General features: G+C 49.4%; 5 protein-coding genes and 1 pseudogene across 5 annotated transcripts; all 6 read left to right on the top strand.

The window, feature by feature from the left end:
* The first annotated feature begins 22,974 nt into the window (after positions 1-22,974).
* On the top strand, positions 22,975-23,658 carry LOC142301030 (histone H1.01-like). The gene has a single exon (XM_075342050.1). The coding sequence runs from the start codon at positions 22,975-22,977 to the stop codon at positions 23,656-23,658; it is 684 nt and encodes a 227-aa protein (XP_075198165.1).
* A 1,079-nt stretch (positions 23,659-24,737) lies between these two features.
* LOC142302260 (histone H3) lies at positions 24,738-25,148 on the top strand. Its single transcript, XM_075343333.1, has one exon. The coding sequence runs from the start codon at positions 24,738-24,740 to the stop codon at positions 25,146-25,148; it is 411 nt and encodes a 136-aa protein (XP_075199448.1).
* A 1,666-nt stretch (positions 25,149-26,814) lies between these two features.
* On the top strand, positions 26,815-27,130 carry LOC142301029 (histone H4). The gene has a single exon (XM_075342049.1). The coding sequence runs from the start codon at positions 26,817-26,819 to the stop codon at positions 27,126-27,128; it is 312 nt and encodes a 103-aa protein (XP_075198164.1). The 5' UTR covers positions 26,815-26,816; the 3' UTR covers positions 27,129-27,130.
* A 3,376-nt stretch (positions 27,131-30,506) lies between these two features.
* LOC142301027 (histone H1.01-like) lies at positions 30,507-31,150 on the top strand (annotated as a pseudogene).
* A 1,442-nt stretch (positions 31,151-32,592) lies between these two features.
* On the top strand, positions 32,593-33,003 carry LOC142302259 (histone H3). Its single transcript, XM_075343332.1, has one exon. The coding sequence runs from the start codon at positions 32,593-32,595 to the stop codon at positions 33,001-33,003; it is 411 nt and encodes a 136-aa protein (XP_075199447.1).
* Positions 33,004-58,801: 25,798 nt separating this feature from the next.
* On the top strand, positions 58,802-59,125 carry LOC142301026 (histone H4-like). The gene has a single exon (XM_075342048.1). It carries the CDS (start codon positions 58,803-58,805, stop codon positions 59,112-59,114), a length of 312 nt encoding a protein of 103 aa, XP_075198163.1. The 5' UTR covers position 58,802; the 3' UTR covers positions 59,115-59,125.
* The last annotated feature ends 12,007 nt before the right edge of the window (positions 59,126-71,132 follow it).

Here is a 71,132-nt window from a genome sequence, read left to right as displayed (position 1 = left end):
GCACTCAGGAGTATATGGCGGTAAACAGACCTTTGTGTGGCCTTGCTGTGTAATTATACAATGTGAGGCTGCTGCTGTAGAGAGGAGCGGATGTGGTGATATTCGGGCTGTGAACTCTGGTGACTTCAGTGACGTCACCACTTCTCACAGACCTGCGGGGTGGAATTGGGGTGTGCGTATATTGTATTTCAAATAAAGGATTTCTCTCGTGTTTGTGTTTTTCTTTTGACCTATAGGGTTGATTATAGGGAGTCTCATATGCGCCTCCTCATTACTATCCTAGGGCTTGATGGCAGCTGTTTTTTGTCAAATCACAGCTGATATTAACCCCATATATTGCCACCGTATCAGGGCAAGCGGAATGAGCTGCTGCATCTAACGTGATACACCAATTGTGGGGCGGCTGAAGGCTGATATTATCAGGCTGGGATGGGCCAATAGCCATGGCTCTTCCCTCCCTAGGAATACCAGCTACCTGCTTTACCTTGGCTGGTTAACTTATTAACAATGGGGCGACCCCAAGCCATTTTTTTTACATTACAAAAATTTGTACAGCAGCATGTGAAGAGCTAAAATATGTAAACCTGAAATATAGGAATTTTTGCCCTGCATTACTGCTACTGGAAAAAATCAGATACTTGGTTTCAAAATTGGCCAATTACTGTAACCCCGAGAGCCAAAGACCAGGCGCACAACTCTTTTCTCTCATTTGTCTCCAATAGCAGTAATGCTGTGCTAAAACTTTTGTATTATATGTTTACATAGTTTAGCTTTTCAGATGCTGCTGTACAGATTTTTGTAACGTTGAATATTCAGTGTGCACCTGTTCACACCTTGTGGATGCGCTGTCAGTCTTTTTATATTTGTATATTTTTTTTACATTATTTATTAACCCCTTCACCCCCGGCCACTAAAACACCCTAATGACCGGGCCATTTTTTGCAATTCTGACCAGTGTCACTTTGACAGGTTATAACTCTGGAACGCTTCAACGGATCCTGGCGATTCTGACACTGTTTTTTCGTGACATATTGTACTTCATGTCAGTTGTAAATTTAGGCCGATACTTTTTGCGTTTATTTGTGAAAATTTAGGAAATTGTGCGAAAATTTGGAAAATTTCGCAATTTTCAAACTTTGAAAATTTATGCCCATAAATCTGAGAGATATGTCACACATAATAGTTACTAAATAACATTTCCCACTTGTCAACTTTACAGCAGCGCAATTTTCGAAAGAAATTTTTTTTCCGTTAGGAAGTTAGAAGGGGTCAAAGTTCATCAGCAATTTCTAATTTTTCCAACAAAATTTACAAAATATTTTTTTTAGGGACCACATCACATTTGAAGTGACTTTGAGAGGCCGAGGTGACAGAAAATACCCAAAAGTGACCCCATTCTAAAAACTACACCCCTCACACTGCTCAAAACCACATCCAAGAAGTTTATTAACCCTTTAGGTGCGTCACAGGAACCAAAGCAATGTGGAAGGAAAAAATGAAAATTTTACTTTTTAACACAAAAATGTTACTTTAGCCATAAAATTTTCATTTTTACAAGGGAGAAAAGAGAAAGTGCACCCTACAATTTATTGTGCATTTTCTCCTGAGTACGCAGATACCTCATATGTGGTGGAAATCAAATGTTTGGACACACGGCAGTGCTCGGAAGGCAAGGAGCGCCATTTGAATTTTTGAACGCAAAATTAGCTGCACTAATTAGCGGACGCCATGTCGGGTTTGAAGACCCCCTGAGGTGCCTAAACAATGGAGCTCCCCCACAAGTGACCCCATTTTGGAAACTAGAGCCCTCAAATATTTTTTCTAGATGTTTGATGAGCACTTTGAACACCTGGGGGCTTCACAGAAGTTTATAACGTTGAGCCGTGAAAAGAAAAAAAATAACATTTACCACAAAACTGTTGCTTCAACTAGGTAGCTTTTTTTTTCACAAGGGTATCGGGAAAAAATGCAACATAAAATGTATTGTCCATTTTCTCCTGAGTACGCAGATACCTCATATGTGGTGGAAATCAAATGTTTGGACACACGGCAGTGCTCGGAAGGCAAGGAGCGCCATTTGAATTTTTGAACGCAAAATTAGCTGCACTAATTAGCGGATGCCATGTCAGGTTTGAAGACCCCCTGAGGTGCCTAAACAATGGAGCTCCCCCACAAGTGACCCCATTTTGGAAACTAGAGCCCTCAAATATTTCTTTTAGATGTTTGATGAGCACTTTGAACACCTGGGGGCTTCACAGAAGTTTATAACGTTGAGCCGTGAAAAGAAAAAAAAAAATTTTACCACAAAACTGTTGCTTCAACTAGGTAGCTTTTTTTTTCACAAGGGTATCGGGAAAAAATACAACATAAAATGTATTGTCCATTTTCTCCTGAGTACGCAGATACCTCATATGTGGTGGAAATCAAATGTTTAGACACACGGCAGTGCTCGGAAGGCAAGGAGCGCCATTTGAATGCAAAATTAGCTGCACTCATTAGCGGACGCCATGTCAGGTTTGAAGACCCCCTGAGGTGCCTAAACAATGGAGCTCCCCCACAAGTGACCCCATTTTGGAAACTAGAGCCCTCAAATAATTTTTTTAGATGTTTGGTGAGCACTTTGAACACCTGGGGGCTTCACAGAAGTTTATAACGTTGAGCGGTGAAAAGAAAAAAAAAAAAAATTACCACAAAACTGTTGCTTCAACTAGGTAGCTTTTTTTTTCACAAGGGTATCAGGAAAAAATGCACCATAAAACGTATTGTCCATTTTCTCCTGAGTACGCAGATACCTCACATGTGGTGGAAAGGAATTGTTGGGCGCATGGCGGGGCTCAGAAGAGAAGGGCACCATTTGACAGCAAAATTGATTGGAATCATTAGCGGACGCCATGTCACGTTTTTAGACCCCCCCCCATGGTGCCTAAACAGTGGAGCTCCCCCACAAATTACCCCATTTTGGAACTAGACCCCTCAAGGAATTTATCTAGATGTTTAGTGAGCCCCTTTTACCCCCAGGAGCTCCACTGAAAGTTGATAACGTTGAACCGTGACAATTATTTATTTTTTTTACATTTTTTTTTTAAATTTTTGCAGCAACAAGGTAGCTTTTTTTTTTTTCTTTTTACAACGGTATCAGGAAAAAATGCACCATAAAACGTATTGTGCAATTTTTCCCGAGTACGCAGATACCTCATATGTGGTGGAAATCAATTGTTTGGGCGCATGGCGGGGCTCAGAAGACAAGGAACGCCATTTGACTTTTCAAACGCACAGACGCGGTGCACTGATCGGCCGCTGCAGGACGCACGGTCGGATGAGATACAAAAAGCGCTGGGGATACGGGAAAAAAAAAAAGTCACGCCAAAAATTGAGCAGGGATGTTGATCCGCGCTCAGCGGGACGCACGGACAGATGCGATACTTTTTCTTCCGTATCTTCGACGCTTTTTGTATCGCATCTGTCCGTGCGTCCTGCCGAGCGCTGATCAGCGATGCACATAACAGATCGGCATCCCTGCTCAATTTTTGGCGTGACTTTTTTTTCCGTATCCCCGATGCTTTTTGTCACGCCAAAAATTGAGCAGGGATGCCGATCTGTTATGTGCATCCCTGATCAGCGCTCGGCGGGACGCACGGACAGATGCGATACAAAAAGCGTCGGGAATACGGGAAAAAAAAGTCCCGCCGAAAACTGACCACGGATGCAGATACGTTATCTGCATCCCTGATCAGCGCTCGGCGGGACGCACGGACGCATGAGGTGTAAAAATGGAAAGGGGATAGAGGAAAAAAAAGAAAAAAAAAAAAAAGTTATACTCACAGTACCCAGAGGATTAGCAGGAGGAACAGAAGGCAAGGAACAGCTTTACAGCAGCAGGCAGGAAGTTGGACAGCTCAGCAGAAGACCCAGGAAGAAGGACCCAGCGATGGAGGCAGATGTGATCGGCCGGTGAAGACAGGTAAGAGGACGTCGGGGGGACAGCAGAGGGGGACGGGGACAGCAGAGGGGGACGGGGACAGCAGAGGGGGACAGCAGAGGGAGAGGGGGAGAGCAGAGGGGGAGAGCAGAGGAGGGAGATACCGGAGGAGCTGCAGAATAGAGATCACGGGGGAGGCCGGCAGATTGGGATGTCTGGGGGCAGACCGGGATGTCTGGGGGCAGACCGGGATGTCTGGGGGCAGACCGGGATGTCTGGGGGCAGATCGGGATGTCGGGGGGCAGATCGGGATGTCGGGGGGCAGATCGGGATGTGGGGGGGCAGATCGGGATGTGGGGGGGCAGATCGGGATGGCGGGGGGGCAGATCGGGATGGCGAGGGGCAGATCGCAGGGGGGCACGGGCAGGGGCCATTACGGGAGAGCGCAGGAGCAAATCACAAGAGCGCGCAGGGGCTGCAAGAGAGCAGGGTAGGAGGGATACCGGAGGAGCTGCAGAATAGAGATGGCGGGGGGCAGATCGGGATGTCGGGGGGGCAGATCAGGATGTCGGGGGGGCAGATCGGGATGTCGGGGGGGGCAGAGCGCAGGGGGGCACGAGCAGGGGCCATTACGGAAGCGCGCAGGGGCTGCAAGGTGAGCACAATACTCACCGCTCCTGCTCCTGCTCCGTGATGTGACAGCAGCGGTGGCGTGGTACCACTAGTACCAGCCAGTGCTGCACGCTGCCGACATGTTGGGGGAGGGTCCCCAGACCAGCACAGGCCTGGGGAGGGCGGCCACCGGCAGATCAGACCGCCCCACTGCACACTGATTGGAGCGATTGCGCGTCATAGCACGATCGCTCCAATCAGTGCTGCAGGGGGGGGGCCACGGTGTCTGCTTGCTTCCAGCCAATGATCGGAGCTGCTGGAGCCCCGGTCATAGCTGGATTTTACAAGATCACACAATTTTTGGCATTTTTTTTTTGCCGAAAACAGCGTGATCAATGTGATTGGCGGTTCCGATTTGAACAGCCAATCACATCGATCGCCTATGGGGGGTGGCGATGCCACCCCCTCTGGGGTCAAGCAAAGGTCCCCTGCTGTAAGAAACAGCAGGGGACATCATTTGAAAGCCGTTGCTATGGCCACGGCAATCAAATGAAGTTTAGGCCGTAAAATTACGTCCCTGGTCGTTAAGTCACGTTAAAATAGGGCGTAATTTTACGGCCCGCGGTCGTGAAGGGGTTAATAAAAATAAAAACTGCATGGGATCCCCTCTATTTTTGATAATCAGCCACTGTAAAGCAGACCGGGGGGGGGGGGTGTTGCAGCCTGCAGCAGCTGCTTTATCTCGGCTTTCATAAATAGGGCAATAGTCTAAGTCATTTGTTTGTTTTTTTTCTTCAATGGTGCGCCACCAAACACAGACTTCTCAATACTGTACATGGCTGTGATGTGGCCGGAAGTGCCACATAGGAAATGCTTGCTGATTGGCTGCTCTGCATTCTCTTTATTCAGATGATAAACCAAAACGTGAACCAGACATACAGGTAAAAGCCGGTGTACAGGTGCGAGACTCAAACACTAAGTGCCCAGTGCAAACCCCAAACTGGTTCAGGTTCGCTCTTCCATAGTTAAGAACCATCCTCATTGGCTGCATCTTTTCTGGTGGGATGACTTTTACGCTCTTTATCAAAACAGTGCAAAGTCCACTATGATGAAAAAGGATGAAGTGGCGAGTTCCATAATTAAAATCTTCATCTTTATTCAGCAAATGTTTAAGTCCCCTATGATATATATTACTATTGATTTGCCCATTTGGTTTTATCAATGTAAGTATATATGGTAATGTATAGCACTATATGGAGGTAATCAGCACTGTATGGAGAATATTCAACATACTACAGCAAAATGATTGGACTATGTAACATACCTTAGCAAGTATTGGCATGTCTGTGATTGGCCGGCGCACCAAAGTGACACTTGGCCTGTATAAAGGTCGGATCAGGGTTGTGCCCCTGACCTGGTCAGGCACCACTGAGTACTGCACCCATGCTGGGAAAGTACTTCCAGGTAATCCTAAAGACCAGAATGAGGTGTGTACGCACAGACACACCACATAGCAACCATGTCTCCCACAGCTTTAGAGGGGACCCTTGGGAAGTCTCCAGAGGGGGCTAGCTTTCAAATCTCATCAAGAGGTGAAGCGGAGGGGCTGGAAGCTAAAGTGCAGAGGCTGTCAGGAAAAGAGTAGGAGAGCCAGTCTGGTAGTGGTGAGCGGAGGTTGCCAGGGTGACGTGCGCGGCCACTAGTCAGACCCTGCACGTGGAGTGACAGTTGGCGGGGGAGAACGGTTACTGAGTCAGTCAGAAAAACAGAGTCAGTTGAGTACGGTGACTGCCGGTGACTAGGCACGCACGGGGTACAGGTCCCTACAGCAGGCTCTAGTTTAACTACCTGCTAAACCTGACGGTTAGGGGAACTACAAGTACCTCACAAACCTTTATAGTCCGAGCCTCAGCAGCAATGCAGGGACCCAAAAGGGGACTACGCCTGAAGCTATCTCACTTGGTCCATGCTGCCGGCAAACGGGCCAACTCAGGGGAGAGAAGGCAGTTGTGAATCCCTGGATAGACCTCGACGGTACTTCAAGACAGGGGGTATCCGAACAAAGAAGTGCTAGGAAGGTGAGCTAATTGTTACCCTCAGACTGGCCTGAAGGCTACCTGGTCCTACCTAGTTAATTGCAGCATCGCCCGGGTCCGCTCACCAAAAACATCAAAGAGTGAGTAAAATCAGTTAAAGACTATTGGACTCTGCCTGAATTATTCCGGACCGCTACTCTGCTCACCTGAGCCCCTGGGGCCTGCCTCACTCACGGGAGGCCACACCATCTGACTTCAGACCCCATCAGCCCCAGACGCTCATAAAATCTGCAGCGGTGGTCATCCATATCCCTAACCACAAGCCGTGAGTTGCGTCACGACACATTTAAAACAATTGACCTTACCTGTTACCCCATTTGAGAAGACCTGTGGCGTCCCCGAAAAGGATTATCACTCCTGGGGCGTTACACCACCATTTTGTGTTCTGACCCTGGAGCAGTGAAGAGCGCCCTAAAACCGGCTGCTCCCTTTCACCCTCGGGCGATTTTCCTTTTGTTGTTTTTTTTCCCCCATTTGCCAGAGTTGTACATTTTTTTATTTTTCCATCGATCTTTTAATTTGAGGACTTGTTTTTGAGGAACAAGCCGTACTTTTCAATTAAACCGTTAGTTTTACCATATAGTATACTGGAAAACGGGAGAAAAATTCCAAGTGCAAAAAAAAATGGCAAAAAAAAGTGCGATTGCACTATTGGTTCTTTGAGTGTTTTATTCAACGTGTGTCCCAAACAGTAGATTTCCACCACATGTGGCGTATTGGTGTACTCAAGAGAAATTGCACAATGAACTGTATGGTGCATTTTCTCTTGTTTTCCTTTGGGTCTAAAATAACATTTTGTTGGGAAAAGTTTTTCATTTTCTCCTTCCACATTGCTTTAGTTTATGTGAAGCACCTAAAGTGTAAGGCTATATGCACATGATGCAGTTTTTGTCGCATGTTTTAGTGCAGTTTTGTTGTCATGAAGATCTGACTTTTGACTTGCCAGCAAAGTCTATGAGAATTCAGATTTGCTGTGCGCACATGGCAGTTTATTTATCAAAACCATCTGACAATAAAGAAGCAGCAAGTTCATTCTTCTTGCTTTTTTGTCACGTTCTGTCACCCATTGAAATCAATGAGGGGATGAAAAACGCATTGTACCATATTAGTTGTGTTTCGCATGCGTTGTACCTGCATGTCTCCCTCTCTCTATGTCCAGCATTGCTATATTTGACAATTGCACACGACTTCCCGCTGTCAGCTTCAGGCTGTGACTGAAGTGACCTGCGCGATCAGCGATGACGGAGTCCTCCACCTACAGCTCACTTCAGTCGCAGCCAGATTTCCGATCACAGGTGGAGGACACCAGAGTGATGTCACTGCTGATTGTGCGGCTCCCTTTAGTTGCTGCGTGGAGCTCACAGCAGGCAGTCTTGTTTTATGGCACTCGCTGTAAGCATCTGATGTAGCAGTGCTGAAAGCGTTGTGGAGCCTCGTGTGGGTTACGTTGGACCTGTAGGGGTGCTTTAGGGTTAATAAAGATGTGGAAGAGGGTGCTTTTTTGTCATTTATTTCAAATAAAAGATTTTTGGATTGTTTGTGTTTAGTTACTTTCATTCATAGGTTAGTGAAGGGAGAGTTTAATACAGGCCTTCCATCACAAAGCTAGGTCTTAGTGGCTGCTGTGAGCTGCTATTAACTCCTTATTACCCTAATCGCCACCACATCAAGGCAATGGGAAGAGCCAGGTCCAGTGCCCGAATTTGTGCATCTTATGGACACGCTACTTCTGTTGCGGCTGTGGGCTGCTATTGTAAGACTGGAAAGGGCCAAATAACTATGGCCCTACCCACCCGAATAATATCTTCCTAAGTTGTCGGCTGGTTATAGAAAAACGGGGGAGGACCGCACAACATTAAAAAAAAAAAAATAACTTTTTTAAAAAGACGTGGGATCCCATCTATTTTTCATAATCAGTCAAGGTACAGCAGAATATTTAAAAAAAAAAATATTAAAAAAACAAAAAAAAACTGACCCTCACATCCTACAAATGTGTACAGGTGCAAGCTGAAACAACATAGCAAATACAAAGTACATACAGCTGCACACTGAAATGGCATCAATGTATAAAGGAACTCTGGTACTGCATTACTGCTACATGAAAAAATTAGATTTTTAGTTTATGAATTGGCCAATGCATGCAAGCCCGGACACCAGCGGCAAGGTAAATCTCAATATTCCAGGTACCTAACTAAAATTGCAGTACCAGAGTTCCTTTATACATTGATGCCATTTTAGTGTGCAGCTGTATGTATTTTGTATTTGCTATGTTTTTTCTGCTGGCACCTATACACACTTGTAGTATGTGCAGGTTAGGTGTTTTTTAAATATTTTGAGTGAGTCTTTTTCTGACTGAGCACTCCGCCCTATAAACCAGGCTGTGTTCATGATCCTTATACTAGGAGTCCTAGCTGCCCAGACATGGAGGTTAGTCCAGATAGTGGCATTTTAAGTTATATTTTTAGTCTAGCTGCCCAGACACGGATGCTTTTAACCTAGATAGTGGCATTTTAGTTAGGTACACGGAATATTGGGATTTACCTTGCCGCTGGTTTCCGGGCTTGCATGCATTGGCCAATTCATAAACTAAAAATCTAGTTTTTTCATAAAACAGTAATGCAGTACCAGAGTTTCCTTTTACATTGATGCCATTTTAGTGTGCAGCTGTATGTATTTTGTATAAGGTACAGCAGAAAGCTGAGAGTTGCAGCCTGCAATGGGGGGAGACCACATTTTATAAAAAAAAAAAATAGCTGGTCAAGCTAGCTATCCCTCTATCAAGCTATTCTGTTATTTTTTTTTTCTATCATTTAGATCCTATCATATTTTGTCTCCTCTACAAAACGCATTAACAAAAACGCGGCAAAAATGCACCATGATTATAAGGCTTTGGGTTTGTTTACATTTCCAGGCTCTCTGTGACAAGGTGCAGTTTTGGTTGCAGTTTGGGTACAGTTAAAACTGCAGCGTGCGCATATAGCCTTAGCGTCTGTTTGGGGATCTAATCAGATGCTAGAGCCATACTCCATGCTGATTGGCTGAGAGTCTCTGTCCACTCCAAGTTCTGTGTGACCCGCGGGGTCAGGACGTCTGATATAAAGTTCTATTTAGCGTTATATGGAGTCTATGCAGCAAAACAAGAAAAATCCACTAGCGCGATCCCCCATCACTAACAGCAACATATGGACACATACAGCTGTATAGGGAGGATATACAGCAGCCTATACAGCAGTATATGGAGCACGGGAGGATATACAGCGCTATATGTGTAGCGCCCCTGAGGCTTCAGTCACCACAGGGTAGTACGCGTCACCAGAGGTGCAGTATTCATCCCGGGTAAGGAGGAGATCAGTGTCTGTCATTCACAAACATACATAAGCCAGTTGCCCTCTCACCAGGACGGGGTTAGGGTACGTTCATTTAAGATGGTCACTAGTTTTGAGCGAGTATGCTTGTCACTACTCGGTACTCGCACGAGTATCACTGTACTCGGGCTACTCGGCGGGGACCGAGTAATCTCGCGATACTCGTGCTGTACTCGTGGTCTTCATCCCTGCATGTTGGCGCTCTTTTGAGAGCCAGCCCTCATGCAGGGATTGGCTGGCAGACCACTGCAATGCCACAGCCATGTTAGTTGTGGAATTGCAGTGATTGGCCGGCCTGCACAGCTTGACCGAGCCTTTATACCGGCGGGCGCGCTGTGCTCTGCACACAGCCATCCAGACAGTGAGTGCAGGGAGAGTGTCGCTGCTTCAGGGAAAGGTTTGCGGCCCTTTATAGTTATTTCCGTAGCAGGGCTGCAAACAGTGTGACCAGAAGTCCTTCTCAGGACTATTCTAGTTGTATACAGGCAGGCAGGGTATAGCCAGGTCGGAGTACAGTAGCAGAGTCCTTCTCAGGACTATTGTTGCTGTATACAGGCAGGGTATAGCCAGGTCGGAATACAGGCTAGTGACCAGAAGAGTCCTTGTCAGGACTATTGTAGCAGTATACAGGCAGGCAGGCAGGCAGGGTATATAGCCATTCCTAGTGGTGACCGTATACCAGCCTTCATCATATCTGGGGCTGGTGTACACAGTCTAAAACAGTCCAGATAGTGTCAGACTTCTCAGTAATTGTCGCTCCTAAAAACCTGTTAGGTTCTTAGTGCGTCCGTGCTTGCATTTAAAATCGCACGTGTGTGCCTGTCGGTGGCAGCGTACATGTGCACTTGTGTGCGTTTTGCACAAGCTTGGATATAACGCACAAGTCTAGTGAATACACATCAGCACAGCATTGCAAAATGCGCAAGGGCGTTGGCAAAGAACAAGGAAGTGGACGTGATGGTGGTGCAGGCAGAGGCCGAGGTCGTGGGCAAGCTCTAATTTCGCCACAACAAAGGGCCACATCTACTCGCTCGCACGTCCTGTCCCAAATTCTTGGGGACCGCAGCAGTACACCGCTCTTGAACCAAGACCAGTGTCAACAGGTTGTTAGTTTATATAGCGGATAATGCTTCCAGTCAGATTGGCACCACCACAAACACTCTGTCTTCCACACGGTCAAGTGTCAGTAGCCGTGATACTGCACCGCACATTTCAGAACCTGATCCTCCTTCCTACCACAAGGCTGAGTACACGTCCTCGGACATTACTGATCCCACACTTGGACACTCGGAAGAGCTGTTCACGTTTCCATTCGCACATTCTGGCCTCTCGCCAGCTCATGTTGAAATGGGTCATGAGGAGATCGTATGTACAGATGCCCAAATATTTGAGCAGCCACGTTCTCACGAAGTTGGCAACGTGTCTCAACAAGGGGTGGACGATGATGTGACACAATTGTCAGGAAGTCAGGAGGAGGAGCAGGGTGCGGAAGAGGAAGACGACGTGGTGGATGATCCAGTAACTGACCCAGCCTGGCAGGAGGATATGCAGAGCGAGGACAGCAGTGCACAGGGGGAGGGAGGCGTAGCATCCCAACAGGCAGTAAGAAGCAGGGTGGTGGCCCCAGGCAGACGTCAGGCAACCGTTCCCCGGAACAACAACACGACACAAGGTGCCTGTACAAATGTTAGGTCTTCCCGAGTCTGGCAGTTTTTTAAGTTGGCTCCAGATGATTCTAAAAAGGCCATTTGCAACACCTGCCGTGCCAGCATCAGCAGGGGTACCAAAACTAGCAGCCTGACCACCACCAGCATGATCAGGCACATGTCAGCCAAGCACCCGACTTTGTGGGAAGTACAACAGAGTCGAGGAGCAGTGCTTGCTGATGTCACTGCTACGTCTTCGCTTGTTGTGCATGCGAGCCAATCCCCTGTCCATGCTGCCTGCGAACAAGCCTCCTCCGGCCCTGCACCTGCAGTTGCCTACGCAGAAATAACACCATCATCAAGCACGTCCTTGTCCCAGCGCAGCGTTCAGTTATCCATTCAGCAAACCTTTGAATGCAGGCGCAAATACACTGCCAACACCCCACATGCCACAGTTCTAAATGCTAACATTTCGCGACTGCTTGCGCTGGAAAAGTTGCCTTTTAGGCTGGTGGAGACAGAAGCATTCCGCGACCTGATGGCGGCAGCTGTCCCACGTTACTCGGTCCCCAGCCGCCACTATTTCTCCCGGTGTGCCGTCCCCGCGTTGCATAACCACGTGTCACAATACATCACACGTGCCCTGATTAACGCTGTTTCACCCAAAGTCCACCTAACCACAGACACGTGGACAAGTGCTTGTGGGCAAGGCCGCTACATCTCGTTGACGGCACACTGGGTTAATTTTGTGGAAGCTGGGACCCAGTCTGAGCGAGGGACGGAACACGTCCTTCCCACACCAAGGTTTGCAGGCCCTACCTCAGTCAGGGTTTCACCCACACTCTACAGCTCCGGAATGTCATGCTCCTCAGCCTCCTCCTCCTCCTGCGCATCCTCATCCACTTTACCCTCCACACCAGTCCCAAGCTGGAAGCACTGCAGCACTGCCTCGGCGAAACGGCAACAGGCTGTGCTGAAGCTAATCTTCATAGGGGACAAACCCCACAATGCAGAAGAGGTGTGGACAGCTCTGAAACACCAGTCAGATCACTGGCTCACACCTCTGAACCTAAAGCCAGGAAAGGTCGTGTGTGACAATGGCCGGAACCTGGTGGCGGCTTTGAGGCAAGGCCAGCTGACACATGTTCCATGCGTGGCCCAAGAGCTCAACCTCGTTGTTCAGCGGTTTCTAAAGTCATACCCAGAGCTGTCTGATCTGCTGGTAAAAGTGTGCCGCCTGTCTGCACATTTTCGAAAGTCACCTACTGCTTCAGCCGGCCTTGCCGGCTTTCAGCGCAGTTTGCATCTTCCGGCTCACAGACTGGTGTGTGATGTCCCCACGCGTTGGAATTCAACTCTGCACATGTTGGTCAGGATATGTGAGCAGAAGAGGGCAGTTGTTGAGTACCTGCATCACCTAAACCGTCGGGAAATGGGTCAAACTCCACACATAACACCTGAGGAGTGGAGATGGATGTCCGACCTATGTACCATCCTCCAAAACTTTGAGGACTCCACCAAGATGGTGAGTAGTGATGACGCCATTATTAGCGTCACCATACCGCTTCTCTGCCTTCTAAAACGTTCTCTGCTCAAAAACAAACATGATGCATTGCAGGCGGAGCGCGATGAGTTGCAGCAAGAAACAGTAGTGGGTGTGGGTGATAACACACAGCCCAGCCTCGTCTCATCACAACGTGCAGTGGAGGACTATGACGAGGAGGAGGATGAAGACATGGAGCAACTCTCCGGCCAAATTGAGGATATGACATGCACACCAGTCATATCCTCGGTTCAGCGTGGCTGGCCAGAGGACAGGGTAGATGAGGAGGAGGAGGAGGACAGCATGTTCAGTCATCGTGTTGGTCTGGATACTGAAGTACTGGCTGTTAAGAGTCTGGCGCACATGGCTGACTTTATGGTAAGCTACCTGTCTCGTGACCCTCGCGTTAAGAACATCTTGGCCGACAATCATTACTGGTTGGTAACACTGTTAGACCCACGCTACAAGGAGAACTTTATGTCTCTTATTCCCGAGGTGGAGAGGTCAACCAAAATGCAGCAGTTCCGGAAGGCCATAGTCACGGAAGTAGGCAAAGCATTCCCCTCACAAAACGCTAGCGGCATAGGTCAGGAATCAGTGGACAACCAAGGCGTACAGCCGAGAGAGGCACAAGTCCAATCCGCCAGAGGTAGGGGAACAGTCTTTAAGAAGTGGGACAGTTTTCTCAGCCCCTCACGTACCACAGCCCCTGAGGTGCGGGGTAGTGCCACAAGAAATCCTAAGTTTGCCCAGATGCTCAAGGAGTACCTTGCAGATCGAACAACTGTACTCCGACATTCCTCTGTGCCTTACAATTATTGGGTATCCAAGGTGGACATGTGGCATGAATTTGCTCTCTACGCCTTGGAAGTCCTGGCCTGCCCTGCCGCTAGCGTTTTGTCAGAGCGTGTGCCGCAGGTGGAATCATTACAGATAAACGCACCCGCCTGTCAACTGAAAATGCTGACAGGCTGACTCTGATCAAGATGAACAAGGGTTGGATTGGGCCAGACTTCACCACACCACCAGCAAATGAGAGCGGAATTTAAAGTTTGAAATGGGAATTTGCCATGTACCTCCACTCACCCATGCGTACACACTTCTGGACTTTGGATAATCGCTGGACTGCTCCTCCTTCTCCTCATGCGCCACCATGATGACCGTTACAATAGTTAGGCCTTTGTTTCAGGTATACCCCCAGTGGTAAATTTTTTCGCCCATTCTTTCGGAATGGACATTACAACGACAGGAGACCCGCTCCTTTGCAATGGGAACAATGTTTTGAGGCCCTCATGCACGTCTCTATCCAGGGACAATGTGGAGCCTCCCAATTTTTGGCTGCCCTGCCAAAGGGCTATACTACAATACACCCACTTCCTGACAATGGGCACTTCAGGTTTACAGGCCCTCATGCACGTCTCTATCCAGGGACAACGTGGAGCCTCCCAATTTTTGGCTGCCCTGCCAAAGGCCTATACTACAATACACCCACTTCCTGACAATGGGCACTTCAGGTTTACAGGCCCTCATGCACGTCTCTATCCAGGGACAACGTGGAGCCTCCCAATTTTTGGCTGCCCTGCCAAAGGGCTATACTACAATAGACCCACTTCCTTACAATGGGCACTTCAGGTTTACAGGCCCTCATGCACGTCTCTATCCAGGGACAACGTGGAGCCTCCCAATTTTTGGCTGCCCTGCCAAAGGGCTATACTACAATAGACCCACGTCCTTACAATGGGCACTTCAGGTTTACAGGCCCTCATGCACGTCTCTATCCAGGGACAACGTGGAGCCTCCCAATTTTTGGCTGTCCTGCCAAAGGGCTATACTACAATAGACCCACTTCCTTACAATGGGCACTTCAGGTTTACAGGCCCTCATGCACGTCTCTATCCAGGGACAATGTGGAGCCTCCCAATTTTTGGCTGCCCTGCCAAAGGGCTATACTACAATAGACCCACTTCCTCAAAATGGGCACATTAGACTCAAGAGGCCTTCATGTACGTCTCTTCTCAGGGACATCGGAGTGCCACACAATGTTTTCACGTAAAATCTTTCATGTAATCTCCAAAAGTAACATACACCAGCTCTATCTCACTATTGGGTATGTGCCCTTAACATTTCCGCCATGAAAATTCATTTTGGTGTCATTTTGGAAGGTTTTCTGGTGAGTCCGTAAAAATGGCGTAAAACGCGGACAAATTTGTTCACAGCTGTGACTTTTGAGTGATAAATGCTTCAAGGGGTCTTTCCCATGCTGTTGCCATGTCATTTGAGCACTCTTCTGAGACTTTTGTGACATTTTTAGGGTTTCTACATGCTGCCGGGGGTCATTTCATAAAAATACTCGGGTCTCCCATAGGATAACATTGGGCTCGGTGCTCGGGCCGAGTACACGATTATCTTGGGATGCTCGGCCCGAGCCTCGAGCACCCGAGCTTTTTAGTACTCGCTCATCACTAAGGGACCCCAATATAGAGATATACCTTGACGAGGTCTTGGGGCTCAGTTACATTGATCAATGCGATTGCTAAGTATCTCCTTTTTCCTAATATTCATGGCAGGTATGCAATTCATTATTCACATGTTCAAATTAGCAAGTAGCATTTTTCATTGTATATTCCAATATTTTTCCATATGCTTGAGGCATTATACCATTATCTATGTTTGATGTGCAGCCTTATTCTTGTATAGTATGTATTTTTTGGCTTGCACTCATAATATATATATATTAGTGCTCACTTTAGTTATCCTTTTCAGTTACAGACAAAGAGACAGACTGACAGGGAAAGAGACAGACAGGGAAAGAGAGGGAAAGGAACAGACAGGGAAAGAGACAGAGATAGATAGACAGACAAGGAAAAAGATAGATAGACAGACAGGGAAAGAGATTGAGACAGACGGAGAAAGAGACAGAGACAGACAGACAAAGATAGTTAGAGAGACAGAGAGATATATACAGAGGGGGAGACAGACAGAGAATGGGAGAGAAAGAGAGAGACAGTTACTATCCCGGGCGTTAATACATTCTATTCATACATTCTATCCCAGGAATGTTAATACATTCTATTTTGTTAACAGCAGTTATTAACCCGGGCGAAGCCGGCCAGCGCTGCACCGATCTCCCGCCCTTCCCCCCTCAGCAAGAGCTGTAGCTTCTCCTCAGAAACTGTGGGTGGCTCTTAAAAGAGCCCTTGTCAGAGCCAGATCCCCAGCAGAGCAGGTTGTACAATGAAGATGTTCGGGTTTAGGAGCTTTCATCTTCCTCTTTCTGCCCAGAACAAGGACATTCGTGCAATGAAATGTTGAGTTATAGATTCATCTGTGAGTGTGTAGTGGGTGAGCATACCCCCTACAAAGGGAGCTGAGATAGCCCGGAATTGTTGTTAATAAAAATGTTTGACTTTTTACTATTGTGTATTGTGGTAGGGCACCCCTAGTGGCCGGGTGGGACGGCTGTCGCCACAGTGGAAGGAGGAGCCGGCAGGAATCACAGGTGAGGAGTGTGTGTGTGTGGGGGAGTTGGATCCGGGACGGGAGAGTGAGAACATCGAGGGGCAGAGTGTGTGAGCGGAACCATCAGGGGGCGCCAGAGAGAACGGAGGAGAACGTAACCTCAGGGTGTGAAGCAACTGGTGTGGGTCTGGTGTGCGTGTAACCGAAGAGTGGGAGCCCGGCGAAGTGGAGTACCCCGGGCATAACCCCATCAGAGGGTGCGTTAGGGCAGGCTGTCCCCAGCTCCACCAAAAGTGCCTGATACTGCTGCCGGATTGTTGTGTACAATAAAGGATGTCTTTTATTACCACCACCCTTTGCCTGAAGATTGTTTGTACACCGTCCGGCGATTGCACCATCACACTCTGCCCCACAAAGTCACGGTTTTCAAGTAACGGCGGAGCCAGGGGTAAGCCAGTCCACAAGTGCGACGACTACAAGCACAGAGGCGCCCCTGGCTCCTCGTTTCAAGTGGCGTAGTCGGCAGGATGCGGATTCCCTGCCAGGGACCCAAGAAGTCGGAGATCAAGTGGTGCCTAGGGCACAGGATCCGAACTATGATAGAAGATTTCCGATCCCATGGTGGGAAAAAAAAGATACGGTGCCTGTAGCGTTGGACCGGGCACAAGATGGCGGCAAGATGGCCGTCGTCTGTGAAGAAACCGAAAGCGCGCGAAAAATTGGCACCAAAAGAAGAGCCTGGGGCTGGCCAGTGCCGAAGAAGAAGTTCGGAGCACTCCGCCCAAAGAGGGGAGGTGCCGGTCCCAGGGCACGAAGAAAGACATATGAAGTGGGCGGTGTTTGGAAGAAAAAGAAGAACCGCCGCGGAGGAGTCAAGATGATGTGTGAGGCTGGGGGTGGAGCATGCTCAAGAGCGGGAAACATAGGCCCGCCTCCACTTCCTCCAGTCTCAGCATCGACTCCGCCGCCATTACGAGAGACATCGCGAGTTCTTGAAATGGATACCTCCGAACAGCAGCAAGAAATGGTGACCGCCCTGGCACTTACTAGCTTGGGCCGAGGGCGCCCCAAACATGTTGCAGCTACCGGAGTGTCCCCTCTCGACATCCCGGCCGCGCCAGGAGGATCAGAACGGCCGGCTAAAGTGACCTGGCTGACCACATGGGACGCTGCGACCGGAGGCACTACCACAGAAGTCCGGGCGACTTATGCTACACAGTTGCCGGTGGGGAATCGGCCCCTGGGGATCCCCTATGCCGACCTCGAGACACCTCCGCCCGCCGCCGCGGCAGCAGCAGCGCCATCTGCCTCCAGACAGGAACCGGCAGAAGTACTTGCCCAGAAGCTGGAGCAAGACCACCGGGGCTTTTTCTGGGACCCCGTACACCCGTCTCCCAACCTTTACCCAAGGGCTCCGTCCCCGGTACCAGACCCCGTCCAGGAGCGGCTGCTCACGGAAACCATCGCCCGGGAGATGATGGCCGGTCCCGGCGGCGAAGAGCTGGCGCTGCAATTCACCACCGGTATAGTGGTGAAGTTCAACCAGCAGGAAGGCTATGGTTTTATCCGGGAAGAGGCCACCGGTGATGACTATTTCTATAACCGGGTACACCTGGATGTGGAAGGGTTACCGCAGCGCCTCCACACCCTCTATCCGGGTGAAAAAGTACAGTTTCTACCCGAGGCGGGAAGCCGCGGCCTTTTCGCGGTCGGCGTGACCAGGATGCCGACCCCACGTGAAGCGGCCCAATGGCAGCAGGAGCTAGAATGGGAAGAGCACCAAAATCGGCGACGGAACCAGTCAAAACCGGTGATGACCGATGCGTCCCGTACCAGACGTACCTTGGCGGTAGCACCGGAGGTGATGCCCGGCCTGACCGCTGACCCGGAAAAGAGCACTCCAGCGGTGCTGGCGATCAATCAGAGCGTTACCAACCACCCGGTGATTGTTCTAGATGTGCCTCCACCAGCGCCTCAACCACCCCGGGTAGCGTCTCCATCACCCCCGGCGGGGACTGAAGAGGCCACGCCATCCGAGGCCCCCTACGCTCCTGTGTCTTTCCGGAGGGTACGCCGACAACCTGGGCAGACCCTGGGCGACTACATCCAGGCTCAAACAGCCGAATGGAAGCGGTTCTGGCCTCCAGAGTAAGCGTCCTGGTCGGCTTGTACGAAGACCGGCAGAAGTTGTGTTTCGCATGTTCCAGTTGTTAAGCCCGGAGAGAGTCCGCTGCTAGACTGAGCCAGGGGCTCCTCCGTAAGGTGAAGAGGGAGCAGTTTTGTTTAAGTTTTGTGTTCCTGTTGACCACCAAAGACCGGGAGCGCTGCTAAGCCTCCGGGCACCACCAAAGACCGGGAGCGCTGCTAAGCCTCCGGGCACCACCAAAGACCGGGAGCGCTGCTAAGCCTCCGGGCACTGCCAAGACCGAGCACTGGACTGGTGCCCCTTTCTTCCGGGCCGCCTGTTGTGGACTGGTTTGTAGTTGTTCAAAATATTATGCCTATGTTTAAATGTGTGTGTTTTTATGATGAAGCCTTGCCGGGAGGCTCGGGTTTTAAGAGGGGAGGCATGTAGTGGGTGAGCATACCCCCTACAAAGGGAGCTGAGATAGCCCGGAATTGTTGTTAATAAAAATGTTTGACTTTTTACTATTGTGTATTGCGGTAGGGCACCCCTAGTGGCCGGGTGGGACGGCTGTCGCCACAGTGGAAGGAGGAGCCGGCAGGAATCACAGGGGAGGAGTGTGTGTGTGTGGGGGAGTTGGATCCGGGACAGGAGAGTGAAAACATCAAGGGGCAGAGTGTGTGAGCGGAACCATCAGGGGGCGCCGGAGAGAACGGAGGAGAACGTAACCTCAGGGTGTGAAGCAACTGGTGTGGGTCCGGTGTGCGTGTAATCGAAGAGTGGGAGCCCGGCGAAGTGGAGTACCCCGGGCATAACCCCATCAGAGGGTGCGTTAGGGCAGGCTGTCCCCAGCTCCACCGAAAGTGCCTGATACTGCTGCCGGATTGTTGTGTACAATAAAGGATGTCTTTTATTACCACCACCCTTTGCCTGAAGATTGTTTGTACACCGTCCGGCGATTGCACCATCACACTCTGCCCCACAAAGTCAACTCCCGGTTTTCAAGTAACGGCGGAGCCAGGGGTAAGCCAGTCCACAAGTGCCACGACTACAAGCACAGAGGCGCCCCTGGCTCCTCGTTTCAAGTGTATTATTATAAAGAGAAGATATGTAATAATTGTAATATAACTATAATCCTATACATGGCTATTATGCTCTGCTGCATAATCCCTGCGAGGCTGAGCATTGCATTTGCTGAGCTGTTCTGTGTCTGATATTGGAATAATCGGGATTGCTGCGATGGCGGCTGCAGTGTAGATACAATATTGCCGCTATGTATCAGCCCCGTGTTTAGCTCCTCATTGTCACCTGCTTTGCTTGTATTGCAGGTAATTCATCTGATCTAATGCTAATGTTACAGCTAATAATAAACACCCCATTATTATCCCCGCGGCTGATATATTGCCGTTCACCTATAGAATTGAATGGGCTTTATGTTATACAGATTTAGGCCAGTCTCTTATGAATTTATAATAAATGCTGATGTTACTGACTGCTGGTGATAAATATAATGTCATTATTATTGTCACTTACTGCTGCAGATTCTTACATTGTACTGCATAGCGTCTGTGTCTGCATAAGTTATGATTGGGACGGAAATCTATTCCTATTGGTTGCTGATCGTGCTTTGAGCAACGCTATTGGCTGTGTTCGGCCGTGGTTACTGTTTCCCCATTTCTCCGCTTTGATAGCCAGCAGTGTCCGTCATGTCATGGATCGCAGGCTGATTGGTGGACTGAAGGGAGGAAGCAGGAGCCGCTCCCCGCTGTAGCTATAATGCAGCCTACTATTTGTTACATGCATCATATGTAACATCATGCAACTAGACAAGCTGCCACATACCCCTAATGAATCTGGGCAGCAATCAACAATTCAGATAAAACGCGTAGGGCGCGTACACGATAGAGAGGCACTAGAGATAAAATGATCTACCTCTCAGTACATTGCACAGGGCTTATTGGCAGTTTAGCTGCGGGGAATCTTCACAGTCCAGCTCCACGTGGCCTGATGTTACCGCCTGAGTATAGTAGAAATGTTTACTCTTCTGGCTGGAGGTGCATACTATACCAGGAAAACTTGATTTAGTTACTGAAAAAGTTCCTCTAACGCAGCTATCTGCTCTCACTTTTGACCAATGAAAATAGGATGTATAGCCTGATTCTTGAGACTGGTATTAATCTACTCAGTCACTGACTGGAATGTTGTAATAGTCACTTGAGCATTTATTAAATAAGATAATTGACTATCTATAGTGGAGACGTTAGTGAATGATTATAATAATAAGTGTGCCCCTCTCAGATCTATTGTCTATCAACATTATATGATCTGTTCAGTGACTTGTCTCGTATAGTAGATGAATCAGCGCCATATACATTGTCTGCTCTGTAAATAATGGCAGAATGAATGCTTTATAAAAAGCCCGTGTAATATGGATTGTGGATGGGTAGATCATATTTAGGCAGCAGTTTGCACTTCACGTTTTCTTATATTTGTGATTTCTATTATTGGACATTATAGGAGTTTATTTTCAATTAATTAATAAAGGTTATTTTTTAACTCCAAACTAAGGAAACGTGTGAAACAATTTAATAATTCTTTCTGGAGGACCACATTTATTACACGTTCAGTGAATGGGACGTGCTAAAGACGCAAATGAAAACAGACTGATGGAGATTGCTCCTTCATCCTCTTATTCACCCTTTTCAGGCTCAGCAGGGACCTTTTTGGCTCTATCTAGTTTGCTTTTGGACCGATACAGCGCCATATCCTTGTACTTCTTCAGGGGTTTTTTTGCTTCTCATAAGACGCCTTGTTCCCTGATGAATTGTTATTCCACATCTCTCCTAATTTCTTTGCCTCGTCCCCAATGGTCAGACCTGGCTGCTGCCCTCTGATTTCAGGAGGGAAGTTGGAGCAAAACAAGAAGAAAACAGAGGGAGCATTTGGGTCCTTAAACTTTTTCACTCTTTCTCCTTTGGTGACTTGTAAGCTTTCATTTCACTTCCATAACCAACTTTGTCCGCTTTCTCCATGTCTTCACTTTTCTTTCGCTGTAGCAGCCATAACCTTCCCCTGTTCCCTGCACTTACTGGAGAATTCTGCAAAGTTCTCACATGCATTAGGATGCACAGATGCATTTCCTTCTCTTCAAGTCTGTATAAAGTAAACAATAGAGTACACTATATTGTACACACAGCTGTATATATTGTACACCCTGCTCTATTATTATGGGCACTTATAATGCTGTTGATCAGTGCTGTGCTGATTGTGCAGTCTGTGCAGTATATACAGCGGCGCTCTGTGTGTGGATTCTGCATTTTGTGTCTCGGCTTCTTCCTCAGTATTTCACCTTTTGCACAATATTTGGTGTCACTTGTGTGAATTAATATTTCACTGATCACACGGATTTTTTTCTGCTTTCTGATGGGGAGTGAGTCGCATTGTGAAGCCATCGCCCGATCACAGCGCTTCCCTCCATTACAGGCCCCAGAGATAAAAGCTTCACAGAGGATAAGACACAATCTTGTGCCGGAGATCGCACTCATCCTCCTCCGGGAGTGATCCACTAATGTGGAGACGTGTCCTCCCCCCAATACTCTGCACACACGGGATAGATTTATATTCCAGCTCCGGGAGGTGCAGGCAGCGGAGGCCATCGCCTGTGTTACGCTTCTGGGCTCTCAGCAGCTCCAGGTCGCCCCCACATCGTACAATCCGCTTCCTGCACGATGGATATTGTAGTGAAGATCCTAGTGGTGGTGACAACAGCCGGGAATAGGAGGACGAGCTCCCGCAGCAGGTTTATCTTCCCGGACACTCAGTGATGAGCAGATCGGGAGGACGGCGGCGCTGATCCCGGGATCCTCTGCGCTCTTTCCCGGCATCTCTGGCAGTGATGGCCACACACGCTCCGCGGAGATGATGGCGGAGAAGAAGTGATGGCGGAAGCTCCTCACCCGTCCGGCTGTAGCCGATAATATAGAGCTTTTATTCCGGGCAGGGAAGCACAAGAGGAGAGCGGAGCTTCACTGGGCTCAGCCGGGAGAAGGCGGGGCCTGTGCTCAGTTTCAGCCAATGAAAGCTCAGTATGGTGTAGCGCAGTAACCAATCAGTGCGCAGTAAGACTGTATATATAACAGGCGCCTCCAGCCCCGGCCTCAGTGATTTCTCTCTTTCAGAAGATTTCTGTGTTTACTTTCCGATCACACGATGGCAGAGACTGCACCGGCCACCGCTCCTCCTCCCGCCGAACCGGCCGCCAAGTCTAAGAAGGCGCCGAAGAAATCCGGGGCCGCCAAGAAAAGCAGCAAATCCTCCGGTCCCAGCGCCTCCGAGCTGATCATGAAAGCCGTGTCCGCCTCCAAGGAGCGCAGTGGGGTGTCTCTGGCCGCCCTGAAGAAGCTTCTGTCTGCCGGAGGATACGATGTGGAGAAGAATAACAGCCGCCTGAAGCTGGCCATCAAGGCTCTGGTCACCAAGGGCTCCCTGCTCCAGGTGAAGGGCAGCGGCGCCTCCGGGTCCTTCAAGCTGAACAAGAAGCAGGAGACGAAGGACAAGGCGGCCAAGAAGAAGCCAGCAGCTGCGGCCAAGCCTAAGAAGCCGGCAGCCAAGAAAGCGGCCAAATCTCCGAAGAAGCCCAAGAAGGCTCCGGCCGCGGCCAAGAAAAGCCCGAAAAAGGCCAAGAAGCCCGCAGCAGCCGCCAAGAAAGCGGCAAAGAGCCCCAAGAAGCCGAAGGCCGCTCCAAAGCCCAAGAAGGTGACGAAGAGTCCGGCTAAGAAGGCGGCAAAACCCAAAGCTGCCAAGAGTCCGGCTAAGAAGGCGGCAAAACCCAAAGCTGCCAAGAGTCCGGCTAAGAAGGCGACTAAAGCCAAGAAGCCCGCGGCCAAGAAATAAGCGGGAGCCGCTCTGTCCTCCTACCACAAAGGCTCTTCTCAGAGCCACCACCTTGTCCTGCAGAGCTGTATGATCAGTGCCACCACCTTGTCCTGCAGAGCTGTATGATCAGTGTCACCACCTTGTCCTGCAGAGTTGTATGATCAGTGCCACCACCTTGTCCTGCAGAGCTGTATGATCAGTGTCACCACCTTGTCCTGCAGAGCTTTATGATCAGTGTCACCACCTTGTCCTGCAGAGCTGTATGATCAGTGCCACCACCTTGTCCTGCAGAGCTGTATGATCAGTGCCACCACCTTGTCCTCCAGAGCTGTGATCAGTGTCACTCTTGTCCCCCTATGACCAGTATTTGTATCTCTCGCTATGTAGATCTCCGCGGTGATCTCGTGTACAGGGGGCGGTAGATGATTATGTTGCCGGGGGATGTAGTGATAATGCGGGGCTGCACTGTACAGCGCTGTGTGCGGGGAGATGAAGCTGCAGTTACATCGGTGGCGGCTGCTCCAGAGCCGCGTGTAGCCGGGAAGTGACACTGTTTATTAGAGCGGCGGGAAATGAGTGATTAGCTGAGCGCAACATGGGAGGGGGGAGATGCGGGACCACTGAGGGGAAGGGATACAAACAGGGTTACAACAGGGGCGGGTTTACCGAGGGGGATTCTAAAGGGCGGAGCTTCTTCTGAAGACTGATTGGTAAGAGACTTAGGATGATTATTGGCTGTATTATTTTCTTTTTTGTCACATCGCCAATAGAGTACAGGGAGCGTGTTTCTGCAGACCAATGACGACACGCACAGGAAAAGCGGGGTTACAAGGGTGGCGAGCAGACTGAGGGGCGGGGTTAACACTGAGGGGCGTGGTTAAGACTGAGGGGCGGGGTTACTGAGGGGCGGCGCTTTATCTGAAAAGTGATTGGTCAGAGACCTCAGGTAGTTATTGGCTAGATAGTTTTTTTTGTGTGCAGTAACTAATGAAGTGCAGGGGGCGGTTATAAACAGGCCAATCAGGACGCGCACAGGAGGATAAATACTCTGCTCCCGCCGCTCCTCTCATCACTCCTGTTCTCGTCTATACATCGCTATGGCCAGAACTAAGCAGACCGCCCGTAAATCCACCGGAGGGAAAGCTCCCCGTAAGCAGCTGGCCACTAAGGCCGCCAGGAAGAGCGCTCCCGCCACCGGCGGAGTGAAGAAGCCGCATCGCTACCGGCCGGGGACAGTCGCTCTCCGGGAGATCCGCCGCTACCAGAAATCCACCGAGCTGCTGATCCGGAAGCTTCCCTTCCAGCGCCTGGTGAGAGAGATCGCCCAGGACTTCAAGACCGATCTGCGCTTCCAGAGCTCGGCCGTCATGGCCCTGCAGGAGGCCAGCGAGGCTTATCTGGTGGGGCTGTTCGAGGACACCAACCTGTGCGCCATCCACGCCAAGAGGGTCACCATCATGCCCAAAGACATCCAGCTGGCCCGCCGGATCCGCGGGGAGAGGGCGTAGATCTGTCCCGCACTCCCGAGCACAACACAAAGGCTCTTTTCAGAGCCACCACATCCTCCCTCAGACGAGCTGATTCCTGGTCTCTGATTCCGCCTCATTCCCCGCGGTCTCTGTACATGTGACGGGCGGCGCTGCCGAGTCTCCGGTTTGTGTCTTGTTTTCTGTTTCTTAAGCACAAGCCGCAGCGTCTGTATCTAGATTATTATTATGGTGGTTTCTTACCATTGTCCTTTCACTAGGAGCGGCTCTATGTGCTGCGCAGTTTGGGGTGATATCGGAGTCTTCCAGACCGCTCTCTTCAGCCGCCACTGATCCTGGAGACGCTACAATCCCTGCTGTGTCGGGTGCAGTGATCGGATTGCGTCACCTCTGGAGCAGGAGATGCTGTGGCGCTGGATTTACTCTCCGCGGCTCCGGTCCAGTCAGTATCACAGCGATCAGTGAAGGACTGAGTAAGGTTCCGCAGCGATGTTCATGCGCCCTGTGATGCGGTTATTGGGATCCGGTGTGTGATGTCGGGGACTGTGGTATCTGTAGATGTTCCAGGGGGATCCTCACTCCAGGTCGCTGTTTTGCTTGGTGAATATCTGCACATCGGGCGGAGATTGTATCGGGCTGTGATTTCGCGCTGCTCAAATAGTGCGTGTGTGTAATTCGTTAAGACTCGTGAGAAAGAGATAAACATCTTCAGCGTCTGCAGATCGCTCAGATCTGTGTCGGGCGCTGGGAATCGTCGGATTGTAGAAATCTCATCAGAACGTCCGCCCTGAGGCCGCGTGTTTATACACGGATGGCGACAAAGAGCGGGAGGAGCTATCGGCCACTAAGCGGAAGTTCAATTTTTTCAGCCATTTATCACTTTGCAACAAGTTTCTTGACCCTCAGAGGACTATATTACTATTATAGCGCACTATATGGGAAGATACAGCCCTACATGGAGGAATAAAACAAAAGGGACATGGCACAATGTGGGTGTTTGCACCAATATGCTCTATGGTGATTTGTAGCACACTGTATATAGGGTGTATCAGGACTGAGGAGACAAAGTCCAGCTCCCCAGTAATGCCTGAGTGCAGTCATGTGCGGAGCACGGATAGTTACTGCCGAGACTAAGTGCAAAGAGGAGAAATCCAGCTCCGTGGACAGAAAATTATTTTATTGGTGCGTGTTATATAACACAATATGGCAGTCTGCAACAGTACTTGGAGGTATACAGGATTATATGAGGACTATACACGTTAGTACTATATGGGCTTATAGATCAATATGTTGTATGTATATGGCTAATTTATGCAGGTATACTGTACCATGTGGGAGTGTACAGCAGTAATATTTATGGCACTATATGGGGGTTCTATACCAGTATATGGAGATATGCAGGATAAAATTGGAATATACAGCACTATATGGGGTTTACTGGAATGAAGGTTGTCTATATTTAACATAATCACGATAGAAGCAGGAAAATAACCGGACAATGAGCGGGAAATTCAAAATCCCTAACAGTTCTGCGCTCAGCCAATCCGCATAGGAGAGGAGGAGCTGACGATGCAAATGTTCCGCCTCGGAATTACGTCTTCTCTCCTGTTCTCTTTCTGGTCCGCCCTCGCTCTATATAATGAGGACTGTGCGCTCGTCAGTCATAGTTTTCTGCTGATTACGTGGAAGATGTCTGGACGCGGCAAAGGAGGGAAAGGTCTGGGGAAGGGCGGCGCCAAGCGGCACAGGAAGGTTCTCCGGGACAACATCCAGGGCATCACCAAGCCCGCCATCCGCCGTCTCGCCCGCAGAGGAGGCGTCAAGCGCATCTCTGGCCTCATCTATGAGGAGACTCGCGGCGTCCTGAAAGTCTTCCTGGAGAACGTGATCCGTGACGCCGTCACCTACACCGAGCACGCCAAGAGGAAGACCGTCACCGCCATGGACGTGGTGTACGCGCTCAAGCGCCAGGGCCGCACTCTCTACGGCTTCGGGGGTTAATGCTTCTGCTGGAAAAAAACAAAAAAAAACAAACAAAGGCTCTTTTAAGAGCCATCCACAGTTTCTGAGGAGAAGCTACAGCTCCTGCTGAGGGGTGGGAGATCAGCGCTGCTTTAGGGGCACCTGGGAAACTAACCAGGGCCGCACTCTACGGCTTCGGGGGTTAATACTTCTGCTGTAAAAAAATATAACACAAAGGCTTTTCTCAGAGCCGCACACATCTAGTCTAGAAGACGCTACAGGTCCTGCTGCGGAGAGGGGCTGCAGATCGGCGCTGCGCTTCATCACAAGCGGCTGCGTTGCTGTAGCAGCCCTATAGCGCAGCGTGGGATATCGCGTACACTAAGTTAACGCTTAGGGACTGTGCGGAGCCAGAGATCTGCTTAGTGCTGATTGGCTCAGTTTCTATCTCGCTTTCTTCAGTCCGTGGTGTCAGGCGAGAGGGTCTGGCTCAGAGTGAATGTTTAATATGTAGGTTATTTTCAACACTGGTCATCTTTACTATTAGGGGTGTCCGCACTCTATAGAGATGTCTACCACTACATTTAGGTGCAGAGCACTTTATGATGAGTAGAAAGCCCTGAGTGGACGTTATACAGCGCTCTATAGCAGTACTAGGCTCTATTGAGGCCCCCGAAAAAAAAAAAAAAAACAATTTTTTGCTAAAATGTGACAGGTCTCAATCTCCCCGCTGTACTGTATATACTTCATAATCCTTCCATATAGTGGTGTATACGCCCACATAGTACAGTATACCCCATGCAGTGCCTATACACCATCAATAGTGCTTTATACTTCCATATACTGCTGTAAACTGTCATATTGTGCTGTTTTTATCCATAAACTGAATACCTCCATATAGTGCTGTATTCTCCTTCCATACACCACTTTATACTCCATGCAGAGCCGCATACACTTTCTCTATAGTGGTGTAAACATTCCAGACATTTAAAGTTCTCTTCTGCTCTATCAGCGGCTTTAAGCATCACGGGCACTAACGGGTTAACACTGAGCGTCTGAGGAAAGAATTATATGAGCTGAGCCAGATTCGTACCATGCGCTGATTGGCTGAGCTCTGAATTTGAAATCCCAGCACAATGGCTGAGTTTCCCGCTCTCTGTCCTCTGCGCCCCGCGGTGTCAGGGGGGGTCTGGGGCTGAGTGATTGTCTCTTCTGTAGGTTTATATTCAGCGCTATATAGAGGCTTATAATGGGGTCTGTGCAGCATAAAGAGAACTGAGCAGCGACTCCGCATACAGCAAATGTGAACACGTCCGAGTCTGCACAGCTCTATATAGAGGCGCGATACATGGTACGATATGGGAGTATAAAACACTGGAGATACAGGCATGGGATTTCGTAACACACATTGCCTCTCCTCATTGTATATAGATCCAGTGTGAGCGGCAGTGTCCGTGCACCACACTGCGCCGCCCTATGGGGAGTGAGGACGGGGCTGGACACAGGAGCGTCTTGTACCAGTGGAGTCATCAGGAGCCGCTGGAAGAGAAGCAGGATCTGCCCACATTACACTCATCTAATTTGCACTTCACGTGTTTCATATTTGTGATTTCCATAATTGGACATTATAGGAATTGATTTTAAATTAATAAGGGTTATTTTTTAACTCCAAATTAAGGAAACCTGTGAAATAATTTAATAACTTTCTGAAGGAAAACATTTATTACACTTTCAGCGAATGGGGCGTACAGAGGATAAATGCTAGACGGATGGAGATTGCTCATTCATCCTCTTCTTCGTCTTCATCATCCTCCTCTCTTGCATTCTTCAGGCTCAGCAGGGCTTTTTTTTGCTCTATCTAATTTGCCTTTGGACCGATACAGCGCCATATCCTTGTACGTCTTCAGCTTCGATGTTTTCTTCTCGTAAAGCGCCTTGTTCCCTGATGAAATGTAACTCCACATTTGGCTGCTGCCCTCTAATTTCAAGACGAAGTCAGAGCAAAACAAGAAGAAAACAGAGGAAGCATTTAGGTCCTTAAACTTCTTTTCTGTTTATCCTTTGTTGGCATGTAAGCTTTCATTCCATTTTCATAACTTTGTCCGCTTTCTCCATGTCTTCACACTTTTCTTTCGCTGTAGCAGCCATAACCTTCCCCTGTTCCCAGCACTTACTTGAGAATTCTGCAGAGTTCACAGATACATCAGGATGATTTTCCTTCTCTCTTCTGCAAGTCTGTATAAAGTAAAGATATGAGGACACTATATTGTACACACTGCTGTATATATTGTACACACTGCTGTATATATAGTACATACCGATGTGTACACTACACCCTGCTTTATTATTATGGACACTGTTGATCAGTGCTGTGCTAATTGTGCAGTATGATTGATTGCTCTCAGTGAAGCAAAAATTTACAGTTCATTCTCGTATTTGTAATACCTTTTAATGGCACCAAAACCTTTTTACTTATAACTAAATATGGTGCAGTATATACAGCGGTGCTCTGTGTGTGGATTTTGCATTTTGTGTCTCCGCTTCTTCCTCAGTATTTCACCTTTTGCACAATATTTGGTGTCAGATGTGTCAATTAATATTTCTGTGATCACACGGATTTTTTTCTGCTTTCTGATGTGGAGTGAGTCGCATTGTGAAGCCATCGCCCGATCACAGCTCTTCCCTCCATTACAGGCCTCAGAGATAAAAGCTTCACAGATGATAAGATACAATCTTGTGCCGGAGATCGCACTCATCCTCCTCCGGGTGTGATCCACTAATGTGGGACGTGTCCTCCCCCCAATACTCTGCACACACGGGATAGATTTATATTCCAGCTCCGGGAGGTGCAGGCAGCGGAGGCCATCGCCTGTGTTACGCTTCTGGGCTGTCAGCAGCTCCAGGTCGCCCCCACATCGTACAATCCGCTTCCTGCACGATATATATTGTAGTGAAGATCCTTGTGGTGGTGACAAGAGCCGGGAATAGGAGGACGAGCTCCCGCAGCAGGTTTATCTTCCCGGACACTCAGTGATGAGCAGATCGGGAGGACGGCGGCGCTGATCCCGGGATCCTCTGCGCTCTTTCCCGGCATCTCTGGCAGTGACGGCCACACACGCTCCGCGGAGATGATGGCGGAGGAGAAGTGATGGCGGAAGCTCCTCACCCGTCCGGCTGTAGCCGGTAATATAGAGCTTTTATCCCGGGCAGGGAAGCACAAGGGGAGAGCGGAGCTTCACTGGGCTCAGCCGGGAGAAGGCGGGGCCTGTGCTCACTGACAGCCAATGGAAGCTCAGGACGGTATAGTGCAGCAACCAATCAGTGCGCAGTAAGACTGTATATATAACAGGCGCCTCCAGCTCCGGTCTCAGTGATTTTTCCCTAAGGACTTCTTTGTGCGTATTTCCCGCTCTGACGATGGCAGAGACCGCACCGGCCGCCGCTCCTCCTCCCGCCGAACCGGCCGCCAAAGCTAAGAAGGTGCCGAAGAAATCCGGGGCCGCCAAGAAAAGCAGCAAACCCTCCGGTCCCAGCGCCTCCGACCTGATCATGAAAGCCGTGTCCGCCTCCAAGGAGCGCAGTGGGGTGTCTCTGGCGCCCTGAAGAAGCTTCTGTCTGCCGGAGGATACGATGTGGAGAAGAATAACAGCCGCCTGAAGCTGGCCATCAAGGCTCTGGTCAACAAGGGCTCCCTGCTCCAGGTGAAGGGCAGCGGCGCCTCCGGGTCCTTCAAGCTGAACAAGAAGCAGGAGACGAACGACAAAGCGGCCAAGAAGAAGCCAGCAGCTGCGGCCAAGCCTAAGAAGCCGGCAGCCAAGAAAGCGGCCAAATCTCCGAAGAAGCCCAAGAAGGCTCCGGCCGCGGCCAAGAAAAGCCCGAAAAAGGCCAAGAAGCCCGCAGCAGCCGCCAAGAAAGCGGCAAAGAGCCCCAAGAAGCCGAAGGCCGCTCCAAAGCCCAAGAAGGTGACGAAGAGTCCGGCTAAGAAGGCGGCAAAACCCAAAGCTGCCAAGAGTCCGGCTAAGAAGGCGACTAAAGCCAAGAAGCCCGCGGCCAAGAAATAAGCGGGAGCCGCTCTGTCCTCCTACCACAAAGGCTCTTCTCAGAGCCACCACCTTGTCCTGCAGAGCTGTATGATCAGTGCCACCACCTTGTCCTGCAGAGCTGTATGATCAGTGCCACCACCTTGTCCTGCAGAGCTGTATGATCAGTGTCACCACCTTGTCCTGCAGAGCTGTATGATCAGTGTCACCACCTTGTCCTGCAGAGCTGTATGATCAGTGTCACCTTGTCCTGCAGAGCTGTATGATCAGTGTCACCACCTTGTCCTGCAGAGCTGTATGATCAGTGCCACAACCTTGTCCTGCAGAGCTGTATGATCAGTGTCACCACCTTGTCCTGCAGAGCTGTATGATCAGTGTCACCACCTTGTCCTGCAGAGCTGTATGATCAGTGTCACCACCTTGTCCTGCAGAGCTGTATGATCAGTGCCACCACCTTGTCCTGCAGAGCTGTATAATCAGTGTCACCACCTTGTCCTGCAGAGCTGTATGATCAGTGCCACCACCTTGTCCTGCAGAGCTGTATGATCAGTGCCACCACCTTGTCCTGCAGAGCTGTATGATCAGTGTCACAACCTTGTCCTGCAGAGCTGTATGATCAGTGTCACCACCTTGTCCTGCAGAGCTGTGTGATCAGTGTCACCACCTTGTCCTGCAGAGCTGTATGATCAGTGACACCACCTTGTCCTGCAGAGCTGTATGATCAGTGCCACCACCTTGTCCTGCAGAGCTGTATGATCAGTGTCACCACCTTGTCCTGCAGAGCTGTATGATCAGTGCCACCACCTTGTCCTGCAGAGCTGTATGATCAGTGTCACCACCTTGTCCTGCAGAGCTGTATAATCAGTGTCACCACCTTGTCCTGCAGAGCTGTATGATCAGTGCCACCACCTTGTCCTGCAGAGCTGTATGATCAGTGCCACCACCTTGTCCTGCAGAGCTGTTTGATCTGTGTTACTGTTGACTCTTGTCCCCCTATGATCAGTATTTGTATTTCTCGCTATGTAGATCTGCGCGGTGATCTCGTATACAGGGGGCGGTAGATGTAGTGATTATGCGGGGCTGCACTGTACAGCATTGTGTGTGGGGAGATGGAGCTGCAGTTACATCGGTGGCTCCAGAGCCGCGTGTAGCCGGGATGTGACACTTTATTAGAGCGGCGGAAAAACTGAGCTGTTGAGCGCAACATGGGAGGGGACACAAGCAGGATTACAACAGGGGCGGGGTTAACGAGGGGGATTCTAAAGGGCGGAGCTTCTTCCGAAGAATGGTCGGTCAGAGATATAGGATGATTATTGGCTGTATTATTTTGTTTTGTGTGACATAACCAATAGAGTACAGGGGGCGTGTTTCTCACAAACAGACCAATGAGGACGCGCACAGGAGGATAAATACTCTGCTCCCGCCGCTCTTCTCATCACTTCTGTTCTCATCTATACAGAGGTATGGCCAGAACTAAGCAGACCGCCCGTAAATCCACCGGAGGGAAAGCTCCCCGCAAGCAGCTGGCCACTAAGGCCGCCAGGAAGAGCGCTCCCGCCACCGGCGGAGTGAAGAAGCCGCATCGCTACCGACCGGGGACAGTCGCTCTCCGGGAGATCCGCCGCTACCAGAAATCCACCGAGCTGCTGATCCGGAAGCTTCCCTTCCAGCGCCTGGTGAGAGAGATCGCCCAGGACTTCAAGACCGATCTCCGCTTCCAGAGCTCGGCCGTCATGGCCCTGCAGGAGGCCAGCGAGGCTTATCTGGTGGGGCTGTTCGAGGACACCAACCTGTGCGCCATCCACGCCAAGAGGGTCACCATCATGCCCAAAGACATCCAGCTGGCCCGCCGCATCCGCGGGGAGAGGGCGTAGATCTGTCCCGCACCCCCGAGCACAACACAAAGGCTCTTTTCAGAGCCACCACATCCTCCCTCAGACGAGCTGACTCCTGGCATCTGATTCTCCTCATTCCCCGCAGTGTCCGGGGCGCGGTCTCTACATGTGACGGGCGGCGCTGCGGAGGCTCCTGTTTGTTTCTTGTTTTCTCTGTTTCTCCAGGACAAGCCGCAGCGTCCGCCTGTATCTGGATATTATGGTTGTTGTTTCCCTAGCAGCGGCTCAATGTGCGGCGCCGCTGGGGGTGATGTCGGAGCTTTTTTTTTTTTTTTTTTGCCTATAAGCTCCTTTTTTGTTTTTGTCCTCCAGGCAGCTCTCTTCCAACAGTCTTTTCTCGTAGCCGCTACTTATCCTGGAGACGCTACAATCCCTGCTGTGCCGGGTGCAGTGATCGGATTGTGGGACGCTGGAGCAGGAGATGCTGTGATTACTTCTTGCGGCTCCGGTCCCGTCAGGATCACAGCGATCAGTGACGGACGGAGGAGGGTTCCGCTGCGATATTTATGCGCCTTGTGATGCTGTTATTGGGATCCGGTGTCTGATGTCGAAGCTGTGGGATCTGAAGACGTTCCAGGGGGATCCTCACTCCAGATCGCTGTTCTGCTTGGAGACTATCTGCAGGTTGGGCGGAGATTGTATCGGTTTGTGATTTCACGCTGCTCAAATAGTGCCGTGTTTGTAATTGGTTGTCGTGAGAAAGAGAAACTTCAGCGTCTGCAGATCGCACAGATCTGTGTCGGGCGCTGGGATCGGCGGATTGTAGAAATCTCAGCAGAACGTCCGCCCTGAGGTCGCGTGTTACACGGATGGAGACAGAATGGGAGGAGCTATCGGCCAATGAGCGGGAAGTTCAAAATTCGATTTTCGGCCAATCACGTCTTAGGCAGCCTGTGTCCCCGCCCACACTCTGCTCCGGGTTACAGGCACCACGTGGTCCGTCTCTGTTAACCCTTCAGTATCCGGTGTTACTCGCCGTCGTTCTTCGTTATCATCATTTGCTATTTCCCCAGAAGTGAGGGAACATCCCCCGCAGTCACCGGGCGGCGGACCGCACAGAGGACTGCGGCTGGTGACGCTTCAGCTCCGCCTCTTCCTCTACTTCTCCTTTTCCAATCTCCGTTGTTGTTTTTGCAGCTTCTAATGTGAAATATCTGAATGTAGAAGTAAAAGCCGCTGTCAGGAGAGTGAACCGCGGCCGCTCAGCACCGAGACTCCGCTCCTGCAGTCACTGCTTCCTCCATGTTATACGGGGCATTACCGGTCACTGCAGAGCGGGGGCAGAGTGACAGGGCCCCGGGTGCACAGCGCCGTGTAGACTGCGGGGTTTATAGCGCTGTATGGAGATCTGTAGTATGGGGGCGATACAGAGGAGAAAAGCTGCTGATGTGACGGCAGAGAGGAGGCAACCAATGAGCTGCAGGGGGCGGAGTTGGTTCCGTTTCCCTTGGTCACATGCCTTTGTCACCCAATAGAACAGCGATGTGTCATTAGTGTCATTTGCATGGCCGGGCTATAAATACGGCCGCTCTGGGAGGAGCAGGATCATTATTCTCTCTCCAGTGAAGAGATCTTTCTGCTCTCATCATGCCTGATCCCGCCAAGTCCGCCCCAGCGCCCAAGAAGGGCTCCAAGAAAGCCGTGACCAAGACTCAGAAGAAGGACGGCAAGAAGCGGAGGAAGAGCCGGAGGGAGAGCTATGCCATCTACGTGTACAAGGTGCTGAAGCAGGTGCACCCCGACACCGGCATCTCCTCCAAGGCCATGGGCATCATGAACTGCTTCGTCGGTGACATCTTCGAGCGCATCGCAGGGGAAGCCTCCCGCCTGGCGCACTACAACAAGCGCCACACCATCACCTCCCGGGAGATCCAGACCGCCGTGCGCCTGCTGCTGCCCGGAGAGCTGGCCAAGCACGCCGTGTCCGAGGGCACCAAGGCCGTCACCAAGTACACCAGCGCCAAGTGATCACCACCGCTGCTCCGCACCACAAAGGCTCTTCTAAGAGCCACCACATTGTCTACAGCAGAGCTTTATCCTGGGGTAACCGAGTATACAGCACAATAGGGCGGTATATAGGGTTATAGTTAGAATATACAGTACTTTTTATGTAGATGTGTAGCACAGTATTGCGGTATACAGTACTAGATTAGGAATATTCTGCACTATACAGAAGTATGGGGTTATATGGCAGTGTCCATATACAAAACCATTTTGAGGTTTATGGCGGTATATGCAGCATATGGAGATTACAGTACTCTATATAGGTTTACTAGAAAATAACTGGAATCCCTGCGTTCTGCTGCTCCAGAGGCGGCTGGGAACATCGCGGGCAGTAACGGGTTGGGCTGAGCCAGGGCCTTACTGACTGCTGATTGGCTGAGTGTTAAATTTGAAAATTCCGCCCTATGGCTGAGAGTTTCCGCTCTTAGTTGTCGGTAACACGCGGTGATCGGGTGATCTTCTCAGGCCGGGAGTGATTGATATGGTCACACTATATTGCTGTATACAGCGCTGTATGGACTCTTCATATTATACTAATACTGCACTGTTTGGTGTAACACTGAATATCACTATGAAAAAGCTTTATATGGGTGTAAATAGTACAATATGAGATGTAGACAACATGGAGGGTGCACAGCAGTGTATGGCCCTGTATGGCTGTATATGGGGCGCTCTCAGCAGTATATGGCCCTCTATGGCTGTATATGGGGCGCTCTCAGCAGTATATGGCCCTCTATGGCTGTATATGGGGAGCACTCAGCAGTATATGGCCCTGTATGGATGTATATGGGGAGAACTCAGGAGTATATGGGGGTAACAGACCTATCTGTGGCCCTGCTGTGTAATTATACAATGTGAGGCTGCTGCTGTAGAGAGGAGCGGATGTGGCGATATTAGGGCTGTGATCTCCGGTGACCTGATTGCCGGACTGTCCTGCCGCCGTGTCCCGCAATCCGGCAGAGGTGACCGGTGGTCATACATGATACCCTGGGAGTCTCCAAGTGTTTTCTCCGGTGACTTGAGTGACGTCTTCTTCAGCGATGTCCGAATGCGGAGAGAGTACCGGTAACCCCCCTCTGCTATTCCAGCTCAATGAAAACAGGCAGACGCTGTTATACACATAAGACCTGGAAAGGTGTGGCTCCCAATTAGAACTGTCTTTATTTTGTTTACATTACAAAGTTGATTAGGGAGTAACTATGCAACATACATATTCTTTAAAGCCGTTGATTACATGTTCCCAACAAGAGAAATTAACATAATGACTTTTATTCCCATAACAGTCTGTAACATTTCTTCTCATAATAAGATGTTTTTCAGTTGTTTCTAAGTGAAAACATTCTCTGTCCTTGAGTTTGGTCTCAGAGTTTGTAACGTAAATAAGTCTGGTCTTGTTCTTGCCAGGGAGAATGAATTTCTATTATTTTTCTAACCAGTGAAAAAGGTTAACTCTTTCCTCACAATACCAATCATGTTTCTTCTCAAAACTTATTTTTCATTTTTTTCTGGGTCTGGAGCGCAGTCAACTCTTTGTGATAAGATTGGTAAATCATATACATCACATAACAAACGCTGTATATACATCACAAGAGACACTGGAGGTACATGTATCACATTGGGACAGCTGTTTATATATATATTAATAGGAGATGCCCCCGCCCCTCCTGTGATGTATATGCCCCAGCGTCTCCAATGTGATGTATAAGCCACCAGCCCCTCCTGTGATGTGTATGCTCCAGCTCCACCTGTAATATATACATCACAGGAGATAATGGGGTATATACATCACAGGAGGGGCTGGGAGCATATACATCACAGGTGGGGCTGGGAGAATATTTACGTCACAAAAAAGGCTGAGGACATATACATCACTGGGAGGCATAGATATGGCATTGGAGCGCAGACAGCAGTGGGGGGGGGGGGCACGGACAGCAATAGGAGGCACGGGGGAAACTGACAACACATGCAGAGCCCAGACATTGCAAGAGGGGCGCAGACAGCATGGGGGAGCGTGGACAGCACTGGGGGGTGGGGGGGAGTCACACAGCTCTGGGGGAGTGGGGGGCACACAGCTCTGGGGGAGGGGGGGTACACAGACCTAGTATAGGGGGGGGGGGACACACAAACCTAGTGGAGGGGGGGGCACACAAACCTAGTGGAGAGGGGGGGCACACAACCCTGGGGAAGAAGCACACAACCCTGGTGGATCGGACACAGAGGGAGCAAGCACACGGCAGATGGGTAATGAGCACATAGCAGCACAGTGGGAGTGGGCACAGGGGAGCGAGCACGGGGGAGCTGGAACAAAGTAGCGAGCACGGGGGAGCTGTAATGGAGAAGCGGGCACGGGTGAGCGCGTGCGGGGGAGCGAGCACGTGTTTGCTGGCACGCAGCACGAGGCAGTGCTCACCTACTAGTTGAAGCCGTCAAACTGCTGCTGGGCGTCTGTGGGACGGGGCAAAAGTGTTAACCCCGCCCACAAAATAAGTCCTGAGCACACACACACTGACCAGCGTTCAGTAGTGAACGCTGAATGCGCGTCCTGGTAGTGCGCATGGGGATTTAAAAGGCCGGCAACCGGCAAGACTTGGCTGCCGTCAGAGTCTCCGGGGGCCGTAGAAAAGGCCTTCGCTGGCCGCATACGGACCGCGGGCCGGAGGTTTCCCACCCCTGCTTTACAAGATTTCCAGGACTGTGTTGCTGAGCTGTGTGGTTTGCCTTACCACTTTTACCATCTGCCTTTTCTGTGAGGCTTCAGCAAACAGGGGTATTCAGGGGGGTTAATGGGTTTTGTCTATGTTTAGGTAGATAAGTTGTAAGCTCTTGTGATGTGCCACTGGTAGGTCGTGTTCACACACACACACACACACACACCATAAATCCTGCGACGCAGAGGCATTACCAGGTATTAGGCGACTGTTTAGACAATTTGTTGGTTAGGCAAAGGTTGGTGAGAAGGTGGTATAAATCGCCATTACGAGTGGCGCAGCACAGGGGTGTAGGCTTCTGGTCTTGTAAATATATTGTTCTATTCTTTCTGTTTATGCATGTGTTTTTTTGGTTTTGGTAAAGTAAAACAATCACTTATCTACCCCACTGAGTCCCTTTCCTGGTGCGAGGTTTTGCTGTAAACTGGGGAGCCCTCCCTGTACACGACTTACAAGCAAAAGCCATGAGACCTCAGAAATCTCAGGCACACAATTGCTTTTTTGTTTCCTATGTTACTATGGCGCATGTGTGTGTCATGCAGTACCCGCTTGTGTCCACACGATGTCGCGCTTCCACTGTAAATAAATGAACTGTACTACATTAGTGACGAATTCCGTTTGCGTCAAAATAGCGCAAGTGTGAGTGAGCCCTAATCCGCGTCTCCTTCTATGCAGTTTTATGGCTGTTCCTTTCTGATTATATGCACCTCCGCTATATTCATATATTACATATTCTCTGATATTCTAGAACTTTACCTCCCGGGTTCTCTCCCACTCACCTGCCTGTTATTTGGGATTCTGCACAGGTAATATGTGGTGCGGGCAGGGCTCCATTCTGCCTTTTGGCTGCTAGATCCTGGTTTGTTTCCATTCCAGGTTTTCCCTATTAGAAGCTTTTGCTACATATCAAACACAGCTCTGCCACAATCTGACATCACCTGATGAAACTTCTCTGTGCGGTGATACGTGTTGGGCCTGTCTGTGCACCGCCTTCTTATCTCCTGATAGAGCTGGTAAATTTGCACCTTTATTTTGCTCATGAGTCGGTGTCATTATAAGTTACAGCTTTTCTTTACTTCAATTTCTCCGCCTCACATGGGTTTTCTATCCTGACCAATAACACTGATGACATTATGCACCTCTTGCTTTTTATTCCTTATTCTCTCCCTTTTACACCCTGAAACATTTATTACTCATTCTAAATTGGTATTACGTGCTGTGTGTTTTTTATTTTTTCTTTCATTCCAACTATGTATCTGTACCATTAATTGGTTTTGTTATACACCTTTGGCGTTTTAACTGTCTTCTTTTGATGTGCATCCCTTATTTACACACACACATAGTATATAATCCATAGATTATGCAGGGGACGCAGGACGCATGCTACAAAGCGCAGCGTATCTGCATGTAATTGCGCAACGTGCGCACATAGCCTAACTCTATATATATGTTGATTAATGTCTCCAGAGTGGGGCACAAGGGCCCAGCACCTGTTACACACTCACAGACAGAAAATGTTATTCCTTGAAGATTAAAAAAAAAAAAATCAGAAAAAAAAATGACACCAGAATGATTATCGTAGCAGATCTCCTTCTTTTTGTCTTTTTTTTATCTGGAGGCTACATTGCCCTGATGAGCTTTTGATGTTGCACCATTTCTGGACCTTTTATTTACTTCAGACTACTTACTTTTTTTTTTTTATTGCATTTTGATGCTGTGATTTGTCTGGTTTGTCTGCGATGCTTTTGATATTTCCTGGTATTTGGTATTGACAAAACCTTAATATACTTTTGGCGCGAATTACATGCGGGTGTTCTTTTCTTTGGTTTTTTTTTTTTTTTTTTTTGTTTTGCTGAGGAAAAACAGTAAAAATGACTGCGTTTTCCGCATCTAACGCAAATTTATGGAGAAAATCTGCACATAAAACTCAGCACACCCACAGAAGAAACTGACATGTTAAGGATTTGAAACACACCGCAGGTGAGCTTACCATAAGCGGGAAAAAAGCACAGTGGAGCTGCAGGTCTATAAGGCTCGTTTCACACATCCGGCATTTCGCCGATTTGCCGGTTTCCGCACACTTCAGCACAGTGTAATACAGTACAATGGCATCGCAGCAAGCTCCGGTCACATGACAGCTTGTCACCGTAAGTTGCCGCGATGCCATTGTACTGTATTGCACTGTACTGGAGTGTGCCGAATCCGGCAATCCGGTGAAATGCCGGATGAGTGAAACAAGCCTTAATTCCGTCCAACTCACTGGGACTGTAAGATGCTTTGTTTTTGACGCAGCAATATATACACAGCCTCCATAACTCATCAAAAGCTCATACGTGGCCTTATAGCAAACAGATTTTGAGCTCAACATTGTTTTATTGTAAGACCGCACCCGCTGTCCTCTGACCCTTACAAACTTTTACTTTAATTTCTTCTTTTTGCTGTCAGCGATGGCGTCTATAGGTTTTGATAAAGAGCTGGAATGTTCCATCTGTCAGACCCTGTATACAGATCCTGTAACCCTGAGATGTGGACACAACTTCTGCCGGGTCTGTATTGATCTGGTCCTGGATATAGAGGATGGATCTGGAGTTTATTCCTGTCCTACATGTAAAGAACCATTTCCGGAGCGGCCGGCACTAAAGAGGAACCTTACTCTGTGTAACCTACTGGAGAAATTCTGGTCTAATCATGAGGATGATGGCTCAATCCTCTGCACTTACTGTGTGGACTCTCCTGTACCTGCTGATAAATCCTGTCTGCTGTGTGAGGCTTCTCTGTGTGATAAACATCTAAAGGTTCACAGTAAAAGACCAGAACACGTCCTATCTGATCCCACCAGTTCTCTGGAGAAAAGGAAATGTTCTGTCCATAAAGAGGTGATGGAATATTACTGCACTGAGGACGCTGCTTGTATCTGTGAGTCCTGCAGTTTGGTTGGAGAACATCAAGGACATAAATTGGAGTCTTTAGATGAGGCGTTTTGGAAAAAGGAGACATTGAGAATTGTTCTGAAAAAAACGGAGATACAGAGAAGGAAAATTGAGAACAAAGTCCAGAGTCTGGAGGAGCTTAGGCGAAAATCTCAAGAAAGAGCAGATGGAGAAGCCGAGCGAGTCACTGCCCTGTTCATAGACATGAAGAGACGGGTGGACGACCTGGAGAAGAGGTTCCTGAGTGAGATCTCCAGACGGGAAGCGCAGGTGTCACTGTCACTGTCTGATGTGATCCAGAAGCTGGAAATAAAGAAGGACGAGTTGTCCAGGAAGATGAGGCACATTGAGGAGCTGTGTAACATGACTGATCCACTGACCGTCTTACAGGATCCAGACACTGGTGACTTGTGTAAAACTGAGAAGGATGGACTGGAGGAGGGCACAGGGGGACATGGTGGACAGGAGGAGGGCACAGGGGGACATGGTGGACGGGAGGAGGGCACAGGGGGACATGGTGGACGTGAGGAGGGCACAGGGGGACATGGTGGACGTGAGGAGGGCACAGGGGGACATGGTGGACGTGAGGAGGGCACAGGGGGACATGGTGGACGTGAGGAGGGCACAGGGGGACATGGTGCACATGAGGAGGGCACAGGGGGACATGGTGCACGTGAGGAGGGCACAGGGGGACATGGTGGTAGTGACCGGAGTATGGCGCTGATAACACACATGTCACACACAGTATCTGATGTAAGAGATATAAATGATGTGACCTTCTATGGACAGGATCCTGCAGACATATTACTGGATGTAAATTCGGCTGATAATAATCTTCTTATATCAGACGACCTGAAAACTGCGACCTGCACAGGAATAACACAGAATCGTCCAGAAACAGCAGAGAGATTCCTGAGTTATCATCAGGTGATGAGCAGGAGGGGATTTACCTCAGGACGACATTACTGGGATGTGGAGATCGGGAGATCTGAGGTGTGGGGTGTGGGGATGTGTTACCCCAGTATAGACCGGAGCGGAGATCAGTCGCTTATTGGAAATAATAACAAGTCCTGGGGTTTATATAAAGGGCTGCTGGATAATAATCAGTGTTCAGTGAAACATAACAGTAAAGTGATCCGGTTACCTCAGCAGATCTCCAGTGATGGAGTCAGGATCTGTCTGGATTATGAGGCCGGGCAGCTGTCCTTTTATGAGCTGTGTGACCCCATCAGACACTTACACACCTTCACTGCCGCCTTCTCCGAGCCCCTTCATGCTGCGTTATGGGTATGTGAAGGTGCAGTACAAATAGCCGGGGGCGCAGCACAATAAAGACACAATTATCTTAGAAGAATGATTAAGGGTCTTATAATCTACATTATATAAATCTATGGAGTCACTTGAGGTTGTAGTACAGATGCTAAAATGTGGCCACAGTAAAGGGGTTTTTCACTACTAGGACAACCTATTCAGATTCCACGTTTTTCTTGTGGTAAAATAATAAAACCAATACTCCCTTCCGGTACCGGCTGTGTGCGAGATTGTGATGGGGCTCATGTGGGGTTATGAAAGTCACTTTAGCCCTGTGTCCTAATAGTGATGGCTTCTCTCTCGCCGCCTGAGAACAAAATGAGTTAGTTAATGTTCAGGAGGTCAGATTTGCGGCTGCGCTCACTTCCTGCTGATTGTGCCTGAAGGCGGCGAGACTGAAGCCGGTGCTGATTCGACTCCGAGCTCGAGCGACATCAGATCCCTATGTGATCCCGCAACCATGAGCCTGGACACCATTGGAAGGTGCCGGTAGGAGGTGAGTATAGGCTTCATTATTGTGGAAACATGAATCAGAAGAGGTTATACTAGTGGTGGACAACCTCTTTATATACAATGAAGGACATAGAGACACAAAGGTGATGGAAATCCAGGGGGAAGTTTATAAAAACTGTGCAGAGAAAACTCCTGCAATTCTTCCTAGTAAATCAGCGTCTAATGCTCCGGACCCACAGTGTATAATTACTGGGGGGATTCTTCTTGTCGCTATTTATTTGCCTGTGAAATAAATACAACATACTACAGTCCTGAGCACAGTGGAAAGTTATATAGACGTCTAATGTCCTCTGTCCATCTGCTATCGATGCATAAATCCACTTCTGGTGCAAATTTGAATTTCCAGCACTGTTCCTATAGCAGTAATTCTGCGCTTTTTCCAGATTTTCCTTCATAGAGCTAAATGTGTGGAAATTCTGCAGATAAAAATTACAAATGCTTTTTTTTTTCCCTTGGAATTCTGCTGTGGAAATCCATGTGCACATGACTTTATTAATAAAGTGGCCTCTGAACTCGGATAATAAGGAAACAGTAAATTTCCAATACAAAATAGATGAATATTAAAAAGGGAGAAAAACCGAGGTGGGAAAACACAAGTCACCTTAACGGAAGATCTGTGTAGTTTTTTTTTCGTCTGTACAAGTTGCTACTTATGTTTATACACCTCCTTTTCCGTCTGCTGTACCTTTTTTTTCTTTTTCAGTTGTGTGTTAGTACAATGTATGTCCTTTTTAAATATATATTTTTTGCAAACATTTCTGATCACTCTCCTGATTATAAAACTGAGTGCCCTGTGACCTTTCAAACTAGAGTAAATGAAAAAAGTAGAGATCTAATGACAGCGGCTGTATCCACAGAGATCACCTGAGCAGGTCAGAGACAAGTAATCACCTGCTGGGAACTGAACACCAACCTCCAGTGTTCCCCATACTGAACAGCTATAGAATCTCTTCTCACTTTACTCTATGGAATCATTTCATTTATTAAGCGAAGCTCTTTATACTATCAAACTGGAGCTTGTACATGATGCTCTTCTTGAATGAATACCAAACTACATTATTTGTAAAAAAAATAGGTTGCTAAAACCAATATCAGTACAAGAATATGGTACCAAAACCACCATCAGAACATGAATGCAACACCAGAGCCATAATCAGTACATGAATACATCACAATAACCACTGTCAGAAATAAATATGGCAGCAGTAAAATTATCAGTACATGTTTATATCACCATAACCACCATCAGTATGTGAATAAATCACGAAGCTTAGTACAGCAATCAATTGTTTTGTCAAATCATCTCCATATGCATTTATCTGATGACCCTACAACTCCCCATATGTCCTTTAAAGGGAACCTGTCCTCTAAAATAACGCTATTAACCTGCGGAGATTGGTTTAAGCTGCAGATTAACAGTGCTCTGACACCGTGAAAGCCATGCTGCCAGAATGAAATGAACTGTATTTCCTCCAGCAGCGTTTTGCGTCCAGTTGTGATGGCCCTCGAGTGGTTTCAGTCATCGCTCTGCGCATAGAGAATGGCAGCTGTACCTGCTCCTGGCATTGACTGACAGCCGACTCAGCAGTGAAACGTCTTATTAAGGATGGCCGTCAGTCAGTGACAAGGGTGCAGTATACATCCAGGTACCTTTTAGGCCAGAATCACACTTGCTAGTGCCTCGCGTGTAACTCGCGCGAGTCTCTCATGGTAGAACCCGGCATGGCTGCACACTATGCATACAGGAGCGTCTGAGCTGCATAGAGATACATGCAACCGACCCGCTCCTGTCAGGGGAGTGTGCGGCCATGCCGGGTTCTACCATGAGAGACTCGCGCGAGTTACACGCGAGGCACTAGCAAATGTGATTCTGGCCTTAGAGGTATATCTTCTGAGTCATGCTTCTTTCCATCTTCAATTTGTATAGAGGCTATAAAAAAGTCACATTCACAGCTTGTCTCTGCAGATTCCTTCATATATAGTGCTCTGCAGCACATCCCCCTCCACCCCCCACATGGTGCCCTTAAAAATACGAATGTTATTAAAGTATGGGATCCAGATTTAGGTTCCATATTTTATAAAGGACATTCAGAAGTTAGAGTAAAGGGGGCTTTACACGCTGCAACATCGCTAATGCGAAGTCGTTGGGGTCACGGAATTTGTGACGCACATCCGGCCGCATTAGCAATGTCGTTGCGTGTGACACCTATGAGCGGTTTTTGCATCGTCGCAAAAACGTGCAAAATCGCTCATCAGTGACATGGGGGTCCATTCTCAAATATCGTTGGAGCTGCAGGTACGAAGTAGTTTGTCGCTCCTGCGGCAGCAAACATCGCTATGTGTGACGCCGCAGGAACGAGGAACCTCTCCTTACCTACCGCCAGCCGCAATGCGGACGGAAGGAAGTAGGCGGGATGTTACGTCCCGCTCATCTCCGCCCCTCAGCTTCTATTGGGCGGCCGCTTAGTGTCGTCGCTGTGACGCTGCACGGACCGCCCCCTTAGAAAGGAGGCGGTTCGCCGGTCACAGCGACGTCCCCGGGCAGGTAAGTATGTGTGACGGGTCTGGGCGATGTTGTGCGACACGGGCAGCGATTTGCCCGTGTCGCACAACCGATGGGGGCGGGAACGCACGCTAGCGATATCAGTACCGATATATCGCAGCGTTTAAAGCGGCCTTTAGTTCAAAGGCGGCAACTAGACTACTACAAGGAATGGAGGCCGCCCGTATGATGAGAGGTTGGATTTGTTTAGCTTAGCAAAACGTCACAGAGGAGATCTCATTTATATGTATAAATACATGTGTGGTCAATATAAAGGACTGGCACATGACTGACTCCTTCCAAAGACAATACTAAGGAGCAGGGGTCACTCGCTGCGGGGGAAGAAAAGCGATTTCGACAACTAAATAGGAACGGATTCTTTACAGTTAGAGCAGTCAGACTGTGGAATGCGACCACAAGAGGTAGTAATGGCCGATACTAGAACAGCTTTATATCAGGGCTGGATGATTTCCTCAGTACACAACATTGTCTGTTATAAATGACAATGTATAATTGGTGGAGAAAGGGTGAGCTAGATGGACCAAGGTATTTTTTTTCAACCTATGTAACTTATCAGCCCCGGGCATCTGTGTGGCTCCTAGATTTCCCTATGATCTCCCACCAGATATGCTGCACGCCATCCTCCCCTGCGTCTGGCCGACACTCACATACATCAGATCACACACTCTCATAACAGAAAGCATACACTCATAAAATAGCACATATCAGAACAATTGCACATACACGCTCACCACATCCAGTGCTATTACTTGCTTCTGGCCTAGTGATGCGTTCCTCCTGCAGGTCCTGGAAGCTCCACTGCACAGTGCACAGCATTGCAGGTCCTTACGCCTCCGAGAAGAAAGCGGTATCGCTGGATGTGGTGAGTGTGTAGACAGGGCCGGCGTCAGCACCCGGCATACCCGGGCAAATGTCGGGGCCCTGGAGATCTGGGAGGGCCCACTCATCTTCGTCATTTCTGCTGCCCCCAGGCTGAATTCCGGGGATCCCAGTCCTCGGCAGGAAACTGTGGCTGCCGTCCCTTTTTAAGGCGCGCAGACCACAGCGTTTGCTGCATCCTCCTGGATTGAGCTTCATCTGTGGGCGGAGCTACCGCCCGGCTTCCTGCTCGGTCCCACAGATGAAGGAGGCGCAGTGCCAGCCAGCGATCCCCAGCACAGCGCTTCCCTCTGGCTCTGTGTGGGCCCTTTCCACTATGACCTGAGCGGTATGTAGGACGTGGGGCACCCCCCCTTCCCTCTCCACTCGATCTGTAAGTGCCCTCCCCGCCCCCCGATTTATGGGCGCCGGTGAACTGTATGGGCTTCTCCCCACGCGATGTATGCCCTAGTTACAGGTGTAGTATATAGGGGTGTTGTGGTGCAGTTTATTACAGGTGTGGTATATAGAAGTGTAGAGGTGTAGTATATAGGAGTAAAGGAGGTGTAGTATATAGGAGTGTAGATGTGCAGTATATAGGGGTGTAGTACTTACAGGTGTAGTATATAGGAGTGTAGAGGTGCAGTATATAAGGGTGTTGTGGTGTAGTATATTACAGGTGTAGTATATAGGGGTGTAGTATATTGCAGGTGTATATAGGAGTGTAGAGGTGCAGTATATTACAGGCATATTACAGGTGTAGCATATAGGAGTGTAGAGGTGTAGTTTATTACAGGTGTAGTATATAGGGTTGTTGCGGTGCAGTATATTACAGGTGTAGTACCGTGTTTTTCCAAAAATAAGACCTCCCCCAAAAATAAGCCCTAGCATGGATTTTCATCATTTTTGGAGCAAGGCTTAAATATAAGCCCCCTCCCCCGAAAATAAGCCCTAGTCCTGGATCAATAATGAAGTGTCTGTGCAGCTAAAGAAAGGTTACAAATACTGCAGGACACCTCATTATAGACAGCAGCACCCGGCAATTACACTCACCCGATGCTGAGTGGCAGGACCTGCAGTGATCGCACACCCGCACTCATCAGATCACACACACACACACACACACACACACACACACACACACACAATCAGATCTCACACATAATCAGATCTCACACGCAAACATCAAATCACACACACACACACACACACACACACACACACACACACACATCGGCTCGCACACACATCGGATTGCACACACACACTCACCTCATCCAGCGACACCGATCTCTTCTCGCCGGCAGAATGTGTGTGTGATTTGCTGTGTGTGTCTGCGATCGGGCTGTGTGTGTCAGTGTGTCAGCCAGCAGCAGGGGAGAACGGCATGCAGTACCGACGGGAGATCACAGGGAGGACCTGGGAGCCACTCAGATGTCCAGGTCTGGTGAGTATCAGTCTCCTGGGAAGTGGGGGGGGGGGTTCTGCTTTTTTGGGGTAAACTTACACCCAACCATGTTTCTCCAAGAATAAGACCTCCTCCAAAAATAAGCCCTAATGCTTTTTTGGGGGGCAAAAGAAATTATAAGACTGTCTTATTTTTGGAAAAAACACAGTATATAGGGGTGTTGTGGTGTAGTATATTACAGGTGTAGTATATTACAGGTGTAGTATATAGAGAGAGGGGAGCCAGCACGATCTAAAATTGGCATGCATCATATAAAAAGTGCAAATTAACAGATTTATTCCAACTGTACTATAATATAAAGTGAGATTTTTAGCAAATAATTTATCAATTGGGCTGGCCTCTATCCATAATTGCCTCTTTTGCAACATGGAAGCGGCTATATACAGGTTACAGGTATGTGTGCTCCATTATGGTTCTGCTTTTAACTTTATCTAGGGGGCCGCATGGCACATGAAATACATAATATAGGTTAGGACCCCCCCCCCCCCCACACACACACCCTATTGAGATTTGCCATGACGTTGGCAGGGGTGGCTCAAAGAATTGATCAATTATTTGCTAAAAATCTCATTTTTATTATAGGACAGTTGGAATAAATCTGTGAATTTGCACTTTTTATATGATGCATGCCCATTTCAGATCGTGCTGGCTCCTTTTTTTTCTAGGTGTAGTATATAGAAGTGTAGAGGTGCAGTATATTACAGGTATAGTATATAGGAGTGTAGAGTAGAGACGAGCAATGTTCGATGCTCGAGGTTCGCAAATTTCATGTTCGAGTGATCTTGGGGGGTGTTCGAAAGGCTCGATGAACTTGAGCCTTTTGCTAAAAGCTCGACAGTTCGAGTTACGTTCGAGAACGGTTCGATCAGCACAAAGCCTAGCTAGTTACTAGCTGGCTTTTCACTGTAATCAGTGTCGTATTTACCATTAGGCACCCGTGGTCCGGTGCCTAGGGCGGCAGGTTGTGAGGGGCGGCACCTTCTGGCAGCAAAATAAAAAAATTTTTTTTTTTTTTTTACATTTTTTTTTTCTGCGGCCGCCGAGCACAGGGAGCTGATTGACCCCGGAACTGCCGGTGCCTGCACTTCCGGGGTCACAGGCGCGTGCCAATCAGCTCCTTCCTCTGTGCTGTGTCCACTGCTGTGTGGACGTCACATGCAGAGCTCACAGCAGGACGCCGCGGAGGATGCCGTGATGGAAGCCGGTGACAGAAGAGGATACTCACGTGAGCAAGGAAGATGGCGGCGGGCACTGGAGCAGGTAAGTGGATTCATAAAGAGCATGGGAGTGTCTCTAATGCAGACCGGAGATCTGCGCATGCGGGGGGGGGGGGGGGGGAAAGGCGGCAAAGACTGATACTGGAGGGAGGCAGAGGCTGAGACTGGCTGGAGGAAGGCAGATTTTGAGACTGGCTGGAGGGAGGCAGAGGCTGAGACTGGAGGGAGGCAGAGGCTGAGATTGGAGGGAGGCAGAGGCTGAGACTGGAGGGAGGCAGAGGCTGAGACTGGGGGGAGGCTGGAGGGAGGCAGAGGCTGAGACTGGAGGGAGGCAGAGGCTGAGACTGTGGGGAGGCTGGAGGGAGGCAGAGGCTGAGACTGTGGGGAGGCTGGAGGGAGGCAGAGACTGGGGGGAGGCTGGAGGGAGGCAGAGACTGGGGGGAGGCTGGAGGGAGGCAGAGGCAGAGACTGGGGGGAGGCAGAGGCTGAGACTGGGGGGAGGCAGAGGCTGAGACTGGAGGGAGGCAGAGGCTGAGACTGTGGGGAGGCTGGAGGGAGGCAGAGGCTGAGACTGTGGGGAGGCTGGAGGGAGGCAGAGGCTGAGACTGGGGGGAGGCTGGAGGGTGGCAGAGACTGGGGGGAGGCTGGAGGGAGGCAGAGGCTGAGACTTTGGGGGAGGCTGGAGGGAGGCAGAGGCAGAGACTGGGGGGAGGCTGGAGGGTGGCAGAGACTGGGGGGAGGCTGGAGGGAGGCAGAGGCAGAGACTGGGGGGAGGCTGGAGGGTGGCTGAGACTGTGGGGAGGCTGGAGGGAGGCAGAGGCTGAGACTTTGGGGGAGGCTGGAGGGAGGCAGAGGCAGAGACTGGGGGGAGGCTGGAGGGTGGCATAGACTGGGGGGAGGCTGGAGGGAGGCAGAGGCATAGACTGGGGGGAGGCTGGAGGGAGGCAGAGGCAGAGACTGGGGGGAGGCTGGAGGGAGGCAGAGGCTGAGACTTGGGGGAGGCTGGAGGGAGGCAGAGGCTGGGACTGGGGGGAGGCTGAGGCGGAGACTGGGGGGAGGCTGGAGGGAGGCTGAGGCTAGGGGGAGGCAAAGGCTGAGACTGGGGGAGAGAGGCTGATGCTGAGGGAAGATAGAGGTTGATGCTGGGGGAGAGAGGCTGATGCTGGGGGAGTGGGAGAGAGGGGCTAATGCTAGAGACAGAGGACAAGGGATGAGGGATAGTGCAATGACAAAATCGATTTGGGTGGGGGGAAAGTAAGGACTCAGAATAAGAGGGGGGCAGCATTGGGAGCTCATTATGAAGAAGTGGCAGCATGTGTGGGCTCAGTATGGAGTGGAGCAATGTAGGGGAGTCAATATCAAGAGTGGGGTAGTGTGTGTGTGGGGGGTCTCAGCATAAGCGTTAGTGTGGTGGTCTTAGCATGAGTGGGGCAACATGAAGGTCTCATTATGGAAAAGAGGAAGGCAGCATTAGGAGTTCATGGAGAGGGACAGCATGCATGGGACATTGTGAGAAGGGGGCAGCATGCATGGGACACTGAGGAGGGGGCAGCATGCATGGGACATTGTGAGGAGGGGGCAGCATCCATGGGACACTGTGAGGAGGGGGCAGCATGCATGAGACACTGTGAGGAGGGGGCAGCATGCATGAGACACTGTGAGAAGGGGGCAGCATGCATGGGACACTGAGGAGGGGACAGCATGCATGGGACATTGTGAGGAGGGGGCAGCATCCATGGGACACTGTGAGGAGGGGGCAGCATGCATGAGACACTGTGGAGGGGGCAGCATGTATGGGACATTGTGAGGAGGGAGCAGCATGCATGGGACATTGTGAGGAGGGAGCAGCATGCATGGGACATTGTGAGGAGGGGGCAACATGCATGGGACATTGTGAGGAGGGAGCAGCATGCATGGGACATTGTGAGGAGGGAGCAGCATGCATGGGACATTGTGAGGAGGGAGCAGCATGCATGGGACATTGCGAGGAGGGGGCAGCATGCATGGGACATTGCGAGGAGGGGGCAGCATGTATGGGACACTGTGAGGAGGGGGCAGCATGCATGGGACATTGTGAGGAGGGAGCAGCATGCATGGGACATTGTGAGGAGGGAGCAGCATGCATGGGACATTGTGAGCAGGGGGCAGCATGCATGGGACACTGTGAGGAGGGGGCAGCATGCTTGGGACACTGTGAGGAGGGGGAAGCATGCATGGGACATTGTGAGGAGGGGGCAGCATGCATGGGACATTGTGAGGAGGGAGCAGCATGATGTGAGGACAATATACAGATCATATTTCATAATCGAGGAAGGTGTGGTGGATATATAGTAGTTTATAAGGGAGGGCAGTGTGACAGTCACAGTATATAAGTGGGGACGGTGTGGTGGGAATATTTTATACTCATGCTATGTTTTGATGTGCCTGTGGTGATTCCCATTGGGGGGTGGTTAGTTTCTTATTGATACTTTTTAAAGTGTGCTACAGATTAGATCTGCCTTAAACAGATGTCGTGTGCGAAAACTCAGTTTTACGTTGTCACTAAGGGGCGCGACCACTTAAAGTGCCTAGGGCAGCACGAAGGCAAAATACAGCCCTGACTGTAATAGTGTAAGTCATTGTGAATCACACTATTATCAAAATTCAGAGTATAGTGTGCGGGGGGGGGGGGACGCGGTTTATATCAGTGCTGCGAGAATGTCGATCTCCATCCCCCCCCCCCCCCACCGCGCGTATAGTGGGGCGAGCCAGGCTGTCAGCAAATCACAGACACACACATGGCTAAGTGGATTTTTGCCATGCAAGCAAAGGCATGTGTCATAGGCTGTGCATGTCACATGTCCTTTCCTTATAATGTACGGCCATTTTCCACGTCGCCGCCATTATCTCTCAGCTGTGGGTGGGTTACAGTAACCGCTCCCGCTGCTATGTGCGCTATAGACATACAGTGCAATCTAAACAGCGCTTTAGGGATTAGGGACTACTGGTTATTTCAGCCCTTTTCAGGGCTGATTTACAGGCGTTCATAGCCTTAGCTGCTAGGCAGGTCCATGCAAACGCTGTTTAGGGCATTAGATATCAGCGTCTGGCTACCTCAGCTCAGGCAATTCCTTGCTGGATTTTTTTCATTAGCAAGGATAGAAAGTGAGGCTTCCTTTGCTGTCCACTGACCCACAGCACCCGTGCATTCTACCCACCTGCCCATTTTTGCCACGCTATTATTTTTCCCCAAAGAGCTGACACTTTTTCTGCCATCCTAAAAGTGTCTGGAATACTACCTTAGTGTTCCTTTGCTGCTGAGCAAGGTGCAACATATGTGTATTCTACACTCCTCTCCAATTCTGCTATGCAATTATTAACTGCAGGTAGTCCAGCCAATCTGTGACGAAGGTGCAGGCGTGGATATAAAGTTGCCTTCATCCAAAGGTGGTTCTCTCGCGGTCTGACAGAGCTCAACACGACCAGCTGTTTCCTCTTCCAAAACAACTGATGACCTGTCAATCACACTCCCTGTTGCGGGTAAAAGATTGGAAGGTCAGCGTGAAAAAGCATGTGTGACTAATTTCCCCACAGTCACAGAGGATGAAGAGCACGCAGATGCAGTTAAAGGGGCAGACGGTGGTTGCACAGCCCCGCTAGGCCGCATTGTAGCACAGTGAACTTCCTATTGCGACTTATGCTTCATTTAAAGTCGTGTACAGGGTGGGCTCCCCAGTATGCAGCAAAACCACGCAACAGGAAAAGGACTCTAGGCAGTTGGGTTGATAAATGATTGTTTAACTTTCCCAAAACAAACAATAAGAAGCATACATAAAACTGAAAGAATAAAACAATCTATTCACAATTCCAAAACCCTACACTCGTAATGGCGATTTATACACCCTGCTCACCAAATTTTGACTAACCAAGGGACTGAGTAAACAGTTGCCTACTACATGGTAATCCCTCTGCATAGCAGCAGTGTGTGTGTGTGTGTGTGTGTGTGTGTGTGTGTGTGTGTGTGTGTGTGTGTGTGTGTGTGTGTGCGCGCGCACACACGAACACGACTTACCAGTGGCGCATCACAACAGGTTACAAGTTATCCTACCTAAACATAGACAAAACCCATTACCCCCCATGAATACCCTTGTTGGCTGAAGCCTCACAGATAAGGCAGATGATAAGTGTGAATGCAAACCACACAGCTCAGCAACACACTCCTGGAAATCTTGTAAAGCAACAGTCAATGCAAACATATGTCGCTGTTCCTCTATGATTTTAACTGTAAGGATAAGTTCACACAGTGCGTTTTTCGCAGCGTTTTTGCGCAGTTTTCGGATGCGTTTTTGCTCAGAAAACTGCATGACTTTGCTTCCCCAGCAAAGTCTGAGTTTTCATTTTTGCTGTCTGCACACAGCGTTTTTTTTCAGCTGCGTTTTTGTGGTGCCACAAAAACGCAGCATGTCAATTATTCCCACGTTTTTCACTGCGCTTTTCATCCATTGAGTGCAATGGGATGTTGAAAGACGCAATGAGAAACGCAAATAGCTGAGTTTTGGTGCGTTTTGGTGCGTTTCTAAGACCAAAAACGCAGCTATAAACGCAGGAGGTGGGTAGTAAAGTGACATGTACAGGAAGAGGATTCCTTCTATCAGTAAACACAGAAGCGTGAATCCTCCCGGTAGCGTCACCGCCGCGTCCACCTCCCGTCCTGTGCATGTATGCTGCCGTGCGGCGTCATGTCTGGGCGGGAGGTGGAAGCGGCTGCGAAAACAAAAGTTAACAGTAGAAAAAAAAAAAAAGTTATACTCGCCTGTCTGCAGACTCCCGGTGCCATGCCCGCTCCCATCTCCTCTCACAGTATCGCCGCTCCGGCTGTGTGCAGACGGCTGGGACACCTCCGATAGATGCAGGACCTGGCGATGGATCACCTGATGCAGTCACTGGACGCATCAGGTGATCGTAAGTATCGCGGTGACGCGGGCGCCCAGCCGGCTTAAGCTATCAGCGGATGCGTCAGGAGACTTCTTCCCTGATTACCGGCAGCTGCTGCAGCGATCGGACAGGATCAGACTCGCTCCAGGAGCTGCCGGTAATCAGCCTATAAGTGAGTATTTTTTTTTTGCACCGATGCATCTGCTGATTGTATAAACGGCTTTTATACAATCAGCTGATGTGTGATGTGCTTCAGCCCCTAGAACCTGACATATCATCAGATGCTTTGCCTTCCAGCAAACCGATCTGATGATATTGGATCCGGATTGGACGGTGCGGGACCCTTGACCCAGGATTACTGCGGAGGGGGGTTCTTTATTTCAATAAAGATGGAGTCACTAATTGTGTTGTGTTTTATTTCTAATAAAAATATATTTCTGTGTGTTGTGTTTTTTTTTATCTTTACTAGAAATTCATGGTGGCCATGTCTAATATTGGCGTGATACCATGAATTTCGGGCTTAGGGCCAGCTATACAACTAGCCCTAACCCCATTATTACCCAGCGAGCCACCCGGCATCAGGGCAGCTGGAAGAGTTGGATACAGCGCCAGAAAATGGCGCTTCTATGAAAGCGCCATTTTCTGGAGTGGCTGCGGGACTGCAATTCACAGCGGGGGTGCCCAGAAAGCATTGGCACCCTGCACTGTGGATTCCAATCCCCAGCTGCCTAGTTGTACCCGGCTGGACACAAAAATTGGGCGAAGCTCACGTCATTTTTTTTTTTAAATTATTTCATGAAAAAAAGGGCTTCCCTATATTTTTGGTTCCCAGCCGGGTACAAATGGGCAGCTGGGGGTTGGGGGCAGCCTGTACCTGCCTGCTGTACCTGGCTAGCATACAAAAATATGGCGAAGCCCACGTCATTTTTTTTGTTTGGGGGGGGGCAAAGAAATCCTGCATACAGTCCTGGAAGGAGGATGCTGAGCCTTGTAGTTCGACAGCTGCTGTCTGCTCTCCTGCATACACTATTGGATGGAGGATGCTGAGCCTTGTAGTTCGACAGCTGCTGTCTGCTCCCCTGCATACACTATTGGATGGAGGATGCTGAGCCTTGTAGGTCTGCTCCCCCTGACTCTCCCTCAAGCATACAGTCCTGGATGGAGCATGCTGAGCCTTGTAGTTCTGCAGCTGCTGTCTGCTCTCCTGCATACACTATTGGATGGAGTATGCTGAGCCTTGTAGTTCTGCAGCTGTCTGCTCTTCTGCATACACTAATGGAGAATGAAGAACACATTGAAGAAGAAAATGACATCAGACCTTTTTTTTTGTTCACTGATAAAAAACGCATAAAGACGCAGTGAGCAAAAACGCAGCAAAACGCAGCAAAAAACCGCACCAAATCGCGGCAAAACGCGTGCGTTTTTGGCCGCGTTTTTTTGACACGGGTGCGATTTTGTGCGATTTTTGCCGCAAAAAACGCACAAAAACGCAGCGTCAAAAAAACGCAGTGTGTGAACCTAGCCTAAGTGACAATTTGACAGAGCAGAGGCAGCAAGTCTTATTGTCTGTATAGTTGGCCTAACTAGATCAGATAAGTGTTTTGCTAATAAAACAAAGTGTTGCGTGCATGCATTACTGTATGGGCCCACCCTACCGTACCCGGGTACTGTGGTGTCCAGTTGCCATAAATACAGACTTTACACTCCTCTCACGGTACACTGTATAGACAGTACCGGAAGAATGTTGGTCTCTGGCACAGGATGCTGCTCATAGGCATTACGGTCCTCCTCACCCAACTCCAACACGACTCCGCTCACAATTGACCGAGGTGTTTCCGCGGTGGCTCCTTGCAGTAACACACACCTTTTAGCTTTTCCTTATGTTCATAAACAGAATCTCCTCCACTCTCCAAGTCCACAGCCGAAGACCGTTTTGCTATTGCTATAGTGACTAGTGATGAGCGAGTATGCTTGTTACTACTCGGTACTCGCACGAGTATCACTGTACTCGGGCTACTCGGCGGGTACCGAGTAATTTCGCGATAGTCGTGCTGTACTCGTGGTCTTCATCCCTGCATGTTGGCGCTCTTTTGAGAGCCAGCCCTCATGCAGGGATTGGCTGGCAGACCACTGCAATGCCACAGCCCTGTTAGTTGTGGAATTGCAGTGATTGGCCGGCCTGCACAGAGTGGCCGAGCCTTTATACAGGCGGGCGCGCTGTGCTCTGCACACAGCCATCTCATATTCCCTGCTTTCCACGCCCACAGGCGCCTATGATTGGTTGCAGTGAGACACGCCCCCACGCTGAGTGACAGGTGTCTCACTGCACCCAATCACAGCAGCCGGTGGGCGTGTCTATACTGTGCAGTAAAATAAATAAATAAATTAAAAAAAACGGCGTGCGGTCCCCCCAATTTTAATACCAGCCAGATAAAGCCATACAGCTGAAGGCTGGTATTCTCAGGATGGGGAGCTCCACGTTATGGGGAGTCCCCCAGCCTAACAATATCAGCCAGCAGCCGCCCAGAATTGCCGCATACATTAGATGCGACAGTTCTGGGACTGTACCCGGCTCTTCCCGATTTACCCTAGTGCGTTGGCAAATCGGGGTAATAAGGAGTTAATGGCAGCCCATAGCTGCCACTAAATCCTACATTAATCATGTCAGGCGTCTCCCCGAGATTCCTTCCATGATTAATCTGTAAATTACAGTTAAAAAACACACACACACGAAAAATCCTTTATTAGAAATAAAAAACACTAACAAAGTCCCTCATCACCAATTTATTAACCCGGACAAACCCTCCATGTCCGGCGTAATCCACGGACCTCCAGCGTCGCATCCAGCTCTGCTGCATGAAGGTGACAGGAGCTGCAGAATACACCGCCGCTCCTGTCAGCTTCACACAGCAGCTGAAGACAGCCGCGCGATCAGCTGAGCTGTCACTGAGGTTACCTGGATCCAGCGGTGGATGCAGCGGTGGCCGCGGGTAACCTCAGTGACAGCTCAGCTGATCGCGCTACTCATACTTTATACAATCTATTTTCTGATTGCAATTCACTGTTTGAGTCTTGTGGTGCCTCGGCACTTTTTTTCATTACTATCCCTTGCAGTTTATTTTTATTATGATTTTAATAAAAATTTTATATTTTACTGTTGTATTGTCTTTGGCTACATTTTCTATTGGTTTTGTATATCTGTAATATAGCACATGGGGGATGTCGCTGCTCCGTGCAGTGGAGATAATAATAATAATAATAATATATAATATTTATTCATTTATATAGCGCTGTTAATTCCACAGCACTTTACATACATTGGCAACACTGTCCCCATAGGGACTCTAGATTGTGAGCCCCAATCAGTATGTTTTCGGAGTGTGGGAGGAAACCGGAGGAAACCCACGCAAACACAGGGAGAACATACAAACTCCTTGCAGATGGTGTCCTTAGTGGGACTGTGGCGCCCTGGACTAGCCAGGGGCCACAGGTAACAACACACCCACCCCCACCCCCAGCAGTTCACAGCAGTCATCCCCAGTGAGACCTGATTTCTTCCCTCGGGTTCAGACAGACACACCAGGTGGGCAGAGTCAGGCAGATGGGACACGCCCACCGAGGAGTTTAGCTGGCCTGAGGCAGGAAACAAGAACAGACAAGTCCAGGAAGAGTAAGAGAGAGGAGGTCTGCAGAGAGGCAGACGCAGATTGGAGCCTAGGTTGGAGCCTAAGTCCCTCGTGTAGCCAGTGAGGCAGACGGCAGTGGCCGTCTGTGGGAGCCGGGAAGACAGTCTTGGTGGAACCGTAGGTAGCCGGGGCTGGGCGGTGGCCCACCGGTACCGAACCGGGGAACCAGCTGGAAACCGGAGCGCAGGAGGAGCGTACACGAAGGGGCAGGAAGGCAGGAAGAACTTACACTACTAAACTGGGTCAGGGGAAAAACACTGCAGCCGCTTGTGGGACCCGTCCATCCAGCCGTTTGCTTGACTAGACACTCCGTGTAAATTACTGGCTGAGTGAGTACTACCGTGCCGTGAGGCACCGCGCTGCCCCCGTGACCCTGCACCTCCCCAGGTCCCGTAACCCACCTGTCATCTCTCCCTCACCGGGCCCCGGGACAACCAACCTCCCTACCCACGGAGGGGAGAAACAACATCCAAGCTGCTCCCCGTCATCGCTCCCGGGATCCCCGTCCAGAGCAGCGGTGGTGTCACAACCTCACCACAACTGTGGGTGGCGTCACGGACAATAACCCCAAAACCTTCTCCCCTTTTCACTCACGGGCGAGGAGCACCGCTCGAGTCCCCGGATCCGGCTCACCGCTCGAGCCACCGAGCAGCAAGCGAAGCAGCCCCAAGCCGGACCCGAGCGTGGTGGTGAGAGCGCAGAGGCCCCCCTCCCCGCCCGCGACAGGACTAGAACCCAGGACCCGAGCGCTGCAAGGCTGCAGTGCTAACCCCTGAGCCACTGTGCTGCACTAATCTCGCCTGTTATGGCCTGATTTGCAGTCTCTGATCTGATAACGGCTCCTACAAAATGTTTGGAAATATAAAGCGGTATATGGGAATATACAGCAGTGTATGGTGATTACTAGAAAGAAGATTGTGACTATATATAAAAATCATCGCTGTATTTTGAATGGAATCAGAGGTCATTATATATAGTCACTAACTGAGCTCCAGCGAAATAACTCATACAGATTGCCTCAAACAGAGATATTTGGAGGTATACAGGACTATATGTTTACTGTATTATATTAGGAATATTGTGTTTCCCCATAAAGGACGTACAGTGCATTATACGGATGACGATTACACAGTAAAATATGTCGGTATGTAACAGTATTTGGATGTATACAGCATTATATGGGGACTATATAATACTATATGGAGGTATAGATCAATATGTTGTATCTAAGTGGCACTTTAAATAGATATACAGCACCATATGGGATTATACAACACTAATAAGAGCCTTTACGCCATTATATGGGGTTATATAACAGTATATGGAGATATTAAGAATGATGTTACAGCAGTATATGGGGTTTACTATATTGAATGTTGTGGCCATATAATTGTAGAAGCCATAAAATAACCGGACACTGAGCGGGAAATTCAAAATAACTAGCAACTTTGCGCTCAGCCAATCACCAGAGGAGGGGCGGAGCCGTTTTAAATTGTCCGCCCCGGAAACACATCAACTCTCCTGTTCTCTTTCTGGTCCTCCCTCGCTCTATATAAAGGAGGACTGTGCGCTCGTCAGTTATAGTTTTCTGCTGATTACGTGGAAGATGTCTGGACGCGGCAAAGGAGGGAAAGGTCTGGGGAAGGGCGGCGCCAAGCGGCACAGGAAGGTTCTCCGGGACAACATCCAGGGCATCACCAAGCCTGCCATCCGCCGTCTCGCCCGCAGAGGAGGCGTCAAGCGCATCTCCGGCCTCTTCTACGAGGAGACTCGCGGCGTCCTGAAAGTCTTCCTGGAGAACGTGATCCGTGACGCCGTCACCTACACCGAGCACGCCAAGAGGAAGACCGTCACCGCCATGGACGTGGTGTACGCGCTCAAGCGCCAGGGCCGCACTCTCTACGGCTTCGGGGGTTAATGCTTCTGCTGAAAACCAAAACAAAGGCTCTTTTAACCTCATAACGACGGCCGTACGACTTAAAGCGGCGGCAAAACAGGGTACTTATTCTGTTCCGCCGCTTTAAAGCGGCGGCCCGAAAAAACCCTGTAGCGCCCCCCAGCGACCGAAAATCTCGGGGGTTTCAGCTACCGGGGGTAGCTGAGACCCCCCAGATTATGAATCGGGGTGTTTTTTTTTGGACCCCGATCATGTGATCGGCGGTATACACTGTATACCGACGAACACATGAAAAAAAAAGAAATGGCCGGTAAAACTGATTTCTTTTTCATCTGACATGATCAAACATGTCAGATGATAAAGAAATCTAAACCCCTAGTGCCCCCAAAGCCCCCGGTACCGGAGAGTCCCCCCACCCCCACCCCTACCCCCACCGGACATCCAAAATAGCGCCGAAGCGCACAGAAAACTGCAGCCGCCGCCGGCTCTGCAGTCATTTCCCTCCGATCTGAAATGATCAAACATTTCAGATCGGAGGGAAATGTCCTCCCCCTGACCCCTCCTCCGGTACACCGGAGATCTCTGGTCCCCGGAGCCCCCTCCGGTCTCCAGAGCCGCCTCCCCCCTCCCCCCTCCGTAGCGTGGAAGATGGCGGCGCCGCGCGGCCGCATTCATTCTGCTCTTTCTGCCGCATGTGACACGTCACATGCGACAGAAAGGTGTCCCCAGGTCCCGCTAGGTCACCCCCCGTCACCCCCCCCCCCCAGCCCCCGGTCATACGTTACCTGTCTGCTGGTGCTCCGGGCCCGCGATCGCCGCCTCCTTCTTCTTCTTCTTCTTCAATGCTGGCGGCGCATGCGCAGACAGCGGCTGTCAGCTGGATCCCTGCAAGCAGGGACCCTGACGTCGCTGCTGCACAGGCTCCACTGTGGACCGGGGGAGGGTGAGTGCGGTAATCTGCAGTCACACTCCTCACATGGAGAGACTGCTGTTCCAGAAAATGGGGGGTACGTTCTGTGAGCGTGCCCCTCATATTCTGGAATGAGGTTACTGCAGGTCACTCTGCCCTAGGTTGGACCGGGGCAGTGTGAGTGCAGTATTCTCAGATTACTGCACCCACACTGCTCATGGAGAGCTTGCTCTTCCAGAAAATGGGGGATACGTTCCCTGAACGTGCCCCCCATATTCTAGAAGGTCCAGAGTCGCCGAGGGACCTCCAAAATGGATTACAGCGACCGGAATTTCTTTATTTTCAATAAATTGGTAAAAGAGGAATGTTTCGGGGAGTTTTTTTTTCAAATAAATTTTTTTTGTCTTTTTTTTTCTATTACTTGACTGGGTTAGTAATGTCGGGTATCTGTTCAGATGCCGTGACATCACTAACCCCAGGGCTTGATGCCAGGTGACATTACAGCTGGTATCAACCCCATATATTACCCCGTCTGCCACCGCACCAGGGCGCGGGATGAGCTGGGGCGAAGCGCCAGGATTGGCGCATCTAATGGATGCGCCACTTCTGGGGCGGCTGCGGCCTGCTATTTTTAGGCTGGGAAGAGTCCAATAACCATGGCTCTTCCCACCCTGAGAATACCAGACCCCAGCTGTCCGCTTCACCTTGGCTGGTGATCAAATTTGGGGGGACCCCACGTTTTTTTTTTTTTTAAAAAAACGCCTGGGGAGGCCTCCAAATTGATCACCAGCCAAGGTGAAGCTGTCAGCTGTGGTTTGCAGGCTACAGCTGTCTGCTTTACCCTAGCTGGCTATCAAAAATAGGGGGGACCCCACGTCGTTTATTTTAATTATTAATTTTTTGGGGGGCTAAATACAAGGCTAGGCACCCTTTACTGCAACATGAAAGGCACTAAAGGGCGCCAGCTTAGAATATGCAGGGGGGTGGGACGTTATATATGTTTGACATCTATCCATTCATCCATTGTAGCATTTTAGGCTGTGCGCCCACAATCGGGATTTGCAGCGTTTTGGGCGCAGAGTGTTTTCCCTGCGTCCATAGCGCTGCATTGTGCAGTAGAAGCACAGTGGAAGGATTTTTAGAAATCCCGTACCCAATGTGCTTCTTTTCTCCGCAGCAAACACTGACCTGTGGCGCAGCTTCCTGAGCCTCAGCATGTCAATTTATGCTGCGGAGACAAGAGTGCTCTCTGCAGGTAGAATAGAGCTCCACAGCGGCCTGAACCCAAATCCTGGGCATGGTCAGCTGCGTTCTCCCGTGGACAACACTCACATCTCTGCAGGAAGGCTGGCACTGTGTACTGGACGCCGTGTCGCTGGATCATGGCCACATAGCCTAACAGTGAGACATTTGTTGCTACAGCAACATTTTTGTGAAGTACCTGTGGATTCAAAATGCTTACTATACTCCTGAATAAAATCCAGTTTCCAAAATGGGGTCACTTGTGGGGGGTTTCTGCTGTATAGGTACCCAAGGGGCCCTGCAAATGTGACATGGTGCCCGCAATTTATTTTAACTTTTCCAGAATTCAAATGGTGCTCCCTCCATTCCAAGCCCTCCCATTTATCCAAACAGAGGTTTTTGGCCCCATGTGGGGTATCCCTGTGCTCATAAGACATTGGATAACAACCTGTGGGGTCCACGGTTTGTTGTTGTCTCTTGAAAAAGTGAGAAATTTGATGCTAAAGCAACATTTTTGTGAAAAAAATGAAAATTTTCAATATGGCAACCTAAGCTTATCAAATTCTGTGAAGTACTCGTGGATTCAAACTGCTCAATATACACCTAGATAAAAGCCTTGAGGTGTCTTGTTTCCAGAATGGAGTCACTTGTGGGGGACCGCCACTGTTTAGGCACCTCAGGGGCTTTCCAAATGCAACCTGGCGTCCGCTATTGATTCCAGCCAATTTTGCAGTCAAATGGCACTCCTTCCCTTCCGAGCCCTGCCATGCGCCCAAACAGTTGATTTCCACCACATATAAGGTATCGCCAAACTCAGGAGAAATTGCACAATAAATGTTATGCTGAATTTTTTCCTTTTACTCTTGTAAAAAAAAAAGCTACCTGGTTGAAATAACAATTTTGTGGTAAAATTTTATTTTTTTTTTTTCATGGCTCAACGTTATAAACTTCTGTGAAGCACCTGGGGGTTCAGGGTACTCACCAAACATCTAGATAAATTCCTTGAGGGGCCTAGTTTCCAAAATGGGGTCACTTGTGCGGGGTTTCTGCTGTTTAGGTACCATAGGGGACCTCCAAATGCGACATGGTGCCTGCAATCTTTTTCAGCCAAATTTCCTTTCCAAAATTCAAATATTGCTCCTTTCGTTCCAAGCCCTCCCATTTGTCCAAACAAAGGTTTCAGACCACATGTAAGGTATCACCGCGCTCATAAAAAAGTGGTTAACAAACCTTGAGGTCAAATTTTTGGAATTACTTCTTGAAAAAGTGAGAAAATTGATGCTAAAGCAACATTTTTGAGAAAATTATTAAAATTTTCAATATGACAACGTAACGTTAACAAAATCTGTGAAGTACCTGTGGATCTAAAATGCTCACTATACCCCTAGATAGAAGCCTTGAGGGGTCTAGTTTCCAAAATGGTGTCACTTGTGAGGGGTTTCTTCTATTTAGGTACCTTAGCGGACCTGTAAATGCAACATGGTGCCCGCAATCTATTTCAGCCAAATTTGCTTTCCAAAATTCAAATATTGCTCCTTCTGTTCCGAGCTCTCCCATTTGTCCAAACAGAGGTTTCTGACCACATGTGGGGTATCGGCGCGCTCATAAGAAAGTGGGGAACAAGTTTTGGGGTCCATTTTGTTGTGTTATTTCTTCTAAAAGTGAATAAATTTGGGTTAGAGCAACATTTTTAGGTAAAATTTAATTTTTGCTTTTTTTCATTCCACATTGCTTTTGTTCATGTGAAGCACCTGAAGGGTTAATAAACTTCTTGAATGTGGTTTTGAGTACTTTGGGGGGTGCAGTTTTTAGAATGGTGTCACTTTTGGGTATTTTCTGTCATCTAGGCCCCTCAAAGTCACTTCAAATGTGATGTGGTCCCTAAAAAACTGGTTTTGTAAATTTTGATGTAAAAATGAGAAATTGCTGATAAACTTTGAACCCCTCTAACTTCCTAACAAAAAAAAATGTTGTTTCCAAAATTGTGCTGATGTAAAGTAGACAAGTGGGAAATGTTATTTATTAACTATTTTGTGTCACAGAAATCTCTGGTTTAACGGTATAAAAATTCAAAAGTTGAAAATTGCTAAATTTTCAAAATTTTTGCCAATATTCAATTTTTTTCATAAATAAACGCAAAAAATATTGTCCTAAATTTGGTACTAACATGAAGTCCAATATGTGACGAAAAAACAATCTCAGAATCACCGGGATCCGTTGAAGCGTTCCAGAGTTATAACCTCATGAAGTGACACTGGTCAGAATTGCAAAATTTGGTCTGGTCATTAAGGTGAAAATTAGCTCCGTCACTAAAGGGTTAAGAGCCACCCATCTCTTCTGAGGAGAAGCTACAGCTGCTGCGGGGGGAGGGGCGGGAGATCGGCGCAGCGCTGCTTTAGGGGCGGCTGGAAACATCGCGGGCTCTAAGGAGTTAACAGTTAGGGTCTGTGGATGGAGGCAGAGACCTGCTTAGTGCTGATTGGCTGAGCTTCGAATAAAGCTTTGTGGCTCTGAGTGAAAATTTAATACAGTATACTGTATAGGTTAAATTCAGCGCTTTATGGTGATCTATACTATTAGGGTGCATCCACCACTATATATGGGGGTATACAGCATTACATTGAGGTGCAGAGCACTTTATGATCGTTATACAGCGCTCTATGGCGGTGCAGAGCTCTATTCGCCCCGAAAAAATATCTGCTTAAATATGTGACAGGTCAATGATCTCCCCGCTGTATACTCCATAATGTTTTGTAGATCTATAAAGTATTGGATCCTTCAATATAGTGGTGTATACTAGTGATGGGAAATCTAGTTCATTTTGGTGATTAGTTCACTGAAAAGATTAGTTCAAAAGATTAGCTCATTTAGTTCAGTATTTCTCTGACCCGATCCTGTGAGGAGCTGACAGGAAATGCATCATGTGACCTGTGAACTAAATGAACTATATGAGCTGCTGAACTAAATGTTCTATTGAGAATGACTCAGGACAGCCTAGTTCAGTCTGATGCATCTCACTGAGCCCAGCAGCGCCCCCTGTGGTAGTGTAGACTCATAATGAATGTGTATGAGGGAGCTGAGGAGCAGTTCAGCATTCACCATTTTGAGAACAGAACATGAGCCAGTGGTAAAGATTTTAGCAAAACTGATCTTCTAGACTCCAGGAGGCCGATCCTCTACAGGAGGGTGATCCTATCACACACAAACTCTCTCTCTCATACACACATATGAGCTGTGTCCGTCTACTGTGCAATTTCAGTTTGTATTAATATTCCTATTCTATTTGTATTTGATGTGTGGTCTAGTGTTTACTACCTCCTTTTCCAGCATCAGGAGCTATAAAGAGCCAGTGTGAGAGCAGGAGCCTCCTGCAGCTGTAGAGGATCACTCTCTGTCTCCTCACACTGCTGTTTAGTTCATAATGAACTAATCTCTGTCAGGATGGTGAACTACCGTAGGTCACTCTGAGGAGTAGTTGATTTTGAACTCACTCACGAACTACCCATCACTAGTGTATACGTGCACATAGTACAGTATACCCCATGCAGTCTCCTATACACCATCCATAGTGCTTTATACTTCCATATACTGCTGTAAACTGTCATTTTTCTGTTTTATTATCTATAACAAGTTGAATATCTCCTACCTCCATATAGTGTTGTGTTCTTCTTCCATATAACAATTTATATAGAGCCGCTTATATTTTCTCCATAGTGGTGTAAATCCCCCAGCCTTAAATTCCTGTTCTGTTCTAATAGCAAGCGGATTCGTCACGGGCACTAAGGGGTTAACACTGAGCGTCTGTGGAAAGCATTATGTGGGCGGAGGCAGAATCATACTGTGCGCTGATTGGCTGAGCTCTGAATTTGAAATACCCGCACAATGGCTGAGTTTCCCGCTCTCTGTCCTCTGCGCCCCGCGGTGTCAGGGGGGGTCTGGGGCTGAGTGACTGTCTCTTCTGTAGGTTTATATTCAGCGCTATATGGAGGCTTATAATGGGGTCTGTGCAGCATAAAGAGAACTGAGCAGCGACTCCGCATACAGCAAATGTGAACACGTCCAATCCCCGCAGAATCCACAGAAGAAACCAGCGCCTCTGGAAGAGCCAAGATGTCTGCAAACCCCGAGTGTATGAAGTGTGAGCGGCGCCGCTGCTGTATGGAGAGAGGAGGTCAGGGCAGCGCAGGAGGCGGCTTGTCGCGGCTGATGGGAGCTCAGGAATCCACAAGTGTCTCCATTATTATCCCGTATATTCCATACAGCAGTGACGCCTCTCACATCTCATGTGCTCAGTGTGTACAGAAACCTCAGCGCTCACAGAGGCGGCCGTGCTCTGTACAGCGCTATATAGAGGCGGCTGTGCTCTGTGTGCTCTGTACAGCTCTATATAGAGGCGGCTGTGCTTCTGTGTGGTCTGTACAGCGCTATATAGAGGCGGCCGTGCTCCTGTGTGGTCTGTACAGCGCTATATAGAGGCGGCTGTGCTCCTGTGTGGTCTGTACAGCGCTATATAGAGGCGGCCGTGCTCCTGTGTGCTCTGTACAGCTCTATATAGAGGCGGCTGTGCTCCTGTGTGGTCTGTACAGCGCTATATAGAGGCGGCTGTGCTCCTGTGTGGTCTGTACAGCTCTATATAGAGGCGGCTGTGCTCCTGTGTGCTCTGTACAGCTCTATATAGAGGCGGCTGTGCTCCTGTGTGGTCTGTACAGCGCTATATAGAGGCGGCTGTGCTCCTGTGTGGTCTGTACAGCTCTATATAGAGGCGGCTGTGCTCCTGTGTGCTCTGTACAGCTCTATATAGAGGCGGCTGTGCTTCTGTGTGCTCTGTACAGCGCTATATAGAGGCGGCTGTGCTCCTGTGTGCTCTGTACAGCTCTATATAAAGGAGGCTGTGCTCCTGTGTGGTCTGTACAGCGCTATATAGAGGCGGCTGTGCTCTGTGTGCTCTGTACAGCTCTATATAAAGGAGGCTGTGCTCTGTGTGGTCTGTACAGCGCTATATAGAGGCGGCTGTGCTGCTGTGTGGTCTGTACAGCGCTATATAGAGGCGGCTGTGCTCCTGTGTGGTCTGTACAGCTCTATATAGAGGCGGCTGTGCTCCTGTGTGGTCTGTACAGCTCTATATAGAGGCGGCTGTGCTCCTGTGTGGTCTGTACAGCTCTATATAGAGGCGGCTGTGCTCCTGTGTGGTCTGTACAGCTCTATATAGAGGCGGCTGTGCTCCTGTGTGCTCTGTACAGCTCTATATAGAGGCGGCTGTGCTCTGTACAGCGCTATATAGAGGCGGCCGTGCTCCTGTGTGGTCTGTACAGCGCTATATAGAGGCGGCTGTGCTCCTGTGTGGTCTGTACAGCGCTATATAGAGGCGGCCGTGCTCCTGTGTGGTCTGTACAGCTCTATATAGAGGCGGCTGTGCTCCTGTGTGGTCTGTACAGCTCTATATAGAGGCGGCTGTGCTCCTGTGTGCTCTGTACAGCTCTATATAGAGGCTGCTGTGCTCTGTGTGGTCTGTACAGCTCTATATAGAGGCGGCTGTGCTCCTGTGTGCTCTGTACAGCGCTATATAGAGGCGGCTGTGCTCTGTACAGCGCTATATAGAGGCGGCCGTGCTCCTGTGTGGTCTGTACAGCGCTATATAGAGGCGGCTGTGCTCCTGTGTGGTCTGTACAGCTCTATATAGAGGCGGCTGTGCTCCTGTGTGGTCTGTACAGCTCTATATAGAGGCGGCTGTGCTCCTGTGTGGTCTGTACAGCGCTATATAGAGGCGGCTGTGCTCTGTGTGGTCTGTACAGCTCTATATAGAGGTGGCTGTGCTCCTGTGTGGTCTGTACAGCGCTATATAGAGGCGGCTGTGCTCCTGTGTGGTCTGTACAGCGCTATATAGAGGCGGCTGTGCTCCTGTGTGGTCTGTACAGCTCTATATAGAGGCGGCTGTGCTCCTGTGTGGTCTGTACAGCTCTATATAGAGGCGGCTGTGCTCCTGTGTGGTCTGTACAGCTCTATATAGAGGCGGCTGTGCTCCTGTGTGGTCTGTACAGCTCTATATAAAGGAGGCTGTGCTCCTGTGTGGTCTGTACAGCGCTATATAGAGGCGGCTGTGCTCCTGTGTGGTCTGTACAGCGCTATATAGAGGCGGCTGTGCTGCTGTGTGGTCTGTACAGCGCTATATAGAGGCGGCTGTGCTCCTGTGTGGTCTGTACAGCTCTATATAGAGGCGGCTGTGCTCCTGTGTGGTCTGTACAGCGCTATATAGAGGCGGCTGTGCTCCTGTGTGGTCTGTACAGCTCTATATAGAGGCGGCTGTGCTCCTGTGTGGTCTGTACAGCTCTATATAGAGGCGGCTGTGCTCCTGTGTGCTCTGTACAGCTCTATATAGAGGCGGCTGTGCTCTGTACAGCGCTATATAGAGGCGGCCGTGCTCCTGTGTGGTCTGTACAGCGCTATATAGAGGCGGCTGTGCTCCTGTGTGGTCTGTACAGCTCTATATAGAGGCGGCTGTGCTCCTGTGTGGTCTGTACAGCTCTATATAGAGGCGGCTGTGCTCCTGTGTGGTCTGTACAGCTCTATATAGAGGCGGCTGTGCTCCTGTGCGGTCTGTACAGCGCTATATAGAGGCGGCTGTGCTCCTGTGTGGTCTGTACAGCTCTATATAAAGGAGGCTGTGCTCCTGTGTGGTCTGTACAGCGCTATATAGAGGCGGCTGTGCTCCTGTGTGGTCTGTACAGCTCTATATAGAGGCGCGATATGGCGGTATATAACACTGGAGATACAGGGATGGGATTTCCTATCACACATTGTCTGCAGTGATTGTATTTAGATCCAATGTGAGCGGCAGTGTCCGTGCGCCACACTGCGCCGCCCCATGGGGAGTGAGGACAGGAACACAGGGTCGCTCTGCACTAGTGGAGTCATCAAGAGCCGCATCTGCCCACATTACACCTATCTAATGCCCGGAACTCATCACCGGCCCCAACTCTATGGAGAAAGGGCACAACAGCGCCCCCACTACAGGACATGGAGGGGAGGATCGTGTATAAGAGACCGGAGCAGAGAATCCCATATTATAAACCATTAGTGCCAACCTCCTAATACACAGTACACCGCCTGCTGGTATATTCCTCCATAAACTCGAACATTATAAAGACACAATAGATGAGCGGCGCCAGCTCCTGTGAGGACGGGGCCAGCTCCTGTGAGGACGGGGCCAGCTCCTGTGAGGACGGGGCCAGCTCCTGTGAGGACGGGGCCAGCTCCTGTGAGGACGGGGCCAGCTCCTGTGAGGACGGGGCCAGCTCCTGTGAGGACGGGGCCAGCTCCTGTGAGGACGGGGTGGTGGCTCTTAGAAGAGCCTTTGTGTTGTGGAGGATGCGGGGTCAGCGGCGTCACTTGCCCTTCTTGCTGCTCTCCGTCTTCTTGGGCAGCAGCACGGCCTGGATGTTGGGCAGGACGCCTCCCTGGGCGATGGTCACCCCACCCAGCAGCCTGTTCAGCTCCTCGTCATTGCGCACGGCCAGCTGCAGGTGCCGGGGGATGATGCGGGTCTTCTTGTTGTCCCGGGCGGCATTGCCGGCCAATTCCAGGATCTCAGCGGTCAGATACTCCAACACAGCGGCCAGATAGACCGGAGCGCCGGCGCCCACCCTCTCGGCGTAGTTGCCCTTGCGGAGAAGCCTGTGCACACGACCGACCGGGAACTGCAGTCCTGCCCGGGATGAGCGGGTCTTGGCTTTAGCGCGGGCCTTTCCTCCTTGTTTGCCGCGTCCAGACATAATTGCTCCAGTTAAAACAAAGCAACTAATAACGAGAAGAACAGCTACTACCGACATATATAGGCTGATGCTCCGCCCTTCTCTCCTGTCATTGGACAGATTTGAAGCAAGCAATGGAAATCAGACTTGTGAAAACACCAATGAGCTGCAGGGGGCGGAGCTTATTATGGGTTTATTGGTTGCATGACTTTCTCAGCTACATAGAACGATGTCTGTTTTAATCACTTATAATCTCATATAACGCTGTATGCTCGCCATATAGTGCTGCATACGCCATATAGTGCTGCATATGCCATAAAGTGCTGCATTCGCCATCTAGTGATGCATACGCTATATAGTGCTGCATGTTGTATAATTTTCTGCTTTAAATAGGTTGGCAAAGAGGGAATAAAAAACAGTGCTATATAGCGTCATATAGTGCTGTATACTCACATATAGTGATGTATACTCACATGTAGTGCTGTATACTCACATATAGTGCTGTATATCCACATATAATGCTATAGACCTTTAGGCTAGTGCTGTATATTCACATATAGTGCTATTGACGCTATATAGGGAAGAGTCCCTCCCTATAGTGCTGTGCATTCTACATAGTGCATTATCCTGCCATATAGCGCTGCGCACCTTATATTGTGCAGAATACTAGTGACGAGTGACAGTAATGGTTACTATTTCGCTTCTTGCACCAATAGTACGGTGACACCTTTGTGTCCGCATGGACAGGGGGTGTTAGAGTTATTCTGCGCCAAGCGGACCTAACATACTCCTTGGGGGCATGGAACATCGCGTGTTGCTGGAAGTGACGAGGTTGCGTGGCTCTGACGTATTAGCGATGTCAGGGTGGGGCTGTGAGGTGCGGTTTCATCACAGATTGACAGGTCGACCAACAAACGGTGGGCTGTCTTTGTCACCCCCCGGCTGGTTCATGACACCCCATATGTCTTACATCAAGGTTCCTATATGTCTCCCTTCCTGGTCCTCATACTGTCTATCCTCATCCTCATATGACTCCCATGATGGTCCAAATATGTGTTTCATCCTCATCCGCATATGTAATCCTAAACCTCATTTGTCTTAGAAACCTTGTCCCAATATGTCTCCCATCCTGCTCCCCATATATCACCCTGATCCCATCTTAGTAACCATGTGTTTCCATTTCTAGCCCCCGTATGACTTACATCCTATTTACCATGTGTGAACCATTCTTGTCCCCATGTGTCTCCCATATATGTAATATCCTCATCCTTATGACATCCTGCTCCTATTCTGGTCCTCATATGTTTCATATAATGGTCCCCATATATGTGCTATCTATGTACCCATATGTGATCGATTAAGGTCCCTACTTGTGCTCCCTCCTCGTCTACATATGTCTCCCATCCTGATCCCGCTAAGCTCTTTATTCTTGTCTCTATACATCCTCCATCCTTGTCCCCATATATTATTATAGGTATCATATTTCTACCATTCGAGTCCCTATATGTCATCATGTTTACATCCTGGTAGTATCTATATATTTCACATCCTGGTACCCATATGTCTTCAATTGCGTTCACCCTATACCTTCAATCCTGGTCCTCATAAGTGCTTTATCCTAGGCCACATATGTCATTGTGCTCTCCATATGTCACCCATGCCTATCCCGATAAGCTCTCCATCCTGGCTTTTATACACACTCCTTCCTTTTCCCCATATGTCATCCGGTTTCCCATATGAGCTCCATCCTTGTCCCAATCTGTCTCCCATCCTCCATACGTGTTCCAGGCTGGTTCTGTTATGTCATCCTGGTCGCATCCTTGTCCCCATAATTTTCCCATCCTAGTCCCTATATCTCTTCAATCCTTGTCTGTATATGTCTCCTATCTTGGTCCCCATATGTGTTCCATTTCGATGCTCATATTTCTACCATCCTAGTCCCTAAATGTCATCCTGTTTCCCATCCTGGTCCCCATATGTCATCCTTTGTTTTCCCCATATATCTCCCATCCTGGCCCCATATGCGCATCATCTTGGTCCCCATATGTGCGTTGTACTGGGCCACATATGTGACCCTGGTTCCTATATGTCTCCCATCCTGATTAAAATGTGTTCCATCCTGCTCTTTATATGTCTTCC

The sequence above is a fragment of the Anomaloglossus baeobatrachus genome, chromosome 4, assembly GCF_048569485.1.
Source record: "Anomaloglossus baeobatrachus isolate aAnoBae1 chromosome 4, aAnoBae1.hap1, whole genome shotgun sequence".
NCBI classification, from domain to species: Eukaryota; Metazoa; Chordata; class Amphibia; order Anura; family Aromobatidae; genus Anomaloglossus; species Anomaloglossus baeobatrachus.
This window is presented reverse-complemented; position numbering and strand designations above follow the sequence as displayed.

Excerpts from the sequence above, each read along its gene's own strand:
- LOC142301030 (XM_075342050.1), top strand. The coding sequence starts at position 22,975 with ATGGCAGAGACTGCACCGGCCACCGCTCCTCCTCCCGCCGAACCGGCC.
- LOC142302260 (XM_075343333.1), top strand. The coding sequence starts at position 24,738 with ATGGCCAGAACTAAGCAGACCGCCCGTAAATCCACCGGAGGGAAAGCT.
- LOC142301029 (XM_075342049.1), top strand. The coding sequence starts at position 26,817 with ATGTCTGGACGCGGCAAAGGAGGGAAAGGTCTGGGGAAGGGCGGCGCC.
- LOC142302259 (XM_075343332.1), top strand. The coding sequence starts at position 32,593 with ATGGCCAGAACTAAGCAGACCGCCCGTAAATCCACCGGAGGGAAAGCT.
- LOC142301026 (XM_075342048.1), top strand. The coding sequence starts at position 58,803 with ATGTCTGGACGCGGCAAAGGAGGGAAAGGTCTGGGGAAGGGCGGCGCC.